The sequence below is a fragment of the Pagrus major genome, chromosome 12, assembly GCF_040436345.1.
Source record: "Pagrus major chromosome 12, Pma_NU_1.0".
In the NCBI taxonomy this organism is placed as follows: Eukaryota; Metazoa; Chordata; class Actinopteri; order Spariformes; family Sparidae; genus Pagrus; species Pagrus major.
The window spans coordinates 4,847,385-4,919,473 of NC_133226.1; the positions used below are offsets into that span (position 1 = coordinate 4,847,385).

The window sequence follows — 72,089 nt, forward strand, 5'->3', positions numbered from 1 at the left end:
TGATTCTGTGTTTTATCATCTGACTGCTCTCTCTGCTGATGATGCACTCAGCATCAATATGGTGGAAGAATATCATGTGTTCTGCCAGTGAAATGAATAAATGTTACTCTCTGAATAAGTCCTAAAACCTGTTCTCCTGTCCATGGAGTGATAATAAGCCCTGGAGGATACAAAGAGTTCAAAGCAAGATCACTAACAGCACCAACATTGTTTTTATTCTTCTCTTTGAGCAGGTCAAGTCACTCTTCATATTTAATGAGAGTGGTTTATGGAACAGAACTCTTAAATCATGTCACACAGCTGCTCCAAACAAACCAAAGTGTACTAACAGGTCAGTGGACTGGGTCAACACATCAAACTAAAAGTGATTTATTATCTGATCAGGGTAATCTTGGGTTGTGTATTGTGAGCAGTATTATTTTTAAGAGGGAATGAATCCAGTCTGGTGTCTGAAACTCTTCATGTTCTAAAGAGGAGCTACACGAACACAGAGACTTGCTTGAATGACTCTTCTTCCTGGTGTGTATAAAGCACGGTAACTCCTCCCTCCTCTTCCTGCTCTCAAGTTCAGCCAATCCCATTCAGTCAACGTGTTTCCTGTTGCCAGTATGAGAAAGTGAAAGTGTTTGACATTCAGTGTGTCTGAGAGGTGAAATGGCGCAACGAGGAGTTCAGCTGGACCGGGAAAAACTCTGCTGTTCGATCTGTCTGGATCTACTGAAGGATCCAGTTGCTATTCCCTGTGGACACAGCTTCTGTATGAACTGTATTAAAAGCTACTGGGAAGAAGATGATCAGAAGAAAGTCTACAGCTGTCCTCAGTGCAGACAGACCTTCCAACCGAGGCCTGCCCTGGTGAAAAACACCATGTTAGCAGATTTAGTGGAGGAGCTGAAGAAGACTGGACTCCAAGCTGCTCCAGCTGATCACTGCTATGCCGGACCTGAAGATGTGGCCTGTGATTTCTGCACTGGGAGAAAGCTTAAAGCTGTCAAGTCCTGTCTGCAGTGTCTGGTCTCTTACTGTGAGCAGCACCTCCAGCCTCACTATGAATCCCCTGCCTTTGAAAAACACAAGCTGGTGGACCCCTCCAAGAAGCTTCAGCACAACATCTGCTCTAGTCACGATGAGGTAATGAAGATTTTCTGCCGCACTGATCAGCAGTGTATCTGTTATCTCTGCTCCATGGATGAACATAAAGGCCATGACACAGTCTCAGCTTCAGCAGAACGTACTAAGAGGCAGGGAGAGCTCGGAACGAGTCGACAAAACATCCAGCAGAGAATCCAGGAGAGAGAGAAAGAAGTGAAGCTGCTCCAGCAGGGGGTGGAGGCTGTCAATCACTCTGCTGATAAAGCAGTGAAGAACAGCGAGAAAATCTTCACTGAGCTGATCCATCTCATTGAGAAAAGAAGCTCTGATGTGAAGCAGCAGATCAGATCCAAGCAGAAAAGTGAAGTGAATCGAGTCAAAGAGCTTCAGGAGAAGCTGCAGCAGGAGATCACTGAACTGAGGAGGAAAGACGCTGACCTGGAGCAGCTGTCATACACAAATGATCACATCCAGTTTCTACACAGTTACCCCTCACTGTCTCAAATCAGTGAACCTACAGACTCACCCAGCATCAATATCCACCCTCTGCAGTACTTTGAGGATGTGACAGCAGCTGTGTCAGAGGTCAGAGATAAACTACAGGACATTCTGAGTGACGTATGGACCAAGATCTCACTGGCAGTGACATCAGTGGATGTTTTCCTGCCACAAGCAGAGCCAAAGAGCAGAGAGGAGTTCTTAAAGTATTCATGTCAAATCACACTGGATCCAAACACAGCACACACACGGCTGTTATTATCTGAAGGGAACAGAAAAGCAACAGTGATGACAGAAGTACAGTTATATCCTCAACACCCAGACAGATTCACCAAAAGGCAGCAAGTCATGGGCAGAGAGAGTCTGACTGGACGTTGCTACTGGGAGGTGGAGCGTAGTATGTATAAGGATTCTGTAGCAGTCACATACAAGGATATCAGCAGAACAGGAGATGAAAGTGAATTTGGAAAAAATGACAGGTCCTGGGCGTTAGAGTATTCCCGCAAGAGTTATAAATTCAGCCATAACAACATCAGCACTTCCATCTCAGGCCCTCAGTCCTCCAAAATAGGAGTGTACCTGGATCATCATGGAGGTATTCTGTCCTTCTACAGTGTCTCTGACACCATGACTCTCCTCCACAGAGTCCAGACCACCTTCACTCAGCCGCTCTATGTTGGACTCAGTGTTTATGGTTATGAAAAGTCTGTTGAATTGTGTGAGCTCAAGTAGACGGGTTGAAATTCTGTGGCTATGTACATACATTCAGTGTGGGTTAAATATTAAATGAAGAATATAATGTTTTTCAGGGTTTTTCTCTTGGAATCTATGATTTATTATTACACTTTCAACAACTCGAAGAATTTTTGAGACAATGTTAGTAAGAAACCTGATAATTCCAGAGGAGTAAAGAAAGAGGATTTGATTTATTGGAAACAGAAATGTGTTAGAAGTTTGCAGCTGTATTATTTAGAGTGAAAATATAAGGACATAGAATTAAAGTATAAATATGGTAAGCTGTTGTTAGAAAATCATTTCATTATAAATAATGGATTTCTGGAGTTTGCACATTTCCAAGTGTTTAATGGAAATAACCTGAATATTTTACCAGTGATACATTAATATATATTCATATAAAAACTTTTATGTTTCATATATCTGGTGTTACTGTAATATTTGATGTTCCTTCTGTTCCACTGCATGGCCCTTAATGGAGCAGAAATAGTATTTCTAAGTAGTTGATCTGAGCTAATGTTTATTTTGTTCCTGTCACTCTGAATGTTTTCAGGAAAAGAAGTAAAGATGTATGATTATTATTACTACAGTGATAATCACCTGGACACTGTTTCATTTCCTCCACAGTGCTGACACACTGGTTTAACACATTGATTGTGGATGAAATGAATGGACACACTGAAGCAGGATTTATTACTCAATCAATAAAGTGGATTTTTTCTCTCAAAAACTCATAAAGTATTTCTCTTAATTTCATTCCACAAACTGTCACTAGCATAACACACCTGAATTTCAGAATGAACCGCCTGAGACTAAGTTGCATTGTTGGTAATATACAGTTGCATTGTGGGTAATATGCAGCAGGCTCCAAGGTTTTCATAAGATAAAGAATGCTTTGAATAAATAACATAATGCTCAATCAGTGGAGAACTCTTTTAAATGTAATTGAGAATAACTCAGCTCAACAGTCCACTTAAGTAGCTTTTCCCTGAGCACTTGTCTAAACCTGTTATCAGCACAGTCATGTATATTATTAATATATAAAGTCTAATATTATACACCACTGTGCCATTGTTTGTTTTCAGTTTTATAATGTATTTATTAAATACCACATGATCTTTATATGTAAATGATTGTGCTTAACTTGAGCATTCACTGTTTATACAACTGTATACTTCTACTCCTCTACATTTTGAAGGTAAATATTGTACTTTTTTTTTAAAGATTATTTTTATATTTGGTCATTCTGCTTTTTCATGACAGTGACAGCTGAAGAGAGACAGGAAAGGCAAAGAGAGAGAGAGAAGGGATGACATGTAGTACTTACTCTACCAAGTGACTCAAATATTGTACTTTATACTTCCCTACATTCATCTGACAGCTTTAGTTTCTGGTTACTTTTCAGATTTTAAAGGGCTTTACGTTTTTTCACATATGTAGTAGTACTCATCAAGATCTGTAAACACACTGAACGTGTAAAATTGGTGGAGTTACCCTTTAAATTGCTCATCAATGAAGTGTGCCTTTGGCGTGCAGTCTTGATCTGGTATGGCCGGCAGCTTATGGTGGCTAATGTCAGCTGACGTTAGATATCTGTTGGTGTGTGACATTGTTAATTGTAATTGTTATATGTAAATGTAATCAGTGTTACAATACTTTTTACTTTTTAGCAGTGGTGGAAAGAGTACTGACAATCTGTACTCAATTACGAGTACAGTTACATTACTGAAATATTACTCACTGGCCCGCTGTAGAGTTTTGTCAAGGTTTTCATTGGCCTGTTTGTGATCGGATAGCCCTATTGGCTATAATAATGCAGATGAAGAGTTTAGGTATTAACTCAATTGTGCTCAGTACTCAATTATGATTTTAAAAATAACTAAGTACATTACACGGTGTAATGTATACTTAAATACCAGTAAAGCTGCAGACTTGAAAAATGTTTATGAAACTACAAATACTAGTACTAGTTTCACAGTGAACTGCAGTTGGCCTACTGTGTTTTTAAATGAAGTAGAGCTGATTGGAGCCTCTGGGTGTCACTGCAGGACTGTGTGTCTCTCTCTGCTCTGCTCTGATTAGTTTGACTCCAGTGAAAAAATCAGTGTGTAGTTCAGCTGCAGGAACAGACGATGGCAGCTAACATGGCACCGAAACATCTGAACAGGTTTCAACACTCATATTTTCCCATATATTTCTCTATCTATTCTGTATTTGATTTTCCCCATAATCTGATTTTTGTTCATTAATTCTACCTCATTGACATTTTTGTTTTTGGACATGCATCTGGGCAAAACCATACTGAACAAATCACATGGTTCATGATATCTGTATTTGTTTCATTCATAGCTTTAAATGAATCTTTACCCCTTGTCAAACCAACTCAGTTTCTTCTTATTTTTGTTTGTGCTTATTTATTTTATTAAATGTGCAAAATAAAATAATATATAGTACATACTGGGTGGAGTTGCGTGGGTGTTACGACTCTGTCGCAGTCACATACAAGGATATCAGCAGAACAGGAGATGAAAGTGTATTTGGAAAAAATGACAGGATTATACTTTCACCAGTTATAAATTCAGCCATAACAACATCAGCACCGCCATCTCAGGTATTAGGTCTTCCAAAATAGGAGTGTACCTGGATCATCCTGCAGGTATTCTGTCCTTCTACAGTGTCTCTGACACCATGACTCTCCTCCACAGAGTCCAGACCACCTTCACTCAGCCGCTCTTTGCTGTTCTGGTGAATTGTGTCAGCTCAAGTAGACAGATTTGCAGGTTTTGTCTTCTTTAATTCTTTGAAATACTATTAAATAATTTTGGACAATTTTTCAGATATTGTTCGTATAGTAAGGAACGTTTAAATTCTAGAAGAGAACAGAAAGGGGACTCAATGTATTGGGAAAAAAATATTCATGTGTAAAAAATGACATTCTTTTTCTTTTAGGATAAAATTATGAGGAAAGACAATCAAACAAAAAATGTGGGTAGTAAACTATTGTGAGAAAACTGTCAACTGTCAGGTTATTACAAGCACAACAAACACCTGCAGTGTCAAAATCAGTAAATGAAGAAACACAATACATTTAATGGAACATTTCAAAATGGACTCCTGGACTTTGTGAGATTATAGTATATTTGGTAGGGATAGTACCATATATATACATATATATATATGTATATATATATATACATATATATATATATTTATATTTATATATATATATATATATTTATATTTACACACACACACACACACACACACACACACACACACACACACACACACACACACACACACACACACAATAGTTGTTTATTTTGTCATTTGTTATTTTGTTCCTGTCAGTCTGAATGTTTAAAAAATGTAGCAAAGATGTATGATTATTATTAATATACTGATAATCACTCCACAGTGCTGACACACTGGTTTAACAGATTGATTGTGGATGAAATGAATGGACGCACTGAAGCAGGATTAAATTATTGGATCAATCAACAAAGTGGATTTTTCTCTCAAAAACTAATAAAGTATTTCTCATGATTTCATTCCAGAAACTCTGTCACTGGCATAACACACCTGAATTTCAGAATGCAGAGTTGCATTGTGGGTAGTATACAGTAGGTGCCTAGTATTCACAAGAATGGAGGAATAAAAAACACAATATCTTTGGTTCTGCTGCATCAATTTGAATCATAAAACAAGAACTCAGCTGTGAGTCTGATGATGTAATTGTTGTAGATGAGCTGAGCTCAACAGTGTTCAGGAGCTTTTTCAGAGCACCTGTCTACACTTCTCATCACCACTGTCATGAATATTCACAGTATATAAAGTCTAATATTATACACTACTGTGCCATTGTTGGTTTGTCTTTAAATAATATATTTATTAAGTATCACATGATCTTTACATATAACAAGCCAGAGATGCACAGAGGCAGCACTACTGTACCATACTGTACTGTACTTGTTTAATATAAACCTTAGCTTCAGTGACTTCAGACTAACCAGTGTGGCTGACAGGCAGGTTCATCCTGTACAGGTCACCCATCAATAACAGTGCTATGGTTAATTTCTCAGTTATGAGCCTGGCTTGTTCTCCCTGCCATTGCCACTGGCTGTCATCAAATGTATCAGTGGTGGAATGTAATCAAGTACTGTACTCAAGTACAGATTTAAGGTAGGCCTACTTGTACTTTACATGAGTGTTTTCATTTTATGCTACTTTATTTTTCTACTCCAGTACTTTCTGGGGGGAATATTCAAATCTTTTCAAGATGATTATTATTATTATTATTATTATTATTATTATTATTATTATTATTATTATTATTATTATCTGGCACCTGTGCTTTATTATGACAGTGACATCTGCAGAAAAATAGGAAGGGAAAGGGAGAAAGAGAAAGAGGGGATGATGTGCAGCAAAGGGCCCTGGTTGGAACTGAACCCGGCCCATGTGTTAAGGGCTCGGCTCTGATCCGGAAACCACCGGGGCACCCATATGTTCTACTTTCTACTTCACTACATTTCTGTGACAGCTTTAGTTATCAGTTACTTTTCAGATAACCCTTCATACCCTTCCTGTCTAGTGAAAACCAAGTGTCTTCTGATGTGCTGATTAATGTTTGTGAAGATCTAGAGGATGAAGTGCTCCTCTATGTGTTGAGAACATTTTCGTCCCTCTCAATCCAAATAAACTCTTTAAGGCCTCTATGTTGAGCTGGAAAATGCATCGTCACAAAGCTGAAAACAGGCTGTTTTCCTGACCTCATGAACAGCACATAAAGTAGTTAGATTACTTCAACCTAAAACATATGGAGTAGTAAAATGAAACATACACATGAATGCAGCAGTAAAGAAAATCAGATATACTGGTAAAACCCTGACAGGGAACATTTTACTGCTCAGTGAGTGCTTTTACTTTTCATACTTAAAGTACATTTTGTTGATGATGTTAACATACTTTTACACAAGTAATGTGTTGACTGCTGGACTCAGAGTACTTTCACACTTTGGTTTAGAACTTTTACTTCAGTAAAACTCTGAATACTTTTTCCACCATGGCTGGTACAGTTGTCTACCCCAAGTTCACACACACAAGTCAGCTGGATCATAGTCTGGTCGTTGGCTGGAGGACTCTGAACTGGGATGGTACCTGGACTGTGACTGATGTTTTAGAAGTCCACAAGAACACAAGTACAGACGAGAACAATGTTATAAAGTCCTGCAGTCAAAGTCAAATTTAATGATCAAATGATTTAGTTATCAGTCAGACTGTCAAGACAAGATCAGATTATTCCTGGGACACTTGAAGAGAACAGAGCAGGGCTTTATTTCACTGTAACATCTGTGAAAAAGGCCTGTAGCTGTCACCGAGGAAAAACTAATCCAAGGGCGACACCTGGTGGTGAGAAATGACACCAAAACAAATTCAACAAAGGTAAACAGTCTCCACTTGTCATTTCTCAGTTTGTGCGTCCTCAGTTCCCTCTCCATCCCTCCTCGTGTCACAGTCCCTTCCTCATGAGATGTGAGCAGAGGACGCAAGGAAGAGACACGAGGAGAGAGAAGTTAAGGTGACAGGCATTTAACAAAATGAGACGTCTCTGCTTCAGAGCTGAATTTGAATTAAGTATGAGTTGTGGCACAGCTGCATCATTTGTCCATCTGTATGATATTAAGGAACATACAGTTGGGAATGGACATATACAGACACATGGGCAAAGAGAGACATCGCTTTGAGCAGGGTTTGAACCTGCGCGGGGAAACCCCATTGGATTTCAAGTCCAACGCCTTAACCATTCGGCCATCACAGCTTATGTACCTTCACTGAGAGGGTAGGACCAGAGCGTTACATACATGTTTACTTCAACATACAAGTTTTCAACACATAACGTTGTTATGATGTCATGAGTTTTGTTTGTAGTCAGCATCTACATTATGTCTGTCAGATGTTTACAGACCTGGGATTTGTATTTATGACAGTGGTGTTATACTCAGAAACTTTGGGGGACGCCAAAATGCACAAATTGCCAATTTCTACATAATGTTGCTTTAATTCATTTGACAAGCTGTCATAATGTGACGTTAATAACATCAAAGTAAAATGTCACTAAGGAGTGATGTTAGAACAGTGAAGGGCAGAAAGTCTGATCACATTTTGATCATCTTAAAAAGTTAAAGCACTTATTATAAGTAAGGAACAGATCTGTAGAGCCCTGCTCCCACCATGGTCTGTATATTCCAGCTGTGTGTCACAGGTCTGTTATGTCACGGCTGTTGAAAAACTCCTGCAGAGGATACACCTGTGTACCCTCACTCATAGCTCCTCTAGCAAGCCTTCTCTCTCCTCGCTCCTCTCTGCTCAAGATGCAGTTTAGGAATTGAGAAATCCTTCAATATGGCACGCTGAGGTCGATTTTCCAGATCACAGGCAGAAGGACAGAGGAGAGAGGAAATGAGGAGATGAGGAGATGAAGAGATGAGGAGGTACAAAATGGAGAAAAGAGAAGAGCTCAGTAAGAGTCAGGAGTGGAGACAGATGAAAATGTCCCTGACTGGCTCCTTCCTGCTTTTTAAAGGAAAACAGCACTTTGGAATCAAAACCACAGAAAAATTGTCACCCTTGAAGTGAACTGTATTCTAAAAACCATTAAGTGATTCTGTGTTTCATCATCTGACTGCTCTCTCTGCTGATGATGCACTCAGCATCAATATGGTGGAAGAATATCATGTGTTCTGCCAGTGAAATGAATAAATGTTACTCTTTGAATAAGTCCTAAAACCTGTTCTCCTGTCCATGGTGTGATAATAAGCCCTGGAGGATATAAAGAGTGCAAAGCAAGATCACTAACAGCACCAACATTGTTTTTATTCTTCTCTTTGAGCAGGTTAAGTCACTCTTCATATTTAATGAAAGTGGTTTATGGAACAGAGCTCTTAAATCATGTCACACAGCTGCTCCAAACAAACCAAAGTGTACTAACAGGTCAGTGGACTGGGTCAACACATCAAACTAAAAGTGATTTATTATCTGATCAGGGTGATCTTGGGCTGTGTATTGTGAGCAGTATTATTTTTAAGAGGGAATGAATCCAGTCTGGTGTCTGAAACTCTTCATGTTCTAAAGAGGAGCTACACGAACACAGAGACTTGCTTGAATGACTCTTCTTCCTGGTGTGTATAAAGCACAGTAACTCCTCCCTCCTCTTCCTGCTCTCAACTTCAGCCAATCCCATTCAGTCAACGTGTTTCCTGTTGCCAGTATGACAAAGTGAAAGTGTTTGACATTCAGTGTGTCTCAGAGGTGAAATGGCGCAACGAGGAGTTCAGCTGGACCAGGAAAAACTCTGCTGTTCGATCTGTCTGGATCTACTGAAGGATCCAGTGACTATTCCCTGTGGACACAGCTTCTGTATGAACTGTATTAAAAGCTACTGGGAAGAAGATGATCAGAAGAAAGTCTACAGCTGTCCTCAGTGCAGACAGACCTTCCAACCGAGGCCTGCCCTGGTGAAAAACACCATGTTAGCAGATTTAGCAGAGGAGCTGAAGAAGACTGGACTCCAAGCTGCTCCAGCTGATCACTGCTATGCCGGACCTGAAGATGTGGCCTGTGATGTCTGTACTGGGAGAAAGCTTAAAGCTGTCAAGTCCTGTCTGCAGTGTCTGGTCTCTTACTGTGAGCAGCACCTCCAGCCTCACTATGAATCCCCTGCCTTTGAAAAACACAAGCTGGTGGACCCCTCCAAGAAGCTTCAGCACAACATCTGCTCTAGTCACGATGAGGTGATGAAGATTTTCTGCCGCACTGATCAGCAGTGTATCTGTTATCTCTGCTCCATGGATGAACACAAAGGCCATGACACAGTCTCAGCTTCAGCAGAACGTACTAAGAGGCAGGGAGAGCTCGGAACGAGTCGACAAAACATCCAGCAGAGAATCCAGGACAGAGAGAAAGAAGTGAAGCTGCTCCAGCAGGGGGTGGAGGCTGTCAATCACTCTGCTGATAAAGCAGTGAAGAACAGCGACAAGATGTTCACTGAGCTGGTCCATCTCATTGAGAAAAGAAGCCCTGATGTGAAGCAGCAGATCAGATCCAAGCAGAAAAGTGAAGTGAGTCGAGTCAAAGAGCTTCAGGAGAAGCTGCAGCAGGAGATCACTGAACTGAGGAGGAAAGATGCTGACCTGGAGCAGCTGTCATACACAAATGATCACATCCAGTTTCTACACAGTTACCCCTCACTGTCTCAAATCAGTGAACCTACAGACTCACCCAGCATCAATATCCACCCTCTGCAGTACTTTGAGGATGTGACAGCAGCTGTGTCAGAGGTCAGAGATAAACTACAGGACATTCTGAGTGACGTATGGACCAAGATCTCACTGGCAGTGACATCAGTGGATGTTTTCCTGCCACAAGCAGAGCCAAAGAGCAGAGAGGAGTTCTTAAAGTATTCATGTCAAATCACACTGGATCCAAACACAGCACACACACAGCTGTTATTATCTGAAGGGAACAGAAAAGCAACAGTGATGATGGAAGAACAGTTATATCCTCAACACCCAGACAGATTCACCAGAATCCAGCAGGTCATGGGCAGAGAGAGTCTGACTGGACGTTGCTACTGGGAGGTGGAGTGGCAAGGGTGTTGTGACGCTGTAGCAGTCACATACAAGGATATCAGCAGAACAGGAGATGAAAGTGAATTTGGAAAAAACAACAGGTCCTGGGCGTTAGAGTGGTTTGACAACAGTTATGAATTCAGACATAACAACATCAGCACTTCCATCTCAGGCCCTCAGTCCTCCAAAATAGGAGTGTACCTGGATCATCATGCAGGTATTCTGTCCTTCTACAGTGTCTCTGACACCATGACTCTCCTCCACAGAGTCCAGACCACCTTCACTCAGCCGCTCTATGTTGGACTCAGTGTTTATGGTTATGAAAAGTCTATTGAATTGTGTGAGCTCAAGTAGACGGGTTGAAATTCTGTGGCTAAGTACATACATTCAGTGTGGGTTAAATATTAAATGAAGAATATAATGTTTTTTCAGGGTTTTTCTCTTGGAATCTGTGAATTAATATTACACTTTCAACAGCTTGAAGAATTTTTGAGACAATGTTAGTAAGAAACCTGATAATTCCAGAGGAGTAAATAAAGAGGATTTGATTTATTGGAAACAGAAATGTGTTAGAAGTTTGCAGCTGTATTATTTAGAGTGAAAATATAAGGACATAGAATTAAAGTATAAATATGGTAAGCTGTTGTTAGAAAATCATTTCATTATAAATAATGGAGTTCTGGAGTTTGCAAATTTCCGTGTGTTTGAAGGGAAATAACCTGAATATTTTACTGGTGATAAATGAATATATAATCATATAATGACTATTTTGTTTCATATATCTGGTGTTACTGTAATATTTGATGTTCCTTCTGTTCCACTGCATGGCCCTTAATGGAGCAGAAATAGTATTTCTAAGTAGTTGATCTGAGCTAATGTTTATTTTGTTCCTGTCACTCTGAATGTTTTCAGGAAAAGAAGTAAAGATGTATGATTATTATTACTACAGTGATAATCACCTGGACACTGTTTCATTTCCTCCACAGTGCTGACACACTGGTTTGTGTGTGTATTTTTCTCTCAAAAACTAATAAAGTATTTCTTATGATTTTATTCCAGAAACTGTCACTAACTGCCTAAGACTGAGTTGCATTGGGGGTAATATACAGTTGCATTGTGGGTAATATACAGCAGACTCCAAGGTTTTCATTAGATAAAGAATGCTTTGAATAAATAACATAATGCTCAATCAGTGGAGACTTCTTTTAAATGTAATTGTGTATAACTTCAGCTCAACAGTCCACTTAAGTAGCTTTTCCCTGAGCACTTGTTTAAAACCTGTTATCAGCACATGTGTGCATATTAACAATATATAAAGTCCAATATCATGCACCACTGTGCCATTGTTGGTTTTCATTTATACAACTGTATACTTCTACTCCTCTGCATTTTGAAGGCAAATATTATACAATTTTTTTAAAGATTATTTTTATATTTGGTCATTTTGCTTTTTATGACAGTGACAGCTGAAGAGAGACAGGAAAGGCAAAGGGAGAGAGAGAAGGGATGACATGTAGTACTTGCTCTACCAAGTGACTCAAATATTGTACTAGTTTCTGGTTACTTTTCAGATTTTAAAGGGCTTTACGTTTTTTCACATATTTCCTCCACAGTGCTGACACACTGGTTTAACACATTGATTGTGGATGAAATTAATGGACACACTGAAGCAGTGTGTCCGACCTACATAGCAGATTTATTACTCAATCAATAAAGTGGATTTTTCTCTCAAAAACTGACAAAGTATTTCTCATGATTTCATTCCAGAAACTGTAGCTGTGTTCGAAATCGCCCCCTATCACGGATGTAGTGCACTATATAGTGTGTTTGCCATTTTGTAGTGTTGTTCGAATTCTCCGTGGCTGATTTCATCCACTATGTAGTGGACGACAAAATACCCACAATGCACCGCAAAATTGAGTGAACAAGCGATGTACACTACATTGTGGTCCCGTATCCCACAATGCAATGCTGTCGTGTCGGCGAATCAACAAATAGCGCCGTAAACGCCTAAGACGCCGTTCCCTTTGCCTCCGTCGGTGCCTGAGAACCAGGAGTTGGGCGAGCAGCATCCAAACAACAACGGGTACCATTCTTTCATAGAAATAACACAACTTTTTTGTAAGACAGTAGCCGATAGCTTACGAGCTAAATAGCTACTGACCACTAACGTTAATTCGAACGCGCTAGGTATCTTACAGCTCGTGCACAACCCCGAGCATTTACAGCTCATGACGAGGACACAAAAGAGTAGCTGAAAAAAACAAACTCACACACAATTGATATTTCAACAGTTTATTGACCAAAGAAACACAACTGCCATGAAATATATATATATAAAAAAATATCTTTATACCGTCAGGTTTGTATAAATGGTGCTTGGCGCGCCCACTCACGTCATATGAGTATCTGGCGCATCTGCTGACGTAACCACGTTCAGAAAATTACCCGTGTAGTGTCCGAATTCTCCTCACGTTGTACCCTACATCGTGTACAGGATGTAGTGCACTATATCCTATACACGATGTAGGGGATAGGGAGTGAGTGAATGAGTGGATGATTTCGAACACAGCCTCTGTCACTTACTGCCTGAGACTGAGTTGCATTGTGGGTAATATACAGTTGCGTTGTGGGTAATATGTGCCAGGTATTAAAAAGAATGGAGGAATAAAAACACAATATCTTTGGTTCTGCTGTCTCAATTTGAATCATAAAACAAAAACTCAGCTGTGAGTCTGATGATGTAATTGTTGTAGATAAGCTCAGCTCAACAGTGTTCAGGAGCTTTTTCAGAGCACCTGTCTACACTTCTCATCACCACTGTCATGAATATTCACAGTATATAAAGTCTAATATTATACACCACTGTGCCATTGTTGGTTTGTCTTTAAATAATATATTTATTAAGTATCACATGATCTTTACATGTAACAAGCCAGAGATGCACCGAGGCAGCACTACTGTACCATACTGTACTGTACTTGTTTAATATAAACCTTAGCTTCAGTGACTTCAGACTAACCAGTGTGGCTGACAAGCAGGTTCATCCTGTACAGGTCACCCATCAATAACAGGGCTATGGTTCATTTCTCAGTTGTGAGCCTGGCTTGTTCTCCCTGCCATTGTCACTGGCTGACATCAAATGTATCAGTGGTGGAATGTAATTAAGTACTGTACTCAAGTACAGATTTAAGATAGGCCTACTTGTACTTTACATGAGTGTTTTCATTTTATGCTACTTTATTCTTCTACTCCAGTACTTTCTGGGGGGAATATTCAAATGTTTTCAATATTAATGCTATTATTATTATTATTATTATTATTATTATTATTATTATTATTATTGACAGTGACATCTGAAGAATAATTGGAAGGGAAAGGGAGAAAGAGAAAGAGGGGATGAGATGCAGCAAAGGGCCCTGGTTGGAACTGAACCCGGCCCATGTGTTAAGGACTCGGCTCTGATCCGGTGAACCACCGGGGCACCCATATGTTCTACTTTCTACTTCACTACATTTCTGTGACAGCTTTAGTTATCAGTTACTTTTCAGATAACCCTTCATACCCTTCCTGTCTAGTGAAAACCAAGTCTCTTCTGATGTGCTGATTAATGTTTGTGAAGATCTAGAGGATGAAGAGCTCCTGTATGTGTTGAGAACATTTTCGTCCCTCTCAATCCAAATAAACTCTTTAAGGCCTCTATGTTGAGCTGGAAAATGCATCGTCACAAAGCTGAAAACAGGCTGTTTTCCTGACCTCATAAACAGTACATGAAGTAGTTAGATTACTTCAACCTAAAACATATGGAGTAGTAAAATGAAACATACACATGAATGCAGCAGTAAAGAAAATCAGATATACTGGTAAAACCCTGACAGGGAACATTTTACTGCTCAGTGAGTGCTTTTACTTTTCATACTTAAAGTTCATTTTGTTGATGATGTTAAAATACTTTTACACAAGTAATGTGTTGACTGCTAGACTCCTACTTGTAGCAGAGTACTTTCACACTTTGGTTTAGAACTTTTACTTCAGTAAAACTCTTATTACTGGGACACTTGAAGAGAACAGAGCAGGGCTTCATTTCATTGTAACTGCTGTGAAAAAGGCCTGTAGCTGTCACCGAGGGAAAACTAATCCAAGAGCGACACCTGGTGGTGAGAAATGACACCAAGACAAATTCAACAAAGGTAAACAGTCTCCACTTGTCATTTCTCAGTTTGTACGTCCTCAGTTCCCTCTCCGTCTCTCCTCGTGTCACAGTCCCTTCCTCATGAGATGTGAGCAGAGGACGCAAGGAAGAGACACGAGGAGAGAGAAGTTAAGGTGACAGGCATTTAACAAAATGAGACGTCCCTGCTTCAGAGGTGAATTTGAATTAAGTATGAGTTGTGGCACAGCTGCATCATCTGTCCATTGTGTTGTCATAGTCTTCTGCTGTAAAATCATGTTGATACTACAGTGTCCTGTAACAGGGTGAATAGTGTCTCTGTCACTTGGTTCTGCTCTATGTACATTTAGCAGAAGCTTTTGTCCAAAGCAACTTACAGCAATTCATACATTGATGGCGGTGGCTGCCATGCAAAGTGCCGACCAGCACATCAGGAGCAGTTTGGGGTTCCAAGGACCAGTGACCTTCAGATAACAAGACGCTGGCTCTACCCCTGAGAAGAAATGTGTAGGAGATACACTAATGATAAATGTAATTTACTCGTTAATGGGGCACCACCTCCGTTTTTCGTCTATTTGAATAATCCGGAGGTAATTAATCAAATTCGACTGGACAAGTTTAACTTGTATCAATTCTAATCAATTTCAGATTCAATCTCATACATGAAGTAGGTGAATTCTACACATATCCATCGGTTCTCCACATTAAAAACAAACCTGCACAGACAACGACATACGGTTAAATATGTTTATTGACTAAATAATTCAGATTAAATAAATGAAATGGCCATTTAAATGAATAACAACAGGAAATGTGAAATAACTAAGTAATGGGTTATTAGTGGAATATGGGCTGATGGTGAGATTATGAGTTAGGTTGAAGCATTTAAAGATTACGAGAGTAATTTTTAATACTAACGAGACCCTAACCGAATTTCTCTTAAGCTAAAAGATATGAATCAGAGTCATATACACCATCTCATGTATCATGTGTGAATCCAGCTGTTGTGAGTGATGGAGAGCCTACTTTCTCAGCAGAGTTGCAGAGTCCGCGACAGCGGATTCCCTCGGGTGATTTGCAGCTCAGCAGTCCCGGTCCAATGGCCGGGGGTCAGCTCGTCCGGTATCAGTCGGTTGGGCACCTCGGTCCGTTGTCTTAGGAAGAGGGCAGCTGGTCCCGTACCGATCCGGTGCAGATCTTGGCTCAATGCCCAGCGGGATGGTACCGCTAGCGAGCGCTGGGGGCTTGTCAAAAGAGTCTGTCTTTCGTTGGAAACAGTTTGCACGGTCTCGGACACAGCAAGTTGCTGTAGTGTCGTGAAGTGATGATGATTTTGATGAAGATGTTCTTCTTCGTTTCTTCGAGTGGTTTTCAGGCTCTGACTTTGTAAACTGAATTTAACTTCTTGAATAAAATAACTGAGGATGATACGTTGATCAGGCGGATCGTCCGTTGTTAGTTAATGCAAGGTAATCTAAATTAAGTTCACTTCTTCAAAAGCAGGTTACGATACTTAACGGTATAAAACAAATTAAAACAGAACTTCGTTCTGGTACAAACTTAATAAAAGAAGCTAATCAATACTGCGAAAAATATAAAATGAGGAAAATCAACGCGTGAGCACTTCTGTTGAGATCGCTGTCTTGGAGCGTGTTTCAAAGTAAAGTAAAGAGCTTCAAAATAAGTTACAAAAGAAAACTTTAAACAAAACTGAAAATTAAAAACTGAACAACTGAACAAAAAAACTGAACTGAGAGACGTGATCTCTCCGTTTTATTATTTGCACATCGAGGCGTGTCTAGGCGGGGCTTACCGGCTTTTATCTCCAAGATTTAGTGGAGCTGTGAAGATTCACAGAAACTCACTAAACTAAACCGTGCTTCACCTTCTCAGTTTCTCACCATGGCTCAATAGATGTACTTTGTCTATCATGAAAAGGATTATGACGTGATTAAACATTAATTATACATATTCAGCTTAATACTTGTTAAAACAAAGACATATCAGAGTCATTTACTGGTTATAACCATGAACATATTAAACAGAATATTTCTTGTCCAACTGTACCAGGACTCACCATCAGGAGGTGCTGTGGTTCCACCGAACACAGTACAGATTAAACATTAAAATTTTATCTCAGTCAATCTTAATCGTAGAGAAACGGGAAAAAGATCAGTTTCATGAACTTCTCTTACTGTTTCTTTGAAAAATATTTTTATTGCATTTTCAAAAACACAGAACACACAAAACTGCTCAGACATGACAGAAAATAAAGAGTGGGAAGAGCGAAATGTGGGTACAATAAATAAATAAAAAATAATAGATAAATAAATTTTTTTTTAAAAAGTGACCATGGGCACATTTTCTGACCAGCCCCCTCCCTATCAATCTCCTGCAGCAAGACATGGCAGTATCCAGATGACTACGATACAGAGCATATAAGCATAACAAGGCCAGAAGGTGTTTGTTAGAAAGTGATCACTTAGAACAAAGTTATGAAAACAGGCTAGGCTGATTTGGGAAAACCACGAAGCAAGGAGGATGACAGCGTGGGACCAATATGCTGCAAGTAAGGGTTCCAGACCCTATAGAAGGCATCTATTTTGGAGTGAAGCATACATGTGATATATTCACTAGGAATGCAGTCCATAACGATGTTGTGCCATGATTTTTTTGTTGGAGCAACAGTCTTGATCCAGATGAGCAGAATGTTCTTTCTTGCAGCAAAAGTCAGTATATTGAAAAGTCTCCTGTGTTTTCTGTCAGTGATCTGATCATCCGGGAGACCAAGTATCAGGCATATAGGGTCCATCCGTATCGAGACACCAAAGATGGCAGACAGTTCATTCACAATACTAGACCAGTACAATTGTAACTTCACACATGACCAGAGGCAGTGAAAGTAATCACCAGTCTCAGAATTGCATTTCCAGCAAAGCGGTGAATTATTAGTGTCCATTTTGTTCTTGACAACAGGTGTTATATGCGTGCGATGTACAATTCTGAACTGTATGGATTTGGTGCGATTACACACAGAGATTTTCATGGCCTGAGACCAGACTTCCCGCCAGTCAGCATCATCTATGGCAATGCCAAGATCTTTCTCCCAAGCTTGCTTGGTGGCTTGTGAGCTATGAGGAGAGCTAGAGTTTAGGGCTTTGTAAAAAACAGAAATGCATTTCTTACTAATCTGTAGAGACAGGGCCTTCTCAACACGTGAAGTGGTATTATTTGTCCTTAAGGTGGTGTTTTTAATTATGAAATCTCTAATTTGTAAATATCTGTAAAAGTCACCTTGATTAAATAAATCAAATTGTTGTTGCAGCTGCTGAAAGGATAATAAAATCTGGCCATTAAACAGATCACCCATTTTCTTCAGCCCTCGAGTGCTCCACACTTTAAAGCCCTGGTCCTTACAGCCTGGCAGGAAGTCCGGGTTGTCAAGAATGGGAGTGAGAGGAGATGTTAACTGAGCCCGGCTTTCTATAGAGCGAATGGATCTCCAAGCTCTGATGGTACTGAGAGTAATAGGGTTAGAGCAGAGTTTTTTGACAGATTCAGGGTTATTCATATACAACAGATTTACCAAGGGACACTTTGACTGAGAGGACTCAATATCATGCCAAATTGAGGCAGGATCACAGTTGAGCCAGCTTGAAATCACCCGCAGGTGTGAAGCCAGTTGGTAAAATCTAAGATTAGGTACATCTAGCCCTCCATCACAACCCGCCATTTGAAGTTTTGTCATCTTGAGACGTGGCCTCCTCTTGCTCCAAATGAAGGAGCTTAGCCAGCCTTCAAGCACCTTAATAACCTTGTTTGACAATAATATAGGGATCATCTGCAGTGGATACAGCAGTCTGGGCAGGACGTTCATTTTTATAAGAGCCACCCTCCCTAGCCAGGAAAGAGGAAGAGTGGCCCAACGGTCTAAGTCAGCCCTTATAGCTTCCAAGAGGGGGGGGAAATTAGACTTAAACATCTGACCAAACGTAGGTGTTACATAGACTCCTAAGTAAATTAAACCGGCAGGAGACCAGCGGAATGGAAAGGGCTCAGTCATATCTGGAACACAAGTTAACGATCCTAGGGGCATAGCTTCGGATTTTGCAAAGTTAATTTTATATCCTGAAAAGACACTGAACGACGAAATGACCTTAATCAGGCAGGGAACAGAAGTTTCAGGTTTCAACAGATGTATCAAAATGTCATCAGCGTATAAGGTGATTTTGTGTTCCCTTTCACCAACGAAGATACCCGAAATTAAATTGTTTTGCCTTACTGCTTGGGCCAGCGGCTCAATAGCAATATCGAATAACAAGGGGCTTAGGGGGTCACCCTGTCTATTCCCGCGGTGGAGGGGGAAATTGTCGGATCTCAGCCCATTAGTCAGAACCGCCGCCGTCGGAGTATTGTACAGAACCCTAATCCAATTCACAAAATTTTCGCCGAGGCCAAATTCTTCCAAAGCAAAAAACAAATACGACCATTCGACCCGGTCGAATGCCTTCTCGGCGTCGAGAGACAGCACGAGGGCAGGGTCCTGGCGACTCTGGGTTAGCTGGATGATGTTAAGGAGCCTCCTCAGATTATCACAGGAGTTCCGGCCCTTGATAAAACCGGTTTGGTCCTCCTTGACAATATGGGGCAGTACCTTCTCTAAACGTGAGGCCAGAATTTTGGAGAGTAGTTTTTGGTCAGAGTTAAGTAAGGCTATTGGCCTGTATGAGGCACAGCTTTCAGGGCATTTTCCTTTTTTAAGGATGAGAGAAATATTGGCCTCCCTGAGGGACTGAGGTAGGATCCCATTTTCAAACGAATGATTGAGCATAGACAACAAAGGGTCTAAAAGAATATCACTAAACTCCTTATAAAACTCGCATCCAAATCCATCTGGCCCTGGGGCCTTACTGGACGGCATAGATTTCAAAGCAAGTAGCGCTTCCTCTCTAGTAATTGGGGCATTTAGTTGTAATTTTTGATCCTCTGTAACTTTAGGGAGTCTCAAATCTGCGAAAAACTGATGCATAAGAGTTAGGGCGTTGTCAGGCTGTTCAGAACTATAAAGGTTGGAATAAAATGATGCAAAGTGTTTATTAATGGTTCTAATATCAAACGATCTAATACCATTAGGGTCAGTAATAGAGACTATATTTTGAGAATCTGCCCTCTTTTTGACAAGACTGGCAAGATATTTTCCGGATTTGTCCCCAAACTCATATAGTTTCTGCCTGGCAAATTTAAGCGACTGCTCAGAGTCCTGGATCAGAAAAGTATTCAATGCAGCACGTGCAGATAACAGATCCTTGAGTAAGTCAGGACTTGGGCTAGATGTGTGATTTTTCTCCAATTCAGCTAGTTGGGATTCAAGAAGTTTACGCTGCTCATTCTTCCTACGTCTTTTGGATGCGACAAAAGACATAATCAGTCCGCGGGAGTATAATTTACATGTCTCCCAGAGGACAGAGGGATTATCTGTGGAAGGTGAGTTGATAGAATAGAAAATCTTAAATTCTGAAGTAAAGTAAGAAATAAACTTGTCGTCTTTGAGTAGATAAGGTTGAAATCTCCAGCGCCGTGACAATGCCCTGTCCTCAGCGAGAGAATACACCAAATAAAGAGGGGCGTGGTCTGATAACACAATGTTGCCCATGGAACATGATAAAGCAAGAGACATTTTCGATGAGGGGATGAAGATGTAATCAATTCTGGTGTAGCTTTTGTGTGGCGCTGAAAAAAAGGTAAACTCTGAATCAGTAGGGTGAAGCTGCCTCCATACATCAGAATATTCAATATCATGACATATATTAGCGAGCACCTTCGCTTGCTTAGAGGGGGGGGGAATAGCAGATGGAAGTTTGTCAAGAGAGGGATTAAGGTGACAATTAAAATCTCCTCCCACAAAAGAGTCCCCTGAAGCATGTTCCATAAAAACTGCAAAGGTTTTGGTGAGAAAATCAGGGGAATAAGCTGGGGGACAATATAGATTCATAAATGTTACCTCCTTTCCTGCGAGTATACCTTTAACAATTATATACCGGCCCTGGCTGTCTTTAACACAGTCGAGAGACCTAAATGCCAGATTTTTACTAATCAAAATGGCTACACCCCTACTGAAAGAAGAATATGAAGTAGCAAAGACCTGCCCAACCCAACTTCTTTGCAATTTAGCATTATCCTTGTCCTCCAGGTGGGTCTCCTGGAGGAAGGCAATAGATACATCTTCCTTTTTTAAAAATGATAATACCGCCATTCTCTTGGCAGGTTTTTGTAGGCCCCGGATGTTCCACGAACAAATCTTGATATTATATGAATTAGACATAGCCATAAAATACTATTATCAAATACATAAGACCGTTACATTTAGCAGGGATGGAAAACGCCACACTGATAGCCCACATAAAACTTATTGACATGTCATGTCCTGAGCTGAACATATGAACTACACTGAACAAACACAACAAATGTACAACAAAGAAAAACAAACTGAGGGTCTTTCCCCAAATAAACAGGGACTGTTCACCATACAAGCACCTTTCAAACTCACCAAGAGCGAACTGACAGCTGATGAATAGCGTGCCAAAAAAACTAAAAGAGTCCTCCCTCTCCTTGTGGGAGTGAATGAAAAAAAGTGGAAACGTAATATTAACGTTACGAGCAGCCGTGCCACTCGGTTAGAAAATGTTCATAATGTTCAGGGTGTTCATGACCTACCAGCAGAAGTAGAGAGGCTACGGCTGTTACAGAAGGAGAGTCCCAGAGCAGACAAACGAAGCTCCGTGCTCCGCAGCGTCATCATCCGGGCAAGGATTCAATGAAAGCGCGTACCTCCTCCGGCGTGGAGAACCTCTTTTTGGAGCTCCCGTGTGTCACCTGTAGAGTGGCCGGGAACAGCATAGCATATGGCATCCCTCGCTCTCGTAGCCGCTGTTTCACCGCATCGTATGCCTTGCGTCTCTTTATCACCGTCGAGGAGAAATCGCTGTAAAAAGAGACCTTGGCTCCGTTGTAGATTAAGCCACCGTCCAGGCTCACCCGGCGCGCCGCTTCCATGGCCCTCTGTTTATCTCTGAACGCGTGGAATCGTAGCAGCACCGCCCTGGGGCTCCTGTTCGGGTCCGGCTTCGGCGCGAGGGTGCGGTGGGCTCTCTCCAGCTTTATGCGGCCAGCTTTCGTGGTCATCTTTAGGACGCTAGGTAGCCATGATTCGAAAAATTCCACGGGCTGCCCCGTCTCCGTATCCTCGGGCAGGCCGACGACTCGAATGTTTAGGCGCCGGCTATAGTTCTCGGCCATGTCCAGACTCTCGGTGAGGGCGCTGACCTGCTTCTCCAGCTCCACAATCCTAGGCTCTTGTGTCCCGGCGGAGCCTTCAACTGCTAATAGCCTAGCCTCTGCTTCATCTAGCCGCTTGCCAGCAGCCTGGATCTCCGTGGTATTCTTGTAGATGGTCTCGACCAGAGGGCTAAGTTTATCATCAATAACTTTAATAATGTTACTGGTCATAACGCTCAGAGCTTTAGCAAGGGCAGGGTCAAGCCCATCTGCGGCTGGTAATTCGGCCTGGTCGCCATCTTGTGTGTCGCCGTCGGGCTCGGTCGGGACATCTTTTTTGTCTTTGTTTCCTCTGGTTCTTCCCATATTGTCGAAAGACTGTGGCCAAAAGTTTTCCAGGGACATAGCCTGTTGTGTTCATTAAAAAAAATGCCGGTTGTTGTCAGGATAATGAGAAAATTGGCACCGAGTGGCACGGAGCTCTAGCACATGCGTCTGCTCAGCTCACCGCCATCACGTGACCCCCTCTTACTGTTTCTTAATGTGTTAGAAATAAGATTGTGAGATACTGACTTAATGGTTAATTAGAAATGGTCTGAAATCTGGAAGAATACAGAGGCCATTTGAATGGAATGTGACCAGATAAGGATACCAGGCATATGTCGTAAATTACAGACGGGAGTATCACATAGAACAAATGAAAAAAGGTTTCCAGTGTCCACTCTGGAGAGTGTGTTTGTGGATCAGAAGTAAGAGACAGAGATGAAGAAAGAGGGAGAGATCAGACATGTTACTTAATTTCCAAATGTAAAGACATTGTATTGACACATTCTGATGACCAGTTCGTTCCGGTCCCTCCTGATGTGGAGAGAGTAGGTAACTTCATGCTCACTCAGACTGACCTGTGAGGGAAGGATTTATCTGTTTTCAGGGGAAAGAGAGTTCAGAAATGGGAGTTTAGTTGTAAATTAATTAAAACTGTCCTCATTTGAAGTCTTTATGGTCCAGGAAACACTATCCTCTCTGCCAGGAGATAAGATGGTCAGCCTGGAAGACGCCTCCTTCCTGTAAATCGTCTTCATCCAGATGAAAGGGGTTAACAAGAAAAACAGGGCCTCAATGTAATGCAGAGGCGATGGCATAAGTTCCTACAAATGTGCATCTTTGACTGTACTATATTAAGCAACATACAGTTGGGGATGGACATATACAGACACATGGGCAAAGAGGGACATCGCTGTGAGCAGGGTTTGAACCTGCGCAGGGAAACCCCATTGGATTTCAAGTCCAACGCCTTAACCACTCAGCCATCACAGCTTATATAAGTTCAATGAGAGCGTAGGATCACACGGTTACACACATGTTTACTTCAACATACAAGTTTTCAACATATAACATTGTTATGATGTCATGGGTTTTGTTTGTAGTCAGCACCTACATTATGTCTGTCAGATGTTTACAGACCTGGGATTTGTATTTATGACAGTGGTGTTACACTCAGAAACTGTGGGGGATGCCAAAATGCACAAATTGCCAATTTCTACATAATGTTGCTTTAATTCATTTGACAAGCTGTCATAATGTGATCTTAATAATATCAAAGTAAAATGTCATAAAGGAGTGATGTTAGAACAGTGAAGGGAAGAAAGTCTGATCACATTTTGATCATCTTGAAAAAGTTAAAGCACTTATTATAACTAAGGAACAGATCTGTAGCCCTGCTCCCACCATGGTCTGTATATTCCAGCTGTGTGTCACAGGTCTGTTATGTCACGGCTGTTGAAAGAACTCCTGCAGACGATACACCTGTGTACCCTCACTCATAGCTCCTCCAGCAAGCCTTCTCTCTCCTCGCTCCTCTCTGCTCAAGATGCAGTTTAGGAATTGAGAAATCCTTCAATATGGCACGCTGAGGTCGCTTTTTCAGGTCACAGGCAGAAGGACGGAGGAAAGAGGAGATGAGAAGAGAGGAGAGAGGAGATGAGGAGATGAAGAGATGAGGAGAGAGGAGATGAGGAGAGAGGAGATGAGGAGAGAGGAGATGAGGAGAGAGGAGAGAGGAGATGAGGAGAGAGGAGATGAAGAGATGAGGAGGTACAAAATGGAGAAAAGAGAAGAGCTCAGTAAAAGAGTCAGGAGTGGAGACAGATGAAAATGTCCCTGACTGGCTCCTTCCTGCTTTTAAAGGAAAACAGCACTTTGGAAACAAAACCACAGAAAAATTGTCACCCTTGAAGTGAACTGTATTCTAAAGACCATTAAGTGATTCTGTGTATCATCATCTGACTGCTCTCTCTGCTGCTGATGCACTCAGCATCAACATGGTGGAAGAATATCATGTGTTCTGCCAGTGAAATGAATAAATGTTACTCTTTGAATAAGTCCTAAAACTTGTTCTCCTGTCCATGGTGTGATAATAAGCCCTGGAGGATACAAAGAGTTCAAAGCAAGATCACTAACAGCACCAACATTGTGTTTATTCTCCTCTTTGAGCAGGTTAAGTCACTCTTCATATTTAATGAGAGTGGTTTATGGAACAGAGCTCTTAAATCATGTCACACAGCTGCTCCAATCAAACCAAAGTACTAACAGGTCAGTGGACTGGGTCAACACATCAAACTAAAAGTGATTTATCATCTGATCAGGGTGATCTTGGGTTGGGTTTTAAGAGGGAATGAATCCAGTCTGGTGTCTGAAACTCTTCATGTTCTAAAGAGGAGCTACACGAACACAGAGACTTGCTGGAATGACTCTTCTTCCTGGTGTGTATAAAGCATGGTAACTCCTCCCTCCTCTTCCTGCTCTCAAGTTCAGCCAATCCCATTCAGTTAACGTGTTTCCTGTTGCCAGTATGACAAAGTGAAAGTGTTTGACATTCGGTGTCTCAGAGGTGAAATGGCGCAACGAGGAGTTCAGCTGGACCAGGAAAAATTCTTCTGTTCGATCTGTCTGGATCTACTGAAGGATCCAGTGACTATTCCCTGTGGACACAGCTTCTGTATGAACTGTATTAAAAGCTACTGGGGAGAAGATGATCAGAAGAAAGTCTACAGCTGTCCTCAGTGCAGACAGACCTTCCAACCGAGGCCTGCCCTGGTGAAAAACACCATGTTAGCAGATGTAGTGGAGGAGCTGAAGAAGACTGGACTCCAAGCTGCTCCAGCTGATCAATGCTATGCCGGACCTGAAGATGTGGCCTGTGATGTCTGCACTGGGAGAAAACTTAAAGCTGTCAAGTCCTGTCTGCAGTGTCTGGTCTCTTACTGTGAGCAGCACCTCCAGCCTCACTATGAATCCCCTGCCTTTGAAAAACACAAGCTGGTGGACCCCTCCAAGAAGCTTCAGCACAACATCTGCTCTAGTCACGATGAGGTAATGAAGATTTTCTGCCGCACTGATCAGCAGTGTATCTGTTATCTCTGCTCCATGGATGAACATAAAGGCCATGACACAGTCTCAGCTTCAGCAGAACGTACTAAGAGGCAGGGAGAGCTCGGAATGAGTCGACAAAACATCCAGCAGAGAATCCAGGACAGGGAGAAAGAAGTGAAGCTGCTCCAGCAGGGGGTGGAGGCTGTCAATGACTCTGCTGATAAAGCAGTGAAGAACAGCGACAAGATCTTCACTGAGCTGGTCCATCTCATTGAGAAAAGAAGCTCTGATGTGAAGCAGCAGATCAGATCCAAGCAGAAAAGTGAAGTGAGTCGAGTCAAAGAGCTTCAGGAGAAGCTGCAGCAGGAGATCACTGAACTGAGGAGGAAAGACGCTGACCTGGAGCAGCTGTCATACACAAATGATCACATCCAGTTTCTACACAGTTACCCCTCACTGTCTCAAATCAGTGAACCTATAGACTCACCCAGCATCAATATCCACCCTCTGCAGTACTTTGAGGATGTGACAGCAGCTGTGTCAGAGGTCAGAGATAAACTACAGGACATTCTGAGTGACGTATGGACCAAGATCTCACTGGCAGTGACATCAGTGGATGTTTTCCTGCCACAAGCACAGCCAAAGATCAGAGAGGAGTTCTTAAAGTATTCATGTCAAATCACACTGGATCCAAACACAGCACACACACAGCTGTTATTATCTGAAGGGAACAGAAAAGCAACAGTGATGAGAGAAGTACAGTTATATCCTCAACATCCAGACAGATTCACCGGAATCCAGCAGGTCATGGGCAGAGAGAGTCTGACTGGACGTTGCTACTGGGAGGTGGAGCGTAGTAATATGTTTGATTATTCTGTAGCAGTCACATACAAGGATATCTGCAGAACACGATATGAAAGTAAATATGGAGAAAACAACAGGTCCTGGGCGTTAGAGTGGTCCAGCAACAGTTATAAATTCAGCCATAACAACATCAGCACTTCCATCTCAGGCCCTCAGTCCTCCAAAATAGGAGTGTACCTGGATCATCCTGCAGGTATTCTGTCCTTCTACAGTGTCTCTGACACCATGACTCTCCTCCACAGAGTCCAGACCACCTTCACTCAGCCGCTCTATGTTGGACTGAATGTTTATGGTTTTGAAAAGTCTGTTGAATTGTGTGAGCTCAAGTAGACAGGTTGAAATTCTGTGGCTATGTACATACATTCAGTGTGGGTTAAATATTAAATGAAGAATATACATTTTTTTTGGGTTTTTCTCTTGGAATCTATGATTTATTATTACACTTTCAACAACTCGAAGAATTTTTGAGACAATGTTAGTAAGAAACCTGATAATTCCAGAGGAGTAAAGAAAGAGAATTTGATTTATTGGAAACAGAAATGTGTTAGAAGTTTGCAGCTGTATTATTTAGAGTGAAAATATAAGGACATAGAATTAAAGTATAAATATGGTAAGCTGTTGTTGGAAAATCATTTCATTATAAATAATGGATTTCTGGAGTTCGCAAAGTTCCGTGTGTTTGAAGGGAAATAACCTGAATATTTTACTGGTGATAAATGAATATATAATCATATAATAACTTTTTTGTTTCATATATCTGGTGTTACTGTAATATTTGATGTTCCTTCTGTTCCACTGCATGGCCCTTAATGGAGCAGAAATAGTATTTCTAAGTAGTTGATCTGAGCTAATGTTTATTTTGTTCCTGTCACTCTGAATGTTTTCAGGAAAAGAAGTAAAGATGTATGATTATTATTACTACAGTGATAATCACCTGGACACTGTCTCATTTCCTCCACAGTGCTGTCACACTGTAAACCAGTGTGACAGCACTGTGGAGGAAATGAATGGACACACTGAAGCAGGATTTATTACTGAATCAATAAAGTGGATTTTTCCCTCAAAAACTAATAATGTATGTTATTCATTTGCAGAAACTCTTTCACTAGCATAACACACCTGATTTCAGAATGAACTGACTGAGACTGAGTTGCATTGTGGGTAATATGCAGCAGGCTCCAAGGTTTTCATAAGATAAAGAATGCTTTGAATAAATAACATTATGCTCAATCAGTGGAGAACTCTTTTAAATGTTATAGTGAATAACTTCAGCTCAACAGTCCACTTAAGTAGCTTTTCCCTGAGCACTTGTCTAAACCTGTTATCAGCACAGTCATGTATATTAACAATATACAAAGTCTAATATTATACACCACTGTGCCATTTTTGGTTTTCATTTATATAGTGTATTTATAAATACATTTTTAAATACCACATGATCTTTATATGTAAATGATTGTGCTTAACTTGAGCATTCGCTGTTTATACAACTGTATACTTCTACTCCTCTACATTTTGAAGGCAAATATTGTACTATTTTTTTAAAGATTATTTTTATATTTGGTCATTCTGCTTTTTCATGACAGTGACAGCTGAAGAGAGACAGGAAAGGCAAAGAGACAGAGAAGGGATGACATGCAGTACTTGTCTACCAAGTGACTCAAATATTGTACTCTATACTTCACTACATTCGTCTGACAGCTTTAGTTTCTTGTTACTTGTCAGATTTTAAAGGGCTTCACGTTTTTTCACTATGTAGTAGTACTCATCAAGATCTGTAAACACACTGAATGTGTAAAATTGGTGGAGTTACCCTTTAAATTTCTCATCGATGAAGTGCACCTTTGGCGTGCAGTCTTGATCTGGTATGGCCGGCAGCTTATGGTGGCTAATGTCAGCTGACGTTAGATATCTGTTGGTGTGTAACATTGTTAATTGTAATTGTCATTTGTAAATGTAATCAGTGTTACAATACTTTTTACCTTTTAGCAGTGGTGGAAAGAGTACCGACAATCTGTACTCAATTACGAGTACAGCTACATTACTGAAATATTACTCAGTGGCCCGCTGTAGAGTTTTGTCAAGGTTTTCATTGGCCTGTTTGTGATTGGATAGCCCTATTGGCTATAATAATGCAGATGAAGAGTTTAGATATCTTAGTTAGTTTTGTTTGTTTGTTTGTTTTTTCTTAAAAATATAAAAGTATGCAGGTTTTGTTTCTTTCAACATTACACAACTATATGGCGATAGTTATGTTGATATGATGTTATCCTCTCTTCTTGACAATAATTGTAAATCAAGAATTCAACACCAGCTGTGTAATGTAATGTGTGAGAATAACAATAATAAAGAAAATTAAAAAAAAAAAAGTAGAGTTTAGATATTAACTCAATTGTGCTCAGTACTCAATTATGATTTTAAAAATAACTAAGTACATTACACGGTGTAATGTATACTTAAATACCAGTAAAGCTGCAGGCTTGAAAAATGTTTATAAAACTACAAGTAGTAGTACTAGTTTACAGTGAACTGCAGTTGGCCTACTGTGTTTTTAAATGAAGTAGTGCTGGTTGGAGCCTCTGGGTGTCACTGCAGGACTGTGTGTCTCTCTCAGCTCTGCTCTGATTAGTTTGACTGCAGTGAAAAAATCAGTGTGTAGTTCAGCTGCAGGAACAGACGATGGCAGCTAACATGGCACCGAAACATCTGAACAGGTTTCAACACTCATATTTTCCCATATATTTCTCTATCTATTCTGTATTTGATTTTCCCCATAATCTGATTTTTGTTCATTAATTCTACCTCATTTGACATTTTTGTTTTTGGACATGCATCTGGGCAAAACCATACTGAACAAATCACATGGTTCATGATATCTGTATTTGTTTCATTCATAGCTTTAAATGAATCTTTACCCCTTGTCAAACCAACTCAGTTTCTTCTTATTTTTGTTTGTGCTTATTTATTTTATTAAATGTGCAAAATAACATAATATAAAGTACATACTGGGTGGAGTTGCGTGGGTGTTACGACTCTGTCGCAGTCACATACAAGGATATCAGCAGAACAGGAGATGAAAGTGTATTTGGAAAAAATGACAGGATTATACTTTCACCAGTTATAAATTCAGCCATAACAACATCAGCACCGCCATCTCAGGTATTAGGTCCTCCAAAATAGGGGTGTACCTGGATCATCCTGCAGGTATTCTGTCCTTCTACAGTGTCTCTGACACCATGACTCTCCTCCACAGAGTCCAGACCACCTTCACTCAGCCGCTCTATGCTGGACTCGGTGTGTTAGGTTATGGTTGTTCTGGTGAATTGTGTCAGCTCAAGTAGACAGATTTGCAGGTTTTGTCTTCTTTAATTCTTTAAAATACTATTAAATAATTTTGGACAATTTTTCAGATATTGTTCATATAGTAAGGAACATTTAAATTCAAGAAGAGAACAGAAAGGGGACTCAATGTATTTGGAAAAAAAACATTCATGTGTAAAAAATGACATTCTTTTTCTTTTAGGATAAAATTATGAGGAAAGACAATCAAACAAAAAATGTGGGTAGTAAACTATTGTGAGAAAACTGTCAACTGTCAGGTTATTACAAGCAGAACAAACACCTGCACTGTGAAATCAGTAAATGAAGAAACACAATACATTTAATGGAACATTTCAAAATGGACTCCTGGACTTTGTGAGATTATAGTATATAATATAATATGTATATATATATATATATATATATATATATATATATATATATATATATATATATATATATATATTTATATTTATACACACACACACACACACACAATAGTTGTTTATTTTGTGATTTGTTATTTTGTTCCTGTCAGTCTGAATGTTTAAAAAATGTAGCAAAGATGTATGATTATTATTAATATACTGATAATCACTCCACAGTGCTGACACACTGGTTTAACAGATTGATTGTGGATGAAATGAATGGACACACTGAAGCAGGATTTAATTATTGGATCAATCAATAAAGTGGATTTTTCTCTCAAAAACTAATAAAGTATTTCTCATGATTTCATTCCAGAAACTCTGTCACTGGCATAACACACCTGAATTTCAGAATGAACTGCCTGAGACTGAGTTGCATTGTGGGTACTATACAGTAGGTGCCTAGTATTCACAAGAATGGAGGAATAAAAACACAATATCTTTGGTTCTGCTGCATCAATTTGAATCATAAAAAAAGAACTCAGCTGTGAGTCTGATGATGTAATTGTTGTAGATGAGCTGAGCTCAACAGTGTTCAGGAGCTTTTTCAGAGCACCTGTCTACACTTCTCATCACCACTGTCATGAATATTCACAGTATATAAAGTCTAATATTAAACACCACTGTGCCATTGTTGGTTTGTCTTTAAATAATATATTTATTAAGTATCACAAGATCTTTACATGTAACAAGCCAGAGATGCACAGAGGCAGCACTACTGTACCATACTGTACTGTACTTGTTTAATATAAACCTTAGCTTCAGTGACTTCAGACTAACCAGTGTGGCTGACAGGCAGGTTCATCCTGTACAGGTCACCCATCAATAACAGGGCTGTGGTTAATTTCTCAGTTATGAGCCTGGCTTGTTCTCCCTGCCATTGTCAATGGCTGACATCAAATATATCAGTGGTGGAATGTAATTAAGTACTGCACTCAAGTACAGATTTAAGATAGGCCTACTTGTACTTTACATGAGTGTTTTCATTTTATGCTACATTATTCTTCTACTCCAGTACTTTCTGGGGGGAATATTCGTTTTTTTCTTTTTTGGAGAAAGAAAGAGGGGATGACGTGCAGCAAAGGGCCCTGGTTGGAACTGAACCCGGCCCATGTGTTAAGGACTCGGCTCTGATCCGGTGAACCACCGGGGCACCCATATGTTCTACTTTCTACTTCACTACATTTCTGTGACAGCTTTAGTTAGCAGTTACTTTTCAGATAACCCTTCATACCCTTCCTGTCTAGTGAAAACCAAGTCTCTTCTGATGTGCTGATTAATGTTTGTGAAGATCTAGAGGATGAAGTGCTCCTCTATGTGTTGAGAACATTTTCGTCCCTCTCAATCCAAATAAACTCTTTAAGGCCTCTATGTTGAGCTGGAAAATGCATCGTCACAAAGCTGAAAACAGGCTGTTTTCCTGACCTCATAAACAGTACATAAAGTAGTTAGATTACTTCAACCTAAAACATATGGAGTAGTAAAATGAAACATACACATGAATGCAGCAGTAAAGAAAATCAGATATACTGGTAAAACCCTGACAGGGAACATTTTACTGCTCAGTGAGTGCTTTTACTTTTCATACTTAAAGTACATTTTGTTGATGATGTTAACATACTTTTACACAAGTAATGTGTTGACTGCTGGACTCAGAGTACTTTCACACTTTGGTTTAGAACTTTTACTTCAGTAAAACTCTGAATACTTTTTCCATCATGGCTGGTACAGTTGTTTACCCCAAGTTCACACACACAAGTCAGCTGGATCATAGTCTGGTCATTGGCTGGAGGACTCTGAACTGGGATGGTACCTGGACTGTGACTGATGATTTAGAAGTCCACAAGAACACCAGTACAGACGAGAACAATGTTATAAAGTCCTGCAGTCAAAGTCAAATTTAATGATCAAATGATTAAGTTATCAGTCAGACTGTCAAGACAACATCAGATTATTACTGGGACACTTGAAGAGAACAGAACAGGGCTTCATTTCATTGTAACAGCTGTGAAAAAGGCCTGTAGCTGTCACCGACGGAAAACTAATCCAAGAGCGACACCTGGTGGTGAGAAATGACACCAAGACAAATTCAACAAAGGTGAACAGTCTCCACTTGTCATTTCTCAGTTTGTACGTCCTCAGTTCCCTCTCCGTCCCTCCTCGTGTCACAGTCCCTTCCTCATGAGATGTGAGCAGAGGACGCAAGGAAGAGACATGAGGAGAGAGAAGTTAAGGTGACAGGCATTTAACAAAATGAGACGTCTCTGCTTCAGAGCTGAATTTGAATTAAGTATGAGCTGTGGCACAGCTGCATCATCTGTCCATTGTTTTGTCATAGTCTTCTGCTGTAAAATCATGTTGATACTACAGTGTCCTGTAACAGGGTGAATTAGTGTCTCTGTCACTTGGTTCTGCTCTATGTACATTTAGCAGAAGCTTCTGTCCAAAGCAACTTACAGTAATTCATACACTGATGGCGGTGGCTGCCATGCAAAGTGCCAACCAGCACATCAGGAGCAGTTTGGGGTTCCAAGGACCAGTGACCTTCAGATAACAAGACGCTTGCTCTACCCCTGAGAAGAAATGTGTCTTTGACTGTATGATATTAAGGAACATACAGTTGGGGATGGACATATACAGACACATGGACAAAGAGGGACATCGCTGTGAGCAGGGTTTGAACCTGCGCGGGGAAACCCCATTGGATTTCAAGTCCAACGCCTTAACCACTCGGCCATCACAGCTTATGTAAGTTCAGTAAGAGCGTAGGATCACAGGGTTACACACATGTTTACTTCAACATACACGTTTTCAACATATAACGTTGTTATGATGTCATGGGTTTTGTTTGTAGTTAGCACCTACATTATGTCTGACAGATGTTTACAGACCTGGGATTTGTATTTATGACAGTGATGTTACACTCAGAAACTTTGGGGGACGCCAAAATGCACAAATTGCCAATTTCTACATAATGTTGCTTTAATTCATTTGACAAGCTGTCATAATGTGACGTTAATAACATCAAAGTAAAATGTCACTAAGGAGTGATGTTAGAACAGTGAAGGGCAGAAAGTCTGATCACATTTTGATCATCTTAAAAAAGTTAAAGCACTTATTATAAGTAAGGAACAGATCTGTAGAGCCCTGCTCCCACCATGGTCTGTATATTCCAGCTGTGTGTCACAGGTCTGTTATGTCACGGCTGTTGAAAGAACTCCTGCAGAGACACCTGTGTACCCTCACTCATAGCTCCTCCAGCAAGCCTTCTCTCTCCTCGCTCCTCTCTGCTCAAGATGCAGTTTAGGAATTGAGAAATCCTTCAATATGGCACGCTGAGGTCGATTTTTCCGGGTCACAGGCAGAAGGACGGAGGAGAGAGGAGATGAGGAGAGAGGAGATGAGGAGGTACAAAATGGAGAAAAGAGAAGAGCTCAGTAAAAGAATCAGGAGTGGAGACAGATGAAAATGTCCCTGACTGGCTCCTTCCTGCTTTTTAAAGGAAAACAGCACTTTGGAATCAAAACCACAGAAAACTTGTCACCCTTGAGGTGAACTGTATTCTAAAAACCATTCAATGATTCTGTGTTTTATCATCTGACTGCTCTCTCTGCTGATGATGCACTCAGCATCAACATGGTGGAAGAATATCATGTGTTCTGCCAGTGACATGAATAAATGTTACTCTTTGAATAAGTCCTAAAACCTGTTCTCCTGTCCATGGTGTGATAATAAGCCCTGGAGGATACAAAGAGTTCAAAGCAAGATCACTAACAGCACCAACATTGTGTTTATTCTCCTCTTTGAGCAGGTTAAGTCACTCTTCATATTTAATGAAAGTGGTTTATGGAACAGAGCTCTTAAATCATGTCACACAGCTGCTCCAAACAAACCAAAGTGTACTAACAGGTCAGTGGACTGGGTCAACACATCAAACTAAAAGTGATTTATTATCTGATCAGGGTGATCTTGGGCTGTGTATCGTGAGCAGCATTTATTTTTAAGAGGGAATGAATCCAGTCTGGTGTCTGAAACTCCTCATGTTCTAAAGAGGAGCTACACGAACACAGAGACTTGCTTGAATGACTCTTCTTCCTGGTGTGTATAAAGCACGATAACTCCTCCCTCCTCTTCCTGCTCTCAACTTCAGCCAATCCCATTCAGTTAATGTGTTTCCTGTTGCCAGTATGACAAAGTGAAAGTGTTTGACATTCGGTGTCTCAGAGGTGAAATGGCGCTACAAGGAGTTCAGCTGGACCAGGAAAAACTCTGCTGTTCGATCTGTCTGGATCTACTGAAGGATCCAGTGACTATTCCCTGTGGACACAGCTTCTGTATGAACTGTATTAAGAGCTACTGGGAAGAAGATGATCAGAAGAAAGTCTACAGCTGTCCTCAGTGTAGACAGACCTTCCAACCGAGGCCTGCCCTGGTGAAGAACACCATGTTAGCAGATTTAGCGGAGGAGCTGAAGAAGACTGGACTCCAAACTGCTCCAGCTGATCACTGCTATGCCGGACCTGAAGATGTGGCCTGTGATTTCTGCACTGGGAGAAAACTTAAAGCTGTCAAGTCCTGTCTGCAGTGTCTGGTCTCTTACTGTGAGCAGCACCTCCAGCCTCACTATGAATCCCCTGCCTTTGAAAAACACAAGCTGGTCGACCCCTCCAAGAAGCTTCAGCACAACATCTGCTCTAGTCACGATGAGGTAATGAAGATTTTCTGCCGCACTGATCAGCAGTGTATCTGTTATCTCTGTTCCATGGATGAACATAAAGGCCATGACACAGTCTCAGCTTCAGCAGAACGTACTAAGAGGCAGGGAGAGCTCGGAACGAGTCGACAAAACATCCAGCAGAGAATCCAGGACAGGGAGAAAGAAGTGAAGCTGCTCCAGCAGGGGGTGGAGGCTGTCAATCACTCTGCTGATAAAGCAGTGAAGAACAGCGACAAGATCTTCACTGAGCTGGTCCATCTCATTGAGAAAAGAAGCTCTGATGTGAAGCAGCAGATCAGATCCAAGCAGAAAAGTGAAGTGAGTCGAGTCAAAGAGCTTCAGGAGAAGCTGCAGCAGGAGATCACTGAACTGAGGAGGAAAGACGCTGACCTGGAGCAGCTGTCATACACAAATGATCACATCCAGTTTCTACACAGTTACCCCTCACTGTCTCAAATCAGTGAACCTACAGACTCACCCAGCATCAATATCCACCCTCTGCAGTACTTTGAGGATGTGACAGCAGCTGTGTCAGAGGTCAGAGATAAACTACAGGACATTCTGAGTGACGTATGGACCAAGATCTCACTGGCAGTGACATCAGTGGATGTTTTCCTGCCACAAGCACAGCCAAAGATCAGAGAGGAGTTCTTAAAGTTTTCACGTCAAGTCACACTGGATCCAAACACAGCACACACACAGCTGTTATTATCTGAAGGGAACAGAAAAGCAACAGTGAAGAGAGAAGTACAGTTATATCCTCAACACCCAGACAGATTCACCAAAAGGCAGCAAGTCATGGGCAGAGAGAGTCTGACTGGACGTTGCTACTGGGAGGTGGAGCGTAGTATGAATCAGGGTTCTGTAGCAGTCACATACAAGGATATCAGCAGAACAGGATATGAAAGTAAATTTGGAAACAATGACAGGTCCTGGGCGTTAGAGTGGCCCGACAACAGTTATAAATTCAGACATAACAACATCAGCACTTCCATCTCGGGTCCTCAGTCCTCCAAAATAGGAGTGTACCTGGATCATCATGGAGGTATTCTGTCCTTCTACAGTGTCTCTGACACCATGACTCTCCTCCACAGAGTCCAGACCACCTTCACTCAGCCGCTCTATGTTGGGCTTAAGGTTTATGGTTATGAAAAGTCTATTGAATTGTGTGAGCTCAAGTAGACGGGTTGAAATTCTGTGGCTATGTTCATACATTCAGTGTCAGTTAAATATCAAAGAAGAAGAATATAATGTTTTTCAGGGTTTTTCTTTTGGAATCTGTGAATTGTTATTACACTTTCAACAACTTGAAGAATTTTTGAGACAATGTTAGTAAGAAACCTGATAATTCCAGAGGAGTAAAGAATGATAAAGTGATAAATGAATATATAATCATATAATAACTTTTTTGTTCCATATATCTGGTGTTATTGTAATATTTGATGTTCCTTCTGTTCCACTGCATGGCCCTTAATGGGCCACGCAGATCAAGTAGTTGATCTGAGCTAATGTTTATTTTGTTCCTGTCACTCTGAATGTTTTCAGGAAAAGAAGTAAAGATGTATGATTATTATTACTACAGTGATAATCACCTGGACACTGTTTCATTTCCTCCACAGTGCTGACACACTGGTTCAACACATTGATTGTGGATGAAATGAATGGACACACTGAAGCAGGATTTATTACTCAATCAATAAAGTGGATTTTTCTCTCAAAAACTCATAAAGTATTTCTCTTAATTTCATTCCAGAAACTGTCACTAGCATAACACACCTGAATTTCACAATGAACTGCCTGAGACTGAGTTGCATTGTGGGTAATATGCAGCAGGCTCCAAGGTTTTCATAAGATAAAGAATGCTTTGAATAAATAACATAATGCTCAGTCAGTGGAGACTTCTTTTAAATGTAATTGTGATTAACTTCAGCTCCACAGTCCACTTAAGTAGCTTTTCCCTGAGCACTTGTCTAAACTTGTTACCAGCACAGTCATGTATATTAACAATATACAAAGTCTAATATTATACACCACTGTGCCATTGTTGGTTTTCATTTATACAACTGTATACTTCTACTCCTCTGCATTTTGAAGGCAAACATTGTACTATTTTTTTAAAGATTATTTTTATATTTGGTCATTCTGCTTTTTTATGACAGTGACAGCTGAAGAGTACGGTGGCCAGCAAGTGCAAATGCGCAGCAACGGCCAAACGCTGCAAATAAATAAATAAAATAATAAATGATGCAGAACCAAAGACACACAAAACACATGCAACGACAACATGCTCCAACGGAAAAATGCTGCAAACAACGATGCAAAACCAAAACGAAACAAACCCCCAAAACACATGCAATAGAGAAATGCTGCATATTGAGTCAACACAATGGAAGTGTCAACACAACGGAAGTGTCCACACAACGGAAAAGCGCCAGTCCGCTAGGGGGTCCCTCCCAGAGACAGGAAAGGCAAAGAGACAGAGAATGGATGACATGCAGTACTTGCTCCACCAAGTGACTCAAATATTGTACTTTATACTTCACTACATTCGTCTGACAGCTTTAGTTTCTTGTTACTTGTCAGATTTTAAAGGGCTTCACGTTTTTTCACTATGTAGTAGTACTCATCAAGATCTGTAAACACACTGAAGTGGTGGCATTACCCTTTAAATTGCTCATCAATGAAGCGCACCTTTGGCGTGCAGTCTTGATCTGGTATGGCCGGCAGCTTATGGTGGCTAATGTCAGCTGACGTTAGATATCTGTTGGTGTGTAACATTGTTAATTGTAATTGTTATATGTAAATGTAATCAGTGTTACAATACTTTTTACTTTTTAGCAGTGGTGGAAAGAGTACTGACAATCTGTACTCAATTACAAGTACAGTTACATTACTGAAATATTACTCACCGGCCCACTGTAGAGTTTTGTCAAGGTTTTCATTGGCCTGTTTGTGATTGGATAGCCCTACTGGCTATAATAATGCAGATGAAGAGTTTAGATATTAACTCAATTGTGCTCAGTACTCAATTCTGATTTTAAAAATAACTAAGTAGATTACATGGTGTAATGTAAAAAATGCTTATAAAACTACAAGTACTAGTACTAGTTTCACAGTGAACTGCAGTTGGCCTACTGTGTTTTTAAATGAAGTAGTGCTGATTGGAGCCTCTGGGTGTCACTGCAGGACTGTGTGTGTCTCTCAGCTCTGCTCTGATTAGTTTGACTGCAGTGAAAAAATCAGTGTGTAGTTCAGCTGCAGGAACAGTCGATGGCAGCTAACATGGCACTGAAACATCTGAACACTCATATTTTCTCATATATTTCTGTATCTTCACTTGACTGTGCAGTTTACAAGCTGTTCAACACTTATTGGGGATTTGATTTTCCCCATAATCTGATTTTTGTTCATTAATTCTACCACATTTGACGTTTTTGTTTTTGTTTTTGTACAAAACCATACTGGACAAATCACCTGGTTCATGATATCTGTATTTGTTTCATTCATAGCTTTAAATAAATCTTTACCCCTTGTCAAACCAACTCAGTTTCTAATTATTTTTGTTTGTGCTTATTTATCTTATTAAATGTGCAAAATAAAATAATATATAGTACATATGTTATACATCATAATTTGTGCTCTGGCAGATCTTACAGTATTACAAAATATCAAGCTTTCAAACCTGCAGCTGCAGAAAGTTTTCAGGTGAAAAAAGCATGACACAATATAAACATCTCTTCCAGCTGACAGCGGGTTCAGTGTTTTGTTTCCACTTTTATTATTCATTTTGCTCTCAAACAGAGATCAGTTTTATATTCAAAGTTAGTTAAAAGTATACAAAGACGACAAAAAATGGAGGCAGCTCTATATGATCTGCCAGAATGCATGTATTTTTTCCCACCTTCATGTTCTCCATGTATCGTCATGTGACCACAGAGATAAGTGTGTGCTGTCACATATACATGTATACAGAGTCACCTACATCTTGTGCTAGGCTGAGGTAAAGAAACCCTCTGAGCTGAAGCTCGCATGCATGAACCCCTTCTTGAGCTACTTTCATGAGGTAGACAAATGAACTGGAGTTCAGAGGATGGACAATGAAATGTGCTGAATCAAACAATAATCTGTCGAATAATCTGTTAGCCTTTAAAGCCCCTGATGGCTTGGTTTTTAGTCTTAAGTATTTCTTCAGAAAAAGTTGAGAAAAGTTTTAAGTTAATTACTTTAAATCTCCAATAACTGATTATTGTGGCCACTTGCTAGTATGACTCACAGATGTTGATTGTGGGTATAAGTCTGCCATTGGCCCCCTATTTTAATGACAGGCTGCGTGTTACTGTTTACCAAATCCCTGTCGCTGCAGGAATCAACAGCCCACAAGCTAGCAAACTACATGCTGCAAGCTGATGGAATGTGAATACTGCAGAGTGCAGAATCAGGCTACATTGTAAATACAGATAAGATCCCTTGTATTCAGCACATTATGCATGATTTTAGTAGTTAGTAAACCTGTAGAACAGAAAACCTTCTGATATTTTAGAATGAATAATTATTTGGGATAATTTGGGATACTGTGATTTCGATACAATACTGTGATTGTTGTCAAATATTATTGTCAATTTCTTTATTCTTTATTTCTGTTGTTATTATAGTAACTAACTGATGAAAAAAACTAAGAGGTCATTTGAATGTGTGTAAGTAGGCCCTACATGTTTTATAAATGCAATTTTAAGGTCATCAGTATCCATGTTATCCATCAATATTCATTTTCCTAAGCTGCCGACACAGTTGTGCAGCGCGTTCTTGGTGCCGCTGTTTTTTTGGGTTCATACTGATGTGGTTCGTGGATATTTTTATTCACGTTACTCGTGCGAGTAGAGGCAATTAAAAATGTATAACCCTGTGATCAAACTTGCGTGAGAAATGCAACACAAAAATGTTCTTTGCGTTTGGTCTGATGCAGCATTAGCTCTTTAGGTCTAAAAAATACATAAATAAACAACTCTGTTAATCACGTTAACACAAGCAAAATACTCAACGAACGTCAGTCTGAAAATGACCACCTGGTGGGGCAGCTACTGCTCTGGTGTGCATTGCTTTCTGCTAGCATTACTGGGTAAGCTGCAAGACAACAGTCAACAGACAACAGCCATGTTCTTTGGTTCAGGGGCACTGTGCTGTGAGTGCAGAGAATCGTTGTCAAGGCTAACTAATCAACTACCTACGTCGCTTATGTTGGTACCCTCTGCTGTCATGCTAGTATGTTTGTATTGAGAAACTTCGGCTGCACTTTCTTTGCCATTCTTGTGTGACAAGCTCACTTATAGCTTTAACAATTTAGCCTTTCAACCTAGCCTTGTTGAAGATTCCAGTCAACACGTTCTCACTTCCAACTCGTCACATACGGCAGCTTGGTCAGTGGCCATACACTTCTAACTACGATGTCCTTCCTATCCCTCTAGCATCAGTTTCAGGGCTCCACCATCAAGTTAACAATAATAGATATGCAACTGTCAAAATAAAGCTTGCTGACAAACATTGTACATATTATGATTACATAATATGCGTTTTGATGAGGTTTAGGCACAACAAGCACTTAGTTAGGCTTAGGAAAATCATATTTTGGGTAAAAAATAATCATGCTTACATAACTTAAAAACAAATCTCCCTTGACACTCAGTTACACACAAGACTTGAACCCCGATCTCCAGGGGAAATCCTGTGTATGACAAATCCAACTACCCAGTCCACCCTAACTTGGACTTTTCTGGGGCGCTTCCAGATATGATACTAGAGGGGTGACTGCAGTGACATATTTTTAAGCTTAGGGCCAGCGATCAGGCCTCCGTATTGGATGCGTTGGGGCTGAGAACTGGCTGAATGAGTGCACGGGCAGGCAGGTGCGTGGGTAGACAGACAGGTGCGTGTGCAGTCATTTCAATTGAGCTGCATGAAATGATTGTTTGGGCTTATTAGAGGCCTGCGACAACCACACACTGGATTTTTTTGTCTTTTTTTGTCAGAGCATTTGAATGACATTGGGATATTATGAGATCTACAAATAAAAAAACCAATGCTTCTTAAGTAACTTACCAAACATTGCTTTAAAGAAAGAGTTAAAGATGGAAAAATGAAAAAATAAATTCAGAGGCAGTCAAGGAGTCAAAGACAGAGAACATATATGAATTCTGAGAAGGCAGGTCTAGTTTACACCTGTATCTAGATGAATTAGGGTTCTAGTAAATAGTTTAAAGGCACACTCCAATCCAAGTGTAAAACCTGAGCCGACAGGCCGCTTAAACAAGATTTAAAATTTAAGTTATTAAAGCCCATAATCATTATGCAAGAGCAGATACAGGAGCCTTAGTAACATTTAAGACTTAATTGATCTGATGTTCAAAAATATTACTTAATTTTATACCTTAAAAGCCCCTGTTCATATTAACATTTGATGTTTTCTGTTCCTTAAAGGAATCCTGAATGACATCAGACTCCATCGGGGTTTTAAAAGTTGAAATTCGATTCGATTCATCCCCACAACCAATAAAATTACCGCTGTAACACTGCTAACAGCATGTTAAATCACTTTTTTTTTGGCCGCTATCTCTCAGTCTCTCTGTCAAATCTGCATCAGTTCCACATCGGAGGCCTCCAGGCGGACTTAGATAATGCTCTCCATATTTACAGTGGCAGGAGGATTGGGAGGTTTTTGACTAGATCCCATTTGTGTGAACCTATTAGTGCTGAGCGCTCTGAGCTCCCTCTGATACGCCTCTGAGATTAGGCAATGGTATTACTGTAAGAGGATCGACTCGCCTCGAGGTGAGGGCCGAATATACAGAGAGAGACAGAGAGAGGGAGAGGAACACACACAAAGATGGGAACATGCTCACGCAGATAGGACCACACACTCCCTGGAAAAAAAACAAAAAAAAACAGGTCCTGGCAGTGAGAGCGGGAAAGAGATAGAGGAGAAACACACACACACACACACACACGCACACACACACACACACACACGCACACACACACACACACACACACACACACACACACACACACACACACACACACACACTTCAAAATGAAGAACTGAAACCAAGGACCTGCAATGATAATGATGGTAATGAGAGGAAATGTGGAAGTGTGTGTGTGTGGGTGAGAGAGAGAGGGATAGAGAGAGAGAGAGAGAGAGAGAGAGAGAATGGAACTGCTAAATTGAAATGATCTCTTTCACTCAGTATTTAACCCTGTATGTCCTATTTGGGAAGAAGTGCACATATTATTTTAAAAATATTTTTTGGGCCAGACATCGCTGGCTGGAGTCATACTGGCACCATTGCGGTTACACAGTCCAGTCAAATGTTGCCATTTCAAATTCACATGTATCATGTCAACAGCTCTACATATGTCATATCACGTTCACGTGACACCTGGGCCAGACGACTCCGAGCAAGAGACCACCATTCGAGGCAGTGCTTCAACAATTGTGAGTGTTACCACCGGATCATTGTGAAACCATTGGATATTTTCATCATTTGTCACGCGTGAAACCGCTGGATAATTTAAGCATTTGTACATGTGAAACCATTTCCAAAGGTTCCATGAAATAAATTAAGAAAGAGACCCAGTCCAAAGCTCTCCGTTCATGAAAGTCAAAGTTACACCCACTAATAGTGCTTGTTTTTGCCACCGACAGGCTGAAGTGTCTGACAACATAATGGAAACAATTCCTTCAGAGACAGGCCTTTTCCTTAAATGATATCAGTTCTATTACTAAGAAGTCTCGTTCTGGGAGAAGTCTTGTTCTGAAATCTCGTAAGATGCTAGTTCTTGGATGACGATGGTGGAAATGTGAGTCAGAGTTGGAGAGAGGCGTTTGGAGTTCACTGCTAGCAAGAATTTATTTCCAAAGTCACAGCTGACTATTTAACTGATTTTAACAAGATAGATGAAGCAACAACTGTAACTGCTCACATTAAGAGATTGAAGCGGAAACAGACTTTTCAAATTCCCCTCCTAGTGTTTCCCTATGTTATTACTTTTAGTGCCACTGTGGCAAAGACAGTATTAGCGACATGGTTACCGCTAGCAGCCTGGCTACTGTCCAAAGCAAAAATCAACTGTAAGAATCCCAATTCGTTCAAGAAACCTTGATTTCACTGCTATGAAAAGTTAGAGTGACACACCCGGCTGTATTAGTAAGTAGGCAGGTTTTGTTACTTACTGATCTGGTAGAAAGAATGCTGGGTTTGTCCCGGTGGTAAGGAGACACACATCAACAGGGGAACAGACTTTGACACAACACCGGTGCTCTCCATCAAGTGAATGCACGTCTGTTCACTCTTGTGTTAGCTCGGTTTCGATCGCTCTCCCTCTTCACCTTCTTTGCCTTCTCCATCAGCGGGGTTCTTTTTCATTTGCACTGTAGAGTTTCTACAGTTATTCATGTTGTTCCACCGTTACCTGGGGATAGCGGTCACGGAAAACAATGTCTTTTCCAGTTTTGGTTGTGCAATGTCGTCATTTTTCTCTGGGACAAATCCATACCAGTTGCAGGTGGAAAAGCATAGTGAAGCAAGGCTTATAGGGAATTGATCCATGTGCAGACAGTGTAACTTTTCTACAGCCACTACACTGTGCAATCAGTATTTGCTTTTGCCAGTTTAAGTAGTATTTGGCTTTATTGGTAATTTTTGAGTAATCTGAGTGAGTAGAGCAATAGAACAAACCATCTCTTGAGTGTAACAGAGTTATCTTAGACTGAGAGAAGGAGGAGGAGATGCAGAGACTGTGGATGACGATGATGAAGGGACCATCAGTCAGAAGAATTGCGAAGTAGAGGAAAATTAGCTACTGCTTTAAAAACAGCTGTTTACATATACTCACGGCTGTTGCTGGACCTCAGCAGGTGGTCTATCTGACCCTCAAAGTCAAGAATGACTGTGGTTATGAATATGGGACCCCAAACAACGATTTTAAAAGTGAAATAAGGACAATAATCTGAAAGTTAGCTAGTATCACACTGGAAATTTGAACTGAAAAAGTACGGCTCAGATTCTTTCTTTTCCCCGCATACTTGTAATGGAGTACGTTTCCATTGTGGTATTTTAAATCCTGGATGTCTCATTTCACACTTTGCTCCCTTAATTTTACGATGTGTGAATGTGTGTGTATGTATGTGTGTATGTGTGTGTGTGTGAGAGACAGTGAACCTCGGTCAGGAAAAGGAAGGTTGACGAGGAGGAAGTCGCAGACCCCCCTCCAGCAGAGGGAGAGAGCGCTGTGTCATAATTTATGCCTTAAAAAGCATGAATTTTTCAGCGCACAGTGGCAGAGATGGCACTTCATGTTTACGACAATCATTTCCTTAGTGAATGATTCATGTGGATGTGGCGCTTATGAATCTTTCAGGGAACAAACAGAAACACTGATGCTTAGAGCTCTAAGCTTCTTTGCTGGCTGCCGCTTCAACATCCAATCTGAGTGTCTGGGAACGAAACAAACAGCGAAGTGAGTGTGGGAATAATAACCCTCCCTGCCTCATCCTCACTGTTTTTATCTCTCTGATTTATTTTCTGAGCAGTCTTAGGGTCACAGGAATATTATATAGCATGACAGATGTTGGCAATTTGAATATTCTCACTGGTAGATTCCTGGATAGTGTCGGTAAATGTAGGTTTGGCTTCTGGATTCTGTTCCCAAATTAATATGAAATATAATTGCATCAATGATTCAAATTTGAAATCATATTCACGTCTTGTTCCTTTCAGGCCAGTGTAGGAGATACACTAATAATAAACACTCGTTAATGGGGCACCACCTCCGTTATTTTGTCTATTTGAATAATCCGGAGGTAATTAATCAAATTCGACTGGACAAGTTTAACTTGTATCAATTCTAATCAATTTCAGATCAATTTATTCATCTCATATATGAAGCAGTGAGATTCTACACATATCCATCGGTTCTCCACATTAAAAACAAACCTGCACAGACAACGACGTACGGTTAAATAGCCTATGTTTATTGACTAAATAATTCAGGTTAAATAAATGAAATGGCAATTTAAATGAATAACACAGGTAACAGGAAATGTGAAATAACTAGTTCATGGGTTATTAGTGGAATATTGGCTGATGGTGAGATCATGGGTTAGGTTGAAGCATTTAAAGATTACGGGAGTAATTTTTAATACTAACGAGACCCTAACCGAATTTCTCTTAAGCTAAAAGATATGAACCAGAGCCATAAACCATCTCATGTATCATGTGTGAATCCAGCTGTTGTGAGTGATGGAGAGCCTACTTTCTCAGCCGAGTTGCGGGGCCGCGGCAGCGGATTCCCTCGGGTGATTTGCGACTCTAGCTGGCGGTCCGATGGCCGGGGGTCAGCTCGTCCGGTATCAGTCGGTTGGGCACCTCGGTCCTTTGTCTTAGGAAGAGGGCAGCTGGTCCCGTACCGATCCGGTGCAGATCTTGGCTCAATGCCCAGCGGGATGGTACCGCTAGCGAGCGCTGGGGGCTTGTCACAGAGTCTGTCTTTCGTTGGAAACCGCTTGCACGGTCTCGGACACAGCAAGTTGCTGTGTCGTGATGATGATTGTGATAAAGATGTTCTTCTTCGTTTCTTCGAGTGGTTTTCAGGCTCTGACTTTGTAAACTAGATTTAACTTCTTGAATAAAATAACTGAGGAGGATACGTTGATCAGGCGGATCTTCCGTTGTTAGTTAATGCAAGGTAATCTAAATTAAGTTTACTTCTTCAAAGCGAGTTACGATACTTAACGGTATAAAACAAATTAAAACAGAACTTTGTTCTGGTACAAACTTAATAAAAGAAGCTAATCAATACTGCGAAAAATATAAAGTGAGAAAAATCAACGCGTGAGCACTTCTGCTGAGATCGCTGTCTTGGAGCGTGTTTCAAAGTAAAGTAAAGAGCTTCAAAATAAGTTTCAAAAGAAAACTAAAAACAACTAAAAACTTTAAAACAACTGAAAAAAACAAAACTTTAAAAACAACTTAAAACTGAACCGAGAGACGTGATCTCTCCGTTTTATTACTTGCAAATCGAGGCGTGTCTAGGCGGGGCTTACCGGCTTTTATCTCCAAGATTTAGTGGAGGTGTGAAGATTCACAGAAACTCACTGAACTAAACCGTGCTTCACCTTCTCAGTTTCTCACCATGGCTCAATAGATGTACTTTGTCTATCATGACAAGGATTATGACGTGATTAAACATTAATTATACATATTCAGCTTAATACTTGTTAAAACAAAGACATATCAGAGTCATTTACTGGTTATAACCATGAACATATTAAACAGAATATTTCTCGTCCAACTGTATCAGGACTCACCATCAGGAGGTGCTGTGGTTCCACCGAACACAGTACAGATTAAACATTAAAATTTGATCTCAGTCAATCTTAATCGTAGAGAAACGGGAGAAAGATCAGTTTTATGAGCTTCTCTTACTGTTTCTTAATATGTTAGAAATAAGATTGTGAGATACTGACTTAATGGTTAATTAGACATGGTCTGAAATCTGGAAGAATACAGAGGCCATTTGAATGGAATGTGAGCAGATAGCATCCAGATGTGTCATAAATTTAAAGAAGACAGAGTAACAGCATAGAAAAACACGTCAGAAGGTGTCCGATGTCCACTCTGTGAATGTTTGTGGATCAGAAGTCATAGAGACAGAGAGAGAAATAGGTAGAAAGTGATCAGGCGTGTTACTTAATCTGCAAATGTAAAGACATTGTATTAACACATTCTGAAGACATTCGTTCGTCCTTCCTGGTGAACTGACACAGGTAACTTCATGACCTGTGTGAGGAGGTTCTGGTCAAAGGGAAAAGAGAGTTCAGAAATGGGAGTTTAGTTGTAAATTAATTAAAACTGTCCTCATTTGAAGTCTTTATGGTCCAGGAAACACTATCCTCTCTGCCAGGAGATAAGATGGCACCCCTGTAGCCTGTAAATCGTCTTCATCCAGATGAAAGGGTTAACAAGAAACAACAGGGCCCCATTTTAATGCAGAGGCGATGGACAGAGGTTCCTACATATCCCCCACTTCGATCTGAATGACCGTAGTAGCGGGAACTTTGGATCGATGAAGTCATGATGTCCATCGTCGAGGAGCACAGGTGGCACACTTTATGATCAGAGATGGTGTCTGACTTTGGCATGTGCTAAGGTCTAATCATATAGTAAAGAAAAAATAAGGGAAAACAGTACTGATACTACTAACTTGGTTAGTGGAAAGTTCTACTCTTAATCTTATAGAATTAAGGAGCCTGTTATAGAACTGTCAATAGTAACTGTTATCAACTAACTGTGAGAGTCGCTATCAATAACTGATCACTGCACTTGAGTAAGAGTGTTTTGCTCTAACTCAAGTGTGTGTTTGTCGAAAATTTTAGATTTCTTGATTTCATATTGGTTTGTGTCCAAATGATGGAGCTAAATTTTCAATGTATAGGATAACGTTCTCTGGTAATGGTGGATAAATTTTACTTCACCAGAAACAGTGGGATAAGATGCAGAAGAATCTTATTTATGGCTGAGCTGTTCACTGAGGATCCAATGTCTCTCAGCGTGTCTGCCATAACGAACTGACAGGTTGTGTGTGAGCATAATCAACTGACATGACTGAAAGGAGAATGATTACTCACGTAAATATTTATTACACTGTTCATATAGATGTACATTTCTGCTTGTTTTCTAAGACTGAATGGGAGCAGCTGTAACACAAGCAATATCCCTTCAGGGATCACTAAAGTATTTCTGATTCTAATTCTGATTATAGCAAGGAGAGTTTTATTCAGAACTTCACTGTGGGTTTTGACCACCAAAATGGTGCTCTACAATGATTGGCTTATGTTTGTAGCGCCTGCTGTTGTTGGTTGATCTGCGCTCTGATGTCTGGGATTTCAGCTTGAAATTCACATTCATGGCGATTTTACTGTGAATAAACTTACAGCATGAACTGTAGAGTCCAAGATTTAACAAACAAAATATTCTTACAAGCTTTATAGCTGATAGCTTTATCAAGGATTTCACCAATTAATTGTTTAGGTCTGCAACTAGATTACTCAGTTCTGATTGAGTGACAGTGAACTTCTGCAACTGCTGTAACCTGTAAGTCGAATCTGTCAGCCTGATAAACACTTTCTTTGTGTGTAGACGACAGCTGGTGATCAACAGTCTGGGATGTTCCTTGCGAACAATCTCAGAGTTTGGTTTTGATTCTACTTTTCAATTTATTATACACTTTGGACCAAAGGGCAAACGTGTTAGATTAACCCCCACTTTGAATCAATTAGTTTTGGGTGAATCAAAGGACTGTATTTAGTTAAGCAGGTTAAATTAGCAGGTTAATTTACAAAGCCTATTTCTCAATTCAACTTTGTAAATGACGCGAACAACAGTGACCTTTGTTGACAAAAAAAAAAAATAAAATTCTACTCGCGATTGGCACTTTTAGGTGCTTTAAAGGTTTTATCCTTATTTATGACCTATCAGACAAGTTTGCATCCCTGTCAAGTCCCATGGGGTTTTTGTGTGGTTTCATCTGGTTGCGATGGATCCACTTAAGTGTCTGCTCTTTCTGGCCTTTGTTTACTTTGATCTTTTGGGGCAGAAGCTTGCGGGCAAGCCTTCTGGTGTTTTGGTTGGCCTTTCTAGTCAGGGGAGCAGAGGTGTAGTACCAAATCTTGTCCCCCACTTCGACTTTGTCATGGGACACTTTTTGGTCATAGTAGGCTCTGTGGCCCCTTCGTGGGAAGGGAGCTCTGTGAAGCAGGTTTGACAGTTGGGCCTGACAGCAAATTGAGCAGTCTTTGATGTAGTTTGCTACATCTTCCTGCATGTGTGGCCAATAGGCTACTTGTTGGAGTGCCTGGTATGTTGCTTTGGCTTTTCTATGTCCTGCGCATGGAGAGTTATGGGCCTGCATTAGCATCACCCCCCTGTGGCTCTGAGGCACCACGAATGCAGGTGAAGTGAGAGCGTCGGAGACATGTACAAGGAGGCCCTCGACAATGTGCAAGGCAGTGCGTGCGTCATGCAAGTATTTCGAGTCAGGACCGGAGCATCTCGGTTCTGAAGAGTCGACAGGAGCATTGGCTGCTGCCTGAGCGTGAGCGGCAACGCCGATCATTTGGGTGGGAGGGTTGGGAAAAAATTCAGGGTCGAATTGCCTGTGAGTTTCATTAAAGGCACCAGGTTTGGGTTCGAAATGCATTATGTTTCGAGCTATTTTATCTAGGTCCCTGTCGGAGGGGTTTCGCGAATATTGCGCGCTTGGAGGAGGGAGAGGCTGAGAGGAGGGAGACCTTTTATCTCGGTCACGCAGGTCCCTGTCAGTCCGAGACTGGACAACGGGATCTATGGGTGACATAGATCGTGGCGGGGACGTGCCTAATTGAGCGTTCCTGTGGAATCTGCTCTCTTTGTTTTCCTCATGAGAGTTTGCACCTGCAGGCGCTTTTGGGAATGAACTATACTCAAAGGAGTGCTTTAATTCCCTTTTAACCTCTTTGAGCTCTGCCTCTTGTTCCATCTGTTCAAGATGGGATTCGTTAACTTGGTCCCTGGCTTCTTTTAGTGCCTGTTGCATGTCATGTAGACATTTCCTTTCTCTTTCTCTGGCCCTGTCCCAAACTTTGAGCTTACTTTTTAGCTCCTTATTTTCCTTGGTTGCTTTTCCAAGGTCTTTGTTAGCATCTTCAAGATGTTTAGTTACTTTTTCAAGTTCATATTCTGTTTTATCTAGCTCTAGTCCTTGGGCGTGAAGGACTTGTTTGAGCTCTGAGTTTTCTTCCTGCATTTCAGTCTGTTCCTCTTTTTGTGCTTTCACCTGAGACTCAAGTCGGTTAATGCAGTCTTCTGCTTTAGTTAAGGACTCTTTAGTTTTCTCGTGTTGCTTTTTAGGGGTTATTTCAGCTAAAGCATTCTCTAGCAGTTGGTCTCTGCGTTTTTGTTGTGCAGACATCACGATAATCATCTTCCCTAACATTTGCTCTCTGTCTTTCCCTTTCATTTCTTCAGTCAGGGACTGGCGTACTAACGCGGACATTATTTCATGTAGCTCACTAGGGTCGGTCTTCTGGATTTTATCTGCATAATCTGGTAGCAACTCTGTGGTGAGATCCAATATTACTGAATCTAGATTGTCTAAGGGATTCACTAGGCTCACGGTGTCAGAATCACCGGGCCCTGCCATTGTTTTTAGAAGAAAAGAAATTCAATTCAAAATTCTATTTACTTTGTTTTATTTATTTATTTTATTTGAGCTTTTTAAATTCTAATTGTTTTCAATTAGAGGTGGGGTTTGCTTGGTTAATTAACTCAATTTGTGAAGCTCAAAAACAGCAGACGTTTTGGATTTCAAAGGATTTGACAGCTAATGTGTTAACAACAATGACTAAAGTATTCGATCTAAATGTGTTTTTCGATTAAAAGTACTTGGATGTGTAGTTAACAGCTTAATTCTTTGACTTGCATGCACGTAGCATATATCAAGATCAAATTCCAAGTAATACAACAAAAATTTCAATTGAATTTGGAATAAAGTTGTCAAATCTGGTTAAAGTTGTCAAATTCGTAATTTACAACTTAATTATTCGATTTACCTGAATAATGAGACACATTAATTCACTATAGTAGTTATTGCAGTATCACAGGTTTCCAATAATACAATTTAGCAAGTACCTGTGTGGGATTTCAGTCTATTAAAGCTGAAAGACAAAATTCAATTAATCAAGTTAGCCAGCAGAATATGCTATTCAAATGTATTTGTTGTTAACAGAATCAGCCACCAGGGGTGTTGTTACAAATTTAATATTCACAGAGTTGGTCATTAGAGCAAGCTATCAAAAGAAATAAAAATCTTTTACCGAATCGTCCTACAGAGGGCGCTATCGCAACTTTGGAGGTTTTACAGAGTCGGCCACCAGGGGCGCTATCGCAGAATTTAATTTTAACAAGGCTACACGAAGAAGAGTCTAGAGGAGGGACTTTTTAGCTCCGCCCACTGATATACCCCCCTTGTTTTTCAAGGCTTGGGTCAGTGACGGTTTGGCCTCTGGAGGGTTAACTTCTCTAAGACAAAGTTACAGCAGTTGAGTTCACTGGTCACACGCAGTGAATCCTGCCACTTTAATTTTAGCACCAACAAGTTTTTCAGCACTTCAGAAAACATTCAACCAGCAACTAGCATTGCATTCATTTACTTGTGTTTTCACAATTTCAACTGATAGAGGTTTTCTGTCCTCCTTTACACAGTCAAATATACTGTCTTCTGAACTAGATTGTTGCCATAGCAACCAATCTTGATACTACACGGGGTAGATCAAATAAACCTCTCACTGTTTGCACAGCTGTTTTCTGTTTAGGTAGCTAATCTAAATCAGAACACACGAGGGTCTGAGCAAGTTACAAATATCTCCGGAACATCGCGGTAGATATAGACTTTATCTCAGCTGAATTCTATAAGCTTTGGCACAGCGCAACAGCTTATGATTCATCAAACCGGTTAATTTAAGAAGTGTGCAGCGACACTTATGCATGCAAATAAATCACAGACCTGGTACAACGCAGGATCTGTTCACGAAACATTAACGCACGGCGGCGCTGAACAATTTTAACTCACAGATCTGGTGATTACAGCGCAGAATCTGTACATGAAGCATTAACGCACGGCGGCGTTTAACAACTCTTTAAATCATGGATCTGGTACAACGCAGCATCTACACATTAATTTCCAACATGCAGCGATGTTGAACGCTCTTTATCACACACGGATCTGGTTACAACGCAGCATCCATACACATTAATTTCATATTAAGCAGCGAAATCAAATCTCAGCGAAGTTTTATGCTCACACACAATTCAAGGTATATGCAGTAGAGAATATAAGGTTAAGTATCGCACTAATCACTCGGTGGACAGCCAAACAACATTAAGACAGCTTTGGGTTTTTTGATTATTAAAACCGATGTTTGTCTGTAGGCTTCAATTTAATGCAGAGAACTGTGGTTTTAGGTGGCCTCGCACGGACGGCACCATAATAATATGTAGGAGATACACTAATAATAAACACTCGTTAATGGGGCACCACCTCCGTTATTTGTCTATTTGAATAATCCGGAGGTAATTAATCAAATTCGACTGGACAAGTTTAACTTGTATCAATTCTAATCAATTTCAGATCAATTTATTCATCTCATATATGAAGCAGTGAGATTCTACACATATCCATCGGTTCTCCACATTAAAAACAAACCTGCACAGACAACGACGTACGGTTAAATAGCCTATGTTTATTGACTAAATAATTCAGGTTAAATAAATGAAATGGCAATTTAAATGAATAACACAGGTAACAGGAAATGTGAAATAACTAGTTCATGGGTTATTAGTGGAATATTGGCTGATGGTGAGATCATGGGTTAGGTTGAAGCATTTAAAGATTACGGGAGTAATTTTTAATACTAACGAGACCCTAACCGAATTTCTCTTAAGCTAAAAGATATGAACCAGAGCCATAAACCATCTCATGTATCATGTGTGAATCCAGCTGTTGTGAGTGATGGAGAGCCTACTTTCTCAGCCGAGTTGCGGGGCCGCGGCAGCGGATTCCCTCGGGTGATTTGCGACTCTAGCTGGCGGTCCGATGGCCGGGGGTCAGCTCGTCCGGTATCAGTCGGTTGGGCACCTCGGTCCTTTGTCTTAGGAAGAGGGCAGCTGGTCCCGTACCGATCCGGTGCAGATCTTGGCTCAATGCCCAGCGGGATGGTACCGCTAGCGAGCGCTGGGGGCTTGTCACAGAGTCTGTCTTTCGTTGGAAACCGCTTGCACGGTCTCGGACACAGCAAGTTGCTGTGTCGTGATGATGATTGTGATAAAGATGTTCTTCTTCGTTTCTTCGAGTGGTTTTCAGGCTCTGACTTTGTAAACTAGATTTAACTTCTTGAATAAAATAACTGAGGAGGATACGTTGATCAGGCGGATCTTCCGTTGTTAGTTAATGCAAGGTAATCTAAATTAAGTTTACTTCTTCAAAAGCGAGTTACGATACTTAACGGTATAAAACAAATTAAAACAGAACTTTGTTCTGGTACAAACTTAATAAAAGAAGCTAATCAATACTGCGAAAAATATAAAGTGAGAAAAATCAACGCGTGAGCACTTCTGCTGAGATCGCTGTCTTGGAGCGTGTTTCAAAGTAAAGTAAAGAGCTTCAAAATAAGTTTCAAAAGAAAACTAAAAACAACTAAAAACTTTAAAACAACTGAAAAAAACAAAACTTTAAAAACAACTTAAAACTGAACCGAGAGACGTGATCTCTCCGTTTTATTACTTGCAAATCGAGGCGTGTCTAGGCGGGGCTTACCGGCTTTTATCTCCAAGATTTAGTGGAGGTGTGAAGATTCACAGAAACTCACTGAACTAAACCGTGCTTCACCTTCTCAGTTTCTCACCATGGCTCAATAGATGTACTTTGTCTATCATGACAAGGATTATGACGTGATTAAACATTAATTATACATATTCAGCTTAATACTTGTTAAAACAAAGACATATCAGAGTCATTTACTGGTTATAACCATGAACATATTAAACAGAATATTTCTCGTCCAACTGTATCAGGACTCACCATCAGGAGGTGCTGTGGTTCCACCGAACACAGTACAGATTAAACATTAAAATTTGATCTCAGTCAATCTTAATCGTAGAGAAACGGGAGAAAGATCAGTTTTATGAGCTTCTCTTACTGTTTCTTAATATGTTAGAAATAAGATTGTGAGATACTGACTTAATGGTTAATTAGACATGGTCTGAAATCTGGAAGAATACAGAGGCCATTTGAATGGAATGTGAGCAGATAGCATCCAGATGTGTCATAAATTTAAAGAAGACAGAGTAACAGCATAGAAAAACACGTCAGAAGGTGTCCGATGTCCACTCTGTGAATGTTTGTGGATCAGAAGTCATAGAGACAGAGAGAGAAATAGGTAGAAAGTGATCAGGCGTGTTACTTAATCTGCAAATGTAAAGACATTGTATTAACACATTCTGAAGACATTCGTTCGTCCTTCCTGGTGAACTGACACAGGTAACTTCATGACCTGTGTGAGGAGGTTCTGGTCAAAGGGAAAAGAGAGTTCAGAAATGGGAGTTTAGTTGTAAATTAATTAAAACTGTCCTCATTTGAAGTCTTTATGGTCCAGGAAACACTATCCTCTCTGCCAGGAGATAAGATGGCACCCCTGTAGCCTGTAAATCGTCTTCATCCAGATGAAAGGGTTAACAAGAAACAACAGGGCCCCATTTTAATGCAGAGGCGATGGACAGAGGTTCCTACACCAGGAAAAACAGAGTAAACTACCACAGCTTATTGTGTCGCATCACAGAGCTGCCAGGTCTCACGCATTGGCCGTGAGACTCACCGATTTAAGCATCTTCCCACGGTCACGCGCTAATCCTCCTATTTCAGACGGTGAATAGCAGCAATAAATTGCCCCTTTTTATTTTTCTATATTTATTTCCTCACTTGCTGCTTGCTGTACTTGGGGCCCTATTCTGCCTCTGATTGGCTTACCCAGATACAAATCCTAACCTATCAAAAGTCCTCATGCCTAAATCTAACCAACCCAACGAAAGGCAACGAGGACCAACCAATCAGAGGCAGAGTAGGGGCGGGTCATGCCGTCACCATCTCAGGAGAAGAAAACAAACTTAGAGGTGACAGACTTGCAAACGATTAAAAAAATATTGTGAGATGAATAATGCCGTGAACGTCTTTCAACTGAAGTGGAAGGTCAAATGGTTGGTAACCACCTCATTTTGATATCAATTATGTTATTTTTCTAGATTAATTAAATGCCTTCTTAAATAGTCACTCTGAGCTGGAGTGAGTTAACGTTACACAGACTGGTGAACAGTGGTGACCTAGCAAACGACAGGTAGCTGGATTCGGTGGGTTTAACAACAAACAGCCATGACTAAAAGGGTTAGTTATTTTTCATTTTAGTGTCGAGTGTCAGATTGGATTAGTAAACAGAAATCACTCATTTGCTGTTGAATCCTTTTGCAGATTTTGTTGAACTGAATGGTATGTAATCATTTTCAATAGATAAAAGCTCAGCTGCACTTGCTCTTCGTAATTTCAAACTTTGTCTAGTTATAATGAAATGTTTACTAAGTAGAGATGTATGCATCACTAAATTCATATGGGTGGCACCACACAAACTAGTTCTGATGTAAAGATAAGTTGTTACTAAATATTTACACCCACCAACCACCATGTTAAGGTTGTGACGCTGACTGAACCAACTGCCAAAACCGGCTAACTAGAGTCGCTACAACAAAGGTGATATTGACACCTGCAAACGGCCAGCTGAGCTGAAAGCATGTTCACTGGATGTGCTTGTTGCTGGAATGCACAGCAGTGCTGGAGCCAGCATGGAGAGGACAAGGTATGTGTAAAGGTGATGTCTCCAAGAGACAAGGACATCCTCCTGGCACTAGTCGACAGTGACTGAATGACAGCATAACACTCAGAGATGTCTTATGTTTTGTTTTGTAGAGAGCCCCCTAGTGGCTGATATTGTACATTTAAATGAACTGCTTAAAAACAGCCACCATCAACTGTTGGCTCTGCACAGGACTCAAACCCAAACTGGTCTCCTGGTTGAAAGTCCTGGGAATGAACCATCCAAACAAGCCCAACCACCTCCTGACATGGACTTTCTGGCTCCTTATATGACTTTCACCTGTCTCACTCTCTGTTTCACTCACATGCCATCCATGGCCAGTAGATGCTGCTCTAAGAACACTGTGACTGCATCGGCGTTGAAATGATTTTTTTGCAGTCTGCATGAATTGGAGTGGTTCAGATCAAGCATGTGCCAAAACATCAGTCCTGTGCTGTGGCATCATTGGCTTCCAGGATAGTTACTGCAGCAGTTCACTGCCGGCAACAACTTTGCCATGTTTTGTGTGTTGCTGCTAGTCAATCTTTACTACTGTATTTTAAATGTTTGAGATTTGATCAGATTTGAGGGTGCTGAGTGTGTCAGTAGATATGGCTATTATTAGTTCATATAGAAACATTGGATCGGCCACTGTCACCCTGATATTCACTGTCGCTCCTCAGCTCAGTGGAAGCATGTCCTCCTTTAAAAATCACATTTATCTGTTGCCTGGAAGCTGCAGTCGCCTGGTGGAAATCTTTCATCTTGTCTGTGTAGTGCCCTTCAGAGGGCCCTACCGGCTGTTTGGATTTTAGCCAAGGTTACTATAGAAACACACAGAGGGAGAAGTGCAGGAAAACAGGAAAGGCTTGCTCATGCTAATGGGAAACACGCTTACTGATTCCCACAAAACATTTCAAAATGAGTATAAAATGTAAGCATCAAAGGTTTAGTTTTGTTAGTGATCAAACCGTTTGTATAACCTCTGCGTGTGAATAATGACTGATTTAATCAACCTGAAAGTATTGAAAAAGGAGATACACACGGCGACTGACGGTTTCATTGACTGTCTGTCGGATTGATACATTCATTAGAGGCATCAGAAGATCAGCTCATGACAAAAAGGGTCTCTCATCCACAGACAACGGTGTTCACACCAAAGCCGAGGCCTTTAAAGGGCTGTTCAGCAAATGTATTCTTTACAGCAGACGCACACACAGATCTGCTCTTTGTGTGCAGTTTAATATCTCATGTGGGATAAATAATACATTTCCCTTCTGTTAAAAATATAAACTACATTTGAAAAAAAGTATTTATATTTAGTCAGATGTTGTTTGTCTCAACAGAGTCGATCAAATTAGTGTGATGTGCGATGGAGTGACTCCACCGGGGAGTTTGGTGGAGTTCAGCGTTATTCTCTTTGAGGTGAGTTTGATAGTCACGGCAGACACCTGCACAGATCACAGCTGAAAAATTTAAACCGTGTTGACTGGGAGAGTATGGAACCAACCAACAAACAGATGAATTAATTTAACTACTGATCAAACGTATTCAATTAAAATGTATATTTGATTGAAGTCAACCACACTGGATGCACTCAACATGCATATTAAAAACCACTAACATGAATAAATGCACACGTGAGTGAGAGAGTAAGAGTGGTAATGAATGAGTGGATGAACAAATGAGAGTCAGTAGACGTCAAATAAATGTGCGTGAATGACGACAGAGACTGATGATAACGATTCGACATATATGAGTTTCCAATGATAAGTGAAAAGTGGATCGATATTTATTTTTATTTAAATGTAGATTGCACTAGAGGTGGTGACTGTGTAGTTATAGTTGCAGTATAAATACATCAAGTACTGTAACACTATGTATTACAGTATATGCTCTCTCTTTCTCCTTTTCATTGAGCCCAATTCTTCAAAAGCATTTAAACTCCCTCGGCGCACCTCATCCCTCGAGGTTTCTCGTTTGACTCTGAATCTCTTCCTCTAATATACAAATACAACTGCTTTATTAATTTTGGACATTTATAATATTATGTCCTATTTAGGTGGACAGAGTTAGCGCTCATTTTTAGCATTTGTGGCCCCACGGGGAATCGAACTCTCACCCAGGGCTGTGTTAGTGCCTTGCTCTGCCAATTAGGGATGGTGTATCAGTAAAACGCTTCACCCAAGGGGATCAACAACAAAAAAAAAAAAAAAATGAGAGAAAGAAAAGAAACGGAACGAAACAAAAAAGGAAAAAAAAGAAGTGAGGATTTGAACCAATAAATCAAACTGATACAGGATCATTATGTAAATTCTAACCTGGGAGGGCACTTTCATTTAGTGCTGAGTGTGTGTGTGTACACAGGAAAAGCACCTCTGCATCTTTTACACACACACACACACACACACACACACACACACACACACACACACACACACACACACACACACACACACAGAAGACATTGTGCCAGCTGAGACCCAAACAATATAAAACAACAAACAATAAAACTCTGCTCTGGCTCTCCCTAATCCCTCCAGGACAGACCATCCCTACCTCTCGCTTATCCTCCACCTCTCCCTTGGTTCCTGCTCTCTACCTTTTGCATTTTTATTTATGTTTTCTTATAATTTTATTAAGACTCCTGCACCACGCAGATTGTTTCCCCTTGTCTTCACTTGTCACCTCTCCTTGCCACTCTTCAAATTTTGCTTTTTGCAGCCAAAATCTAAAAAACTATTTTCATTATTACTATTTTGTATTTTAAGCCACACTAAGAAATTTTTATGTTCATGATGGATCACGTGAATGCTTTCACTCTGAAGAGATCACCCAGTCTTTGTGTTTCCACTGTACACCTACCTACCTACCTACCTACCTACCTACCTACCTACCTACCTGCCCAGCACCAACAGCAGACAGACACTGTTATCTGGAAAAGAAAAGGGGAAGTTTAGCAGCTATAGAGCCAAATATTTTCCTCAGGAGCTGGTGAAATCCAAACCAGAGCTAAGACAAGAGGGAGTGTTAGACTGAGATTCATCAGGTTGACTTAAACACGACTCCGAAGAGATCACAATATTGTCCTGTGTCTGCTAGGGGAGGGAGCAGGCTGGTTTTTCTAACAAGTTTAAAAAAAAAAACAACAACTTAGAAAAACACAGTTTTCAGCTTGCCCCCAAAATATCAGTGAAGTCAGCTGTAAATGGTGTTTTGTAACATCTGTCCTGCAGTGAAGTCTAGTTTAAGACCTTTACTGTCTTTGGACATGTTGTGCTCACATACGTAAATACAGTTGTGTAAAATTACTAATTAAACCACCAAATGTTAAAAATGAACTTTTTAGATCTGTTGTGGTAAAAAACCCATTTAGATTTCTGTTGATGACTAATCAGTTACTAAATCCCAATGACAGCAGGGGTTTTAGGTTTGGCAAAATCAAATAGTTAACTAGCACATTGTAAAAGTAACATTTTCAAAATGAATTCAGTGAATAACCAAATTAAATAAAATGATATTTTATTATATATTAAGGACCATAGCAACTTAGACCTTTTATAAACAAACTGATGTTCACAGACTGGACTTGTTAATGAGGATCTTTAATGAATAAATCATCTTTCAGATCTTTCACTGTCAACAGTAAAATTACCGTTGGTGAAATCTGGTTATAATCAGAGGTGGCAGTACAAATATTGTAAAAAAAAAAAAAGACCCATGAAAGTTGAAGTACTGATTCAACTTCTTTACTCAAGTAAAACTAATAAAGTACAGGCTCTGAAATGTACTCAAAGTATAACAGTAAAAAGTCTCCCTCTGAAGGACATTTCTGTGCAAATCTAACTGAACCTCACTTCATATTAATATCATTTAAAGACTATTAAAAGCAGAATCAGTAAGATTCTGTTTGTAAACGCACCAGAAAGATAGTTGATTGTTGAATCTCGTTGAATATCAAAAAGTGACGTTTTGGATTGGAAAAGCATCCCGAGCACAGCAAAAAATATAATAATAAAATAATAAAATAAATAGAATAAAAATAAGAGAATCCAGGCAGAGGGCTGAAGGGTCTCGAGACACTAACACGCCTTTTCTCCTTATTCCAGTCTCACTCTCTGTCTGTTTACATCTTGTTATGTCTTTTCATCTCGCTAAGTCTGCAGTGCGTTATATGCATTATTATATGAAATCAGTCTTATGTTGTTGGGAAGGCAGCCTGCAGTGACGTAAAATAAATATGATTGACTATACCTCTTAAATGCATTAAAAATAGAGCCTGTTGTAAAAATGTAGCGGGTAAAAGTAAAAAGTTTTCAGAAAAATAAATACTCAAGTAAAGTACAGATACCTGAAAAACCTACTTAAGTAGAGTAGTGAAGTATTTGTACTTCGTTACTTCCCACCTCTGGTTATAATGACTTGGTTGGACTTGTACATAGTAATGTCCATATATTATTCATTATCTGTGTGATTTTCTGCTTCATTAGAACTTCTGAGGGCGACAAAAGAGAGACAGAGAGAGCAGGGGTATTGCCGTAAACCTAACCTAATAAAGAAGAATAATTTGCAGAGATTTATGGTTCTGATCAGTAACAATATATCTGTGCAAAAGTCAGCTGATAATATCGGGCTGACAGAATAATACCAATACAGATCCAGTTAGCAGCATCTGTTTTGTCTGCATTTGTTTCCTCTCCTTCCCTCTTTGGCCTTTAGTTGCTCAAAAGGGGTAGACAGTAGATAGATAGTAACAGTGGGGCCCCAGTGCTCCTTATTTAGGAAGCACACACACACACACACACACACACACACACACACACACACACACACACACACTTAGATGAGACAAGAAGCACCCGAGAGTGGTCCATTGCTGTGACGCTGAAATGACCGCAGACATCAACAAAAGGCATTTTTAGTACAATAACAACCTCGCGATTTTGATAAAGAGGCAAGAGATTATAGTAAAGAAGAGCGAAGAGAGCTGCAGTACTCAACAACAGACAGCACCATGGCCAGCTGCACACAGTCAGCAAAACCCTGATGATGATTTTACCACACAACATCGTACATATTCTATACTGCACCTGTATACCGCTGTGGACCTGTGATATGTCAACAACAAGGCCTGGACTTAACATTATATTCTACATAGTCTATATCATTAACAAGCAGCCAGCAAGCAAAACAGTTACTTATGTAAAAATAATAACAATTATTGCATGTATCCTTGTCTTAAAACTTATATCTAACACAATATCTTAATGCTACTTATTTTGACCAATGTTATCCAGCTTGCTCCTGAGGTTACCTGCAGCGTTTAGATACTGAGGCCAGCTAAATTGCTGCATCGCTGCTAGGAGCGGCTTGTCCGTGGGCTGTTTGTAAAAAATCCAAAGGAATCTAATTTAGGGAGTTTTGCAACCTTCTCCTCCTGTTCTTTTCTCTCCTGTTTTTTCTCACAACCGCTTTTATGTTTGAAAGGCATGACTGCTCGCTTGGCTTGCCTTGCAGGTGTGCTCAGCTTGTCAGTCTTGACAGATTTTGCGCTTCAACTAGCCGGAGTCTCGTCGTCTTGTCACATGATCAAATAGAGACTTTACATTGGACAACAACATACAGTCATTACCCAGCAATCATTCCTTGCATCTGTATATGACAAAAATACCAAAGAAATAAGAAAATATGAATTTGATTGAATAGTTTTCAATAGTTTACTCATAGTTTTAATAGTTTATGTGGAATAAGCAAGGCAAGGCACATTGATGCACGTGGGGAGAGAAGGCTAGCCTGTGTTGTCCGATCCAACAGAAGAGCTACTGTAGCACAAATTGCTAAAAAAGTTAATGATGGTTCTGATAGAAAGGTGTCAGAACACACAGTGCATTGCAACTTGCTGCATATGGGGCTGCATAGCCGCTGACCAGTCAGAGTGCACATGCTGACCCCTGCCCACCGCCGAAAGAGGCTACAATGGGCATGTAAGCATCAGAACTGAGCAAAGCAAGAAGGTGGCCTTGTCTGAAGAATCATGGTTTTCTTTTACATCATGTGGATGACCAAGTGGGTGTGTGTCGCTTACCAGGGGAAGAGATGGCACCAGGATGCACTATGGGAAGAAGGCAAGCTGAGGCAGTGTGATGCTTTTGGCAATGTTCTGCTGGGAAACCTTGAAGTTGAAAACCAGCCCAAACAGCACAAAGTGTTGTGCGCAGCAGATAATAACAGCTCTACAAAACTCATCCCAAATATGTCATATTTTATGTCATATGTCAGGTTGAATTCTGGGAAAATGTTTAAAAAATGGACAAAACATTGTGAAGAAAGCCCCAAAACAGACAAAAATAAAGAGCAGATACACAATATGAAAGTTATACTGCCATACTGTGTGAAAGGTATGACACATTTATCATTAGGGGAACGTACTGTACTGTACCAGACAACATCACTGTGTTGAATTGTTTTGTGAGCTTGCATGAAATGGCACTTTTCATGATTTTTTTCTGCCCATTATGCTGTAATCTAAGTAACAACATAACACTCTGTGTTACTACATTACAGACAAATGTAATTTGATTACAGTAATGCATTACTGATGAGTACTTGCAGTACAACCACGATTCCAAATAAACATGCATCCTGTATTCTTCCTTCACCATTTCTCCAATAATACACCTACTATACACCAATACTTCCTTCCCAGATACTCACGCAGCATCTCTCTCTCTTTCTCTCTCTCTCTTTCTCTCTCTCTCTCTCTCTCTCTCTCTCACACACACACACACACATGATCAGTGAAGGATGCAGAAACATGAAGCTCCTCTCGTTGCCTCTTCGGCATATCAGAAGCATTTTGCCGGGTGATTAATCGCAGCGGCGAGCGTTCAAGCCCGGTGGTCAACCCGGGGGCGTTGCCACGATCCTTGCACCTGCCACTCTGATCCACTGACCCCCCACACACGCATTCATACACAAACATGAAACCACAAATACATGTTAAAATGGACAGAATATGCAGCATCGTGCATAGAGGAGCAAAAATATACAGCTGTATAATAGACTAAATTCACAAAAAAGGCATTTTTTGGCAACATTTGGCAACAGGCAACATTTAAAAAAAATCTTTTTTTCGAAATGTTGATACACAAAAATCATACATTTAAAAACTGAATTCTGTGTTCAATTAAAACATTAACACACATGCATTCAAACCCAGGCTGCCTGAAGACAAAAAAAGACAGAAAAACAACACAACAAGAATGGATGATGTAAAAGTAGTAAACTGACACCACTGCAGGGTTAGAGGTTCAACTCCCTGAACCAAGGAACCAGTCCACCAATGAGCTGTGAAGACACCAAACATATGACACAAGCAGAGGTAATACAGGACATTTAAGAGGAACAGGAGTCACAGGACCAACTCCAGTTCTGGGACTAGTGCCTTGCTCAAGGGCAATGACACAGGGATTCTAAATAACCAAGTGCATAGGAGAAACTGGGGCAGCTGGAGGAACCATGCATTCACAGGGAGAAGATGACAGCCTTCCATATTCTATATGTCACTGTACATGTAGAAATGAAGCTCAATGATGAGTATCATCATTCACATTCGTCTCTCTCTTCCATCACAATCAGCTGACGATGGATGTTCGCTCTTTCAGTTGAACAAAACAGATTTTGCCATGGCCTTGTTAAGCCAATCATATTGTTGCTGCCGAACTTTAAATCCGCTGCTGTTAGCTGTCATTTCAGTGTGAACCGTCACAACCCTCCTCCACCTCCTCCACCTCCAGTGCATCAGGTGTGAGCTCTCCAGATGCCCTCTCCTCTTCACATCCATCCGGATCTTGGCCATTCTCTTTATCCAGTCTCCACGAGTGTCTAGCCTCCATCAGTAGGGTTTCTTATAATTTAAGCCAAAACATGATCTTGTCCTAACCCTATCCAAGTGGTTTCTGTGCCTAAACCTAACCAGACCACAAGTACAGCGTCGGCGCAGCATAAAACTGAAAACTGAACCTGAAGAAATGTTAAGTTGTAACATAAGGAAATGCAAAATTGCAACCTATGAGTGGTTTTGCAGAAACATACATAGCCAACATTTATTCTGGCGATTGGGTTACATTAAAATACAATGATTATTCAAATATTCACACGTCTTTGTCTGCTCTCTAAATTAAATTTAATATCTGATTTTGTGTAGTAATCAAATCTAGTTTGGACCCAAACAAAATAATGTTCAGAACATGAAAAATGGTGGAAAATAATAGACGTCTTCTGGACATTTTACCACAGAGGATAACTTTACTCTCTCTCTCTCTCTCTCTCTCTCTCTCTCTCTCTCTCTCTCTCTCTCTCTCTCTCAGTGTGTGTGTGACACCCTCTGCTCTCTCACCACCTGAGTTGGAGGAGGGCGAGCATGTGTCTCAGGCCCACACTACATCTGTTACACTCCAAAGTGTGTGCGCGTGTGTGTGTCGCACAACCGGTTAGCATGTGCCTTTGTGTGTTTATATATACTCTTGGTGGTAGTGTTGGTAAGGTGATGTGTGTGTGTCTCTGTGTGTGTGTGTGTGGCAGCAGATGTCATTTGTTCTGAAATCAGCAGCTGGATCCTAAGTTCCCACTGGGACCTTTAATGTCTACAACACACACACACACACACACACACAGCCAACCACCAGCCCTACCTGTGGACAATACACTCACGCACACAGGCAGATGTCATGTGGGACAGTGGGACAGTTTGTGTGTGTGTGTGTGTGTGTGGTGTGTGTGTGTGTGTGTGTGTGTGTGTCAGAGACCAACAGGTTGTGTTTCCTGATGGTTGGGGAGGTTGAAGTGGCGGTGTGTGTGTCTGTGTTTCTGTAGATATTAGCAGAGCTGAACTACTGACCGTTAACATATGGAGCAGAATACCTGCATAACCACAGATAACACACACACACACGCACACACACACACACACACACACACACACACACACACACACACACACACACACACACACAGATTTTATTTTCTAAAGAAAGAAAAGAAGTTCTCCAGAGTTCAGGGGGGAGAACAATATCCATCTGTAAAACTTTCTCCTCTCTCTTTTTTCCTCCAGAGAAAAGCTGATGGAAACAGATGCTTTAAGTTGTGTTATGAAATGTTTTATGAAAATATTGAAAAAAAAATATTCATAAAACTCAACTAAAATACTAATAATGACATTATAAATACAAATATTATTATCAGTATCATTATCTCTTGGTATTATCTCAAGGTATTTTCCTGAGAAAAAAATTTAATTAAATTTAAACATCATCTGAAATTTTCATTAGAAAGCATTTGTTTCACATAGTTGTTACATAGTTTTTCCATTAATCACCTTTTAAGTCCTTATGTTAAAATAAAAAATTAAGCAAAACTCACAGTAAGTAACCATCAGTAATAATTCCATATTGTGTATAAACTTAATAAGTGATAATAATTCGTCAAATCCCTAATTCGATTTAACTTTTGATTTTAAGGTCATCATTAGATTTGATTTTCAAACAAACATTTTTTATCAACACTGATGGCAATGCCATTGGTAGACTATCACATCTGGATTTGTAAAGATCAACAGATGATTGGATTTTATGCCCTGTCAGCTGTAAGTTATGTCTTCATATTCATCGTACATTTCCTTCTTTAAAATAATGGGTGTAATTTACAACAACAGCTTGACTTTATCCTGGTGGCTTTTTGCAGGAAAGTTCAAATAATATTCACCAAAAATAAAGATCCTAGAGACAGGATTTCAGTTTGTTACAAAATTCAGTTCCGCAAAAATATGTCAAATAAATCAATAAAGGATCTCTTCTCAAAATTTACTTTGGTAGTGGTCAGTTTGTCTTCGTGTACGCAGGATAAGTGTAACCGGTAAGCCAGCTGTGTCATCTCTGGAGTGTTGTCTCTTTTTCTTTCAGATGCCAGCATGTAGGGGGGTGAGGAGAAAAAATACTGAGTCGATTTATTTTCCATTATCGAAATTGAACCTCATTTTAATTGATTTTTGAAAGAATTGAAATCATTACGCCTTTATGTAATAATATATTTTCATTAGGAACCCATACTCACTTACATGCTTTACAGCACAGTCTAACAGTCCAGCTTAGACTGATGAGAGCTCAGTCTAGTCTGACAGTGGAGAGGTGAGTCTAAAGAGTCTGAGATGTCATCAAGGCCACCATACACAGGACAAACTTAAAATGCTTTGACCCACTTGTGGTAAAGATCCAACAGACAAGTTGTCTCTTTACTTTTCACCCTTTCACCAAATTTCTCTCCCAGGATATAATGAGCATTCATATATAATTTTCTTTTGCAGTGTGGCCATTTCGCAAACATTCACCTTAAAACGCCCGGGGAGTTTCGCCCTGTAGCCAGGCACCATATGGCCGTCTCGTACAGGATCTACCCTCGTCCTGACAATTAGGACCACAGGCTAAAACCCTGCCGGATCTGGAGCACGGCCAGATGAGAGGAGGACGGAGAGAAACAGAGAGAGAAGGAAAAGAGCCGGAGAAAAAAGATAAAGTAAACATAGATAGGGAAAGTGGCAAAGACACACGATTCATCTGAATGACGGAGAAACAGGCTGAGGAAGAGAGGAGCATGCTGGGTTTAGTAATAATAATAATAATAATAATAATAATAATAATAATAATAATAATAAAAGTAGAGGAGGAAAAACTGACTAAGTGGGCTAAACAATGTTTAGCCAATTAAGCGTTGCAGAGGAATCCATGTGCACAATGAGCCACCCATGACTGAACGCAGAGACAGAGGCAGAGCTGCTTAATTACAGCCTGAAGAGATGGGAGCCTTCATCAGAGCGGAAACACAGGGAGGGAGGAAGGAAGTAAGGGAGGGAGGAAGTGATTTTTTAGTATAAGGAAGGAAAGAAGGAAGGGCGAAGGAAGGAAGGAAGGAAGGAAGGGAGCAATCTGATGTTAAGTCAAGAGGCTAGTTTGTTTAGAAACAAATCAGTGTCAGGCATAACAGAATCTTCACCTATTTATTAGACAGTCCTTCTGATGTACCTGTGAAATACGAAAAGGAAACATAAATCACCTCACAGATCGCGCAAACACTCGCAAACATGCAATCACACATAGTTGTGAATAAACAGAGAGACGAGGGAGAGGATGAATTATGACGGTGACATAAAAAAACACAACAACCCAGCGGGCTTATGAAAAAAAACATCTCACCTCCAAACGAAAATAACAAACACAGAAAATAAACGTCAACAGGAGTCTATTCAGGTGTAATCTAACCAAGATCTAAAAAAATGATCAAACATAATAACTGAGAGCAGGAAGTAGAAGTCAAAGTGTGTGTGGGAGCTATGAATAAATATGAAGACACTTCTCAGTGAAGAATCACAAAATGGATTTACTGTGAATGCGTGCGACAATAAAGTTTATGGTGTTCAGCACAGTGAATAAATACAACCAATACATTTCACAGTGTATAAACCTGCAGTGAAGTGACTATCAAGAAGAAGCACAAAAACATACAGTGAATGATAGAGTTGATCCGGCCTAATATACTATAGGAGATACATCCATATTGGATGATTCCACATGTCATGATTTAATGTCCAAGCCCAACATCTAGTGCCAATGCAGGAAGTAGTGTGTTGTATATAAAGTAACGCAGAATGTATGGTTATGAATGCTAACCACATTTTTATTCAAAGCTTTCACTTGTGCATAGAAGTGGAACAAATTGTTTCAGTGCGGTACCACCAGACTGCAGAGCATCTTCTATCCTCAGGCTGGCAGACTCCTCAATTCATCCTCAACAGTCAACCATTAAAAATGGTTTGAATTTTACAGCTTATCCAATCCAGCCTCGATAAGATAACTGTTTTATTTCATTTATTCAGAAATAGCCAATCTCGCTGACCGTCCTGTTGGCTTAAACGGGTCATATAGCGTTTCATGACCAGTCAAAAGTTCCTTGTTGTACGTTTAACCATACTGTAGTTGCAGGTACAGATGAATGACAACAACTGGAGGATCCATTACAAAGGTTCTGGTTTCCAATACGGTTGAAACAGCAACAGGACACAATCAGTCATGAAAACATGTCAGCACTTTGTCGGTTTAAATCTAGCTACCAAAAACAAGAAGCAGAACATTTACAGTGCGTTGGGATGCAACAGATAAACTTCACAGTGAACAGGTTTATGGTGAACACATTGCGTGGAGAGACAAGAATAGATGATGGATGGAGGAATAAACTGTGCAGAAACAAACCAAATGGTGAATGGACTGTACTTATATAGTGCCTTTCTAGCCTGAGCGACCACCCATTCACACACGCACACACACACACACACGCACGCACACACGCACGCACGCACATACATTCATACACTGGTGGCATAGGCTACCATGCAATGCCCGCTGGCTCATCAGGAGGGATAACATTCATACACGTACTACATTTCATCTCCATAATGTTCTGACACTTCAGACACCACTTTTGCTCGTTTCGGTGCTTAAACATTTTTGACAAATACTTGAAAAGGTTTTTCTTTTATTTATCTTGTTATGATTAAAAACATTTTTTTTATTGTGTTTATACTGTTTTAGTTTTAAGTTTAGTAGTTAGGCTTAGCTCCTGAGCTACGCTAATGAGCTACACTTGGTGTTAGTGCTGTAATGGTAGTTTGTCTTTCATATGTTTTTTATTTTTTTACTGTGCATGAGAGACCAATGTGGCTTCAATTAAGTTATATATTTCATATAAATAATAAACACATTGCAACAGATAATATAAACAGCAGAGATGTGGAATCGAGTCACAGTGACGAGGACTTAAGATGACTTGAGTCAACGATCTGATGTCTTGTAACTTGACAGAAAATGAATGACTTGAGACTCGACTTGGACTTGGAAGTTAAAGACTTATGAATTGACTTAAGACATGATGACTTCAATCACTTTTACATTTTACGTTTTATGTTTAAGTGAGTTATTTATTTCCACGGATAGTTATTCAAATAGTGGGTCGGAGGATAATCCCCTCAGATATGCGGCTTAGACTGAATCTGTTCATAACTCAGATTTTCTGCAAAAAAGTTAAAAATGGTTTAAAAACAGACAGTAAATCCTCACAGTTGACACATACCACAACTAAAACAAGACTCTTGGAGAAACACTTCAGAGGCTATATGGAACAACTGAGTATAAATAGTTCATCTTCAACCAGTTAAAAGCAGTTTGAACCTGGTTTAAGACACATTAAATGCAGAACGCTGTATATGTTTGTGTAGATGCTGCTTAATGTGGTCAAATTAATAATACTGAGTTGATGGTATGTATCCCTGTCCACCTGATGTATGAGGGTTATAGCACAGTCCACTGGAGGGGAGGGGGGGAGAGAGAAACTTCTTCATTTATTTTCTGCTGTGCTGCCTGGCACACATGTTTAGCCCGGGGTGACGGCGAGCAGGAAGTATTTCTAAAAACAGGGCAATTCTGGAAAAATCACTGGCAGCAAAAGCGCCCCCCTCCCCTCTCCCCCCTCGATGTCTTTGGCTGGGTCATTGCATAATTTAGTAATCAACTAAATTAAGGTACGGAGAGATGAACTTGCAGCTCGTGAGCATTTGTGTCAAGTTCATCGGCTTTTGCGGGAAAACGGCGTCCAGGCAGCCGCCGTGCTTTAATGAATCTCAAACTGCCTCCGATTTTCATCTGCAGCGACGAGGGAGAGAATTAGCCGGGGCCCCCGCGCGCACACACACACACACACAAGCAGGAAACAGGCACCATTTGGTGTTTATGTAAATGTGCAAAAACAAAATGGCTGACTGCCAAATCCTGTCAGTAAACAAAGCTTGTTTGAGTGCCAGGCAGAGTGTTGTTAAGGTGGACCGCTCAGGATGGATTCTGAGCTGTAGGTGGCCCGGTGAGGTGGAAACACCTTAAACGAGGGTGCCGGTGACCATGTAAAACAGCCATTAACTTGCGATCGGATGCAGGAGCGTTGGTCTGCATCTCTAAAACAGAAACATTGTTCCCGGGCCTCTTGGTTTGGGGGATGGTTGGTTGTCATGGCAGCCGAACAGCCAATAATCATTCAGAGCAGAACAGTGGATCTGACCTACATCAGCTCGTAGGTTCTGAGTGGAGGTCCATTACAATCACGCCATCTACAGATCAGTGTAATCAGAAGAGTTCTCTTAAGTCAGAATGGTCACTTGAGAGGAAGTCGAGGGATGTTTTCTCCCACAATCCACTGCAGTTGGGGCCTTCAGTCCCTATACGGGACATCACAAATCATACTCATAGCCATTGGAGCAATATCATGCTAAGGTTGAAAAAGATTTTCAAAACACCTTTCAGCACAACTGATTAAACCTTGAGAAATGACCACAGAGTTGAATGAACTCCTTAGCTGACAGTGTCAACAAAACCAGAACATAACAAGCTTCATAAAGTTCATAAACTTTATTTCTTACAAATCTGTTGTATTAGGTTGTGTTAGATGTGGGTGGTGTACTTAGTAAAGTGCCTTACTACTCTGTGTAAGTGTAGGTAGAGGTAAAGACAAACCTAACATGGTAAGAATCAATCAAATAATGTGAATTTGCTACAGAAGAAGCTAATAGAACACTGCCACCTACAACAACACCTGTGTGACTGCAACAACTAGCATTACCGTAGTTCATTGCTCGAATGTTAGCTCCTTTCGGTGCTTTCACTACAGTTGACACATGAATTCCTTTCAGTGTTGACCCTTGAACTGTTCTACTTCTCCACCTTGCTACGCTTCAACTGGCACTTTGACCCAGTAGTTTGTTACATTTCACCTTCCACTTTACCACATTTAGTGCAGCTTCTTTCCATTCATACCCTTCAAATCCTATTTCAATTTCATTTCATTTCATCGATGTATATGAGCTGCCTTTCTCTTCAAAACGAGGATGGGTTTGTGGTGACGTGAGCTCCGGCTGAGACACCTGCCAAGCAAGGGACTATTGCTCAAGACGACTTCAGCTGACAAATGGTGTCAATTCAGCATCTTGAGAAATTCTGCAACTGTCATCGTGGCAACGAAAGTAGATATTTTGGACAAGTTTTTCCCAGCTATATTTGTGATACGCTGAATGAGACAAAAACGAGTATTTTAAGTCAAAACATGTAAGTTTCCTAATCCTAACCAAGGGGTTTCTCTGTCTAAACCTAACTAGACAATAACCAAAATGTTGTCAGGATGTAAAATTGAAACTTGAAACATAAAGAAATGTTAAGTTTAAACATATAAGTGGTTTGCAGAAATGTACAGCACAAACATTTAACCTGGTGACTGGGTTGCAAATGACACCAACTTCAATTTGTTCTACATTTCAGCTGCTGCTCAACAACTTAACCTTCTCACACTTCAACCCCAAATACAGTACATTTACTCTTCAAACAGAGACTGTCATCTGTACAGGACACCTGTCAGTGTGAACTGTGGAGCAGCTGGTGAAGTGTCCTTTATATTCTTACATATGATGCTATTTTTTGTGCTTACTACTCAAATACCATTTCAATTTCTTCCTTCTGTACACACAGATGGAAGAAGCACACTCAGCTTCTGCGCACATCTAATGACACCTCAACTCATTTTGAACTCCTTCATGTTCTTACACTTCTTACAGGTGCAGTAGGTAATTCTATAAGTGGGAGAAAGAGTCTCATCCCCCGGGTCGTCAAAAACTGATTCTTTTGGCTTCATTGTTGCTGTTTGGTCTTAACATCAACAATCACTTGTACACCAATCCCTAGCGTCAGTATTTGATGACCATGAGACTCAACAATCAACTATCTCTCTTGCCTACTGCACCTTTAACCAACTCCTTTTATTTTTTCACTTCAACCTCCACTTCAGCTTTCATTCTTTAAGAGCATATTTCTGTTTTACAGTGCTCATTGTCTTCTTGCAGCAGGATATATAACTTTTGGAATGATGGATATAAAAATGTGCATAAAACCTTCTGAAGTCGTTAGAGAAATCAGTAAAAGCTGATTTGCACGCACTTGGAATCGAACAATGTTGTTTTCCCCTGGTGGCAGTCTGTATTTAAGGCAATTTGACATAGCCTTTGATGACATTAGTTTCTGTGACATCATTGCCTTTAAATTTTCGAGTTTGCATCATGCATGTGTGTTTGTGTATGAATATACAGTATGTTGGTATGTGTGTGTTTGCTTGTTTGACTTGTGCACTTTATTCATTATCTGAGGCACTTTGTAGCTGTGTTCTGAAAAAGTGCTACACAAATAAAATTATTATTATTATTAAATGAGCAGAACAGCAACTAACTAACAACTAAACTGATAACATAACACTGTATGATTTCGTCATCATAGGTTTATTTTCATGCCAGATTTCATGTCACCAGAGCGCCCCTGAAGGCCTCAACAGGTATCTTCACTTCAGAAACCCAGACTGTGTTTGG

At 40.4% G+C, this 72,089-nt stretch overlaps 3 protein-coding genes and 3 non-coding genes across 6 annotated transcripts; 3 read left to right on the forward strand and 3 right to left on the reverse strand.

The window, feature by feature from the left end:
• Nucleotides 1-651: 651 nt before the first annotated feature.
• On the forward strand, nt 652-3,038 carry LOC141006507 (tripartite motif-containing protein 16-like). Its single transcript, XM_073478727.1, has one exon. The coding sequence runs from the start codon at nt 655-657 to the stop codon at nt 2,320-2,322; it is 1,668 nt and encodes a 555-aa protein (XP_073334828.1). The 5' UTR covers nt 652-654; the 3' UTR covers nt 2,323-3,038.
• A 5,026-nt stretch (nt 3,039-8,064) lies between these two features.
• Nucleotides 8,065-8,146, reverse strand: trnas-uga (transfer RNA serine (anticodon UGA)). Its single transcript has one exon. It is a non-coding gene; the product is annotated as a tRNA-Ser (tRNA).
• Nucleotides 8,147-9,638: 1,492 nt separating this feature from the next.
• Nucleotides 9,639-11,934, forward strand: LOC141006482 (E3 ubiquitin/ISG15 ligase TRIM25-like). The gene has a single exon (XM_073478699.1). It carries the CDS (start codon nt 9,642-9,644, stop codon nt 11,307-11,309), a length of 1,668 nt encoding a protein of 555 aa, XP_073334800.1. The 5' UTR covers nt 9,639-9,641; the 3' UTR covers nt 11,310-11,934.
• Nucleotides 11,935-23,636: 11,702 nt separating this feature from the next.
• Nucleotides 23,637-23,718, reverse strand: trnas-uga (transfer RNA serine (anticodon UGA)). Its single transcript has one exon. It is a non-coding gene; the product is annotated as a tRNA-Ser (tRNA).
• A 1,578-nt stretch (nt 23,719-25,296) lies between these two features.
• On the forward strand, nt 25,297-36,824 carry LOC141006213 (uncharacterized). The gene is made up of 2 exons (XM_073478361.1): nt 25,297-26,963; nt 34,611-36,824. Exons 1-2 carry the CDS (start codon nt 25,297-25,299, stop codon nt 36,283-36,285), a joined length of 3,342 nt encoding a protein of 1,113 aa, XP_073334462.1. The 3' UTR covers nt 36,286-36,824.
• Nucleotides 33,049-33,130, reverse strand: trnas-uga (transfer RNA serine (anticodon UGA)). Its single transcript has one exon. It is a non-coding gene; the product is annotated as a tRNA-Ser (tRNA).
• Nucleotides 36,825-72,089: the final 35,265 nt, after the last annotated feature.

Excerpts from the sequence above, each read along its gene's own strand:
- LOC141006507 (XM_073478727.1), top strand. The coding sequence starts at position 655 with ATGGCGCAACGAGGAGTTCAGCTGGACCGGGAAAAACTCTGCTGTTCG.
- LOC141006482 (XM_073478699.1), top strand. The coding sequence starts at position 9,642 with ATGGCGCAACGAGGAGTTCAGCTGGACCAGGAAAAACTCTGCTGTTCG.
- LOC141006213 (XM_073478361.1), top strand. The coding sequence starts at position 25,297 with ATGGCGCAACGAGGAGTTCAGCTGGACCAGGAAAAATTCTTCTGTTCG. Across the intron at positions 26,964-34,610 it reads GTTGAATTGTGTGAGCTCAA|AGGTGAAATGGCGCTACAAG; the intron begins GTAGACAGGTTG and ends TCGGTGTCTCAG.